The 72,089-nt window shown below is 34.9% G+C and overlaps 4 protein-coding genes and 1 long non-coding RNA gene across 11 annotated transcripts; 2 read left to right on the top strand and 3 right to left on the bottom strand.

Annotated features, from left to right (window-relative positions):
• Window positions 1-15,287: 15,287 nt before the first annotated feature.
• LOC121244009 lies at window positions 15,288-20,675 on the bottom strand. Its single transcript, XM_041142057.1, has 3 exons — window positions 20,412-20,675; window positions 20,181-20,292; window positions 15,288-15,575 (listed from the first exon to the last, which is right to left on the bottom strand). The coding sequence occupies exons 1-3, from the start codon at window positions 20,629-20,631 to the stop codon at window positions 15,566-15,568; spliced, it is 342 nt and encodes a 113-aa protein (XP_040997991.1). The 5' UTR covers window positions 20,632-20,675; the 3' UTR covers window positions 15,288-15,565.
• LOC121244010 lies at window positions 16,335-16,881 on the bottom strand. Its single transcript, XR_005936361.1, has 3 exons — window positions 16,760-16,881; window positions 16,498-16,612; window positions 16,335-16,380 (listed from the first exon to the last, which is right to left on the bottom strand). It is a non-coding gene; the product is annotated as an uncharacterized LOC121244010 (long non-coding RNA).
• Window positions 20,676-41,272: 20,597 nt separating the features above from the next.
• Window positions 41,273-43,106, top strand: LOC121244981 (transcription factor bHLH96-like). The gene is made up of 3 exons (XM_041143237.1): window positions 41,273-42,107; window positions 42,338-42,760; window positions 42,902-43,106. The coding sequence occupies exons 1-3, from the start codon at window positions 41,613-41,615 to the stop codon at window positions 42,995-42,997; spliced, it is 1,014 nt and encodes a 337-aa protein (XP_040999171.1). The 5' UTR covers window positions 41,273-41,612; the 3' UTR covers window positions 42,998-43,106.
• A 7,838-nt stretch (window positions 43,107-50,944) lies between these two features.
• LOC121245008 lies at window positions 50,945-53,379 on the top strand. Of its 2 annotated transcripts, XM_041143277.1 has the most exons (7): window positions 50,945-51,119; window positions 51,293-51,436; window positions 51,526-51,803; window positions 51,906-51,974; window positions 52,048-52,130; window positions 52,228-52,430; window positions 53,066-53,379. In XM_041143277.1, exons 3-7 carry the CDS (start codon window positions 51,601-51,603, stop codon window positions 53,159-53,161), a joined length of 654 nt encoding a protein of 217 aa, XP_040999211.1. In that variant the 5' UTR covers window positions 50,945-51,119; window positions 51,293-51,436; window positions 51,526-51,600; the 3' UTR covers window positions 53,162-53,379. The 2 variants fall into 2 exon arrangements, with proteins under 2 accessions (XP_040999211.1, XP_040999210.1); XM_041143276.1 differs by having other exon boundaries at window positions 50,946-51,119; window positions 51,293-51,803.
• A 1,794-nt stretch (window positions 53,380-55,173) lies between these two features.
• LOC121244740 (protein NPG1-like) lies at window positions 55,174-63,413 on the bottom strand. Of its 6 annotated transcripts, XR_005936489.1 has the most exons (9): window positions 63,272-63,413; window positions 63,116-63,173; window positions 62,543-62,656; window positions 62,133-62,305; window positions 60,171-60,423; window positions 58,854-60,064; window positions 58,163-58,310; window positions 55,302-55,671; window positions 55,174-55,228 (listed from the first exon to the last, which is right to left on the bottom strand). XR_005936489.1 is itself a non-coding variant. In XM_041142941.1 (8 exons), exons 3-8 carry the CDS (start codon window positions 62,592-62,594, stop codon window positions 55,352-55,354), a joined length of 2,151 nt encoding a protein of 716 aa, XP_040998875.1. In that variant the 5' UTR covers window positions 62,595-62,656; window positions 63,116-63,173; window positions 63,272-63,413; the 3' UTR covers window positions 55,174-55,351. The 6 variants fall into 6 exon arrangements, 5 of the variants coding, with proteins under 5 accessions (XP_040998875.1, XP_040998873.1, XP_040998876.1 ...); XM_041142941.1 differs by having other exon boundaries at window positions 55,174-55,671; window positions 62,133-62,299; XM_041142939.1 differs by having other exon boundaries at window positions 55,174-55,671.
• Between the last annotated feature and the right edge of the window lie 8,676 nt (window positions 63,414-72,089).

The raw sequence follows: 72,089 nt of genomic DNA on the forward strand, positions 1-72,089 counted from the left end.
TTTGTTGAGGATGCCTTAGGCATGTACAACTTTGATTGGATAGACTTAGTGGCTAGCCTTCAGTTTTGATAAAAAGGAGGCAAACGCTGTCTAGGTCTATAGATGACGTTTTGTACTTTTTATTTTTTTTGTATTAGATACTCTCTATAGGTCTTAGTTTTCTATTCAAGAATACTTTTCATTTTGATGCAAAGATGAAGGGATGAAGAAAGGTTGATTTAGGTACAGATATTGTCATTTCCTACTCGAAATTATACTCCTCATTTAGATGGCAAAGGTAAATGGTATGATGGCAGATTACCGGATTATATCCGTACTACTACTTTTTTATTTGATGACATATTTTTTGATGATGAAGGATAGTTACACAATTGATATCTTTCAATGACTATATTATGACAAGCTAACTGCGGTATTCAGCCCAAGAAATCAACAGGTATGTTATGTTAGAAGCATTATGTCTCTTATTGGATTATTTTCAGAAGCTTTCTATTTTATTTTACATTTTATTGTCTTGATAATGTGGACTTTCGAACGTTTTCCTTCATTAACTCTAGGTTTGTTATATTTATTTATAGATTAATCATATTTTTTCATTATTTGCAAAATTTGTAGCTAATAATGCAGGTTTTCAATGCCGGTTGATGTGCTTTTAGCATTGTAGTAACGAACATTGTAAACATTGCAATGTTTATGTATTTTATAAAGTATTCATATTTTTTTGTCGATCTATTTTGTGTTCTTTGAGGCATTAGTTTTGCAATGCATATTATGAAAAACTTTATGTTAATGGTTAATTACTGCTAAAAGTAGTATCATAATAGAAAATTTCATATAATTTATTTTATTACAATTTTTTCCCTCCTCTTCTTCTCCACTGTTCATTTCCTCCTCTTCTCCACTCTTCCACTCCTCCACTCTTCCTCCTCTCATCCACCTCTCTTCCTCCCTCCAATATTCTCCTCTTATTTTCATCCTCTCCTCCACTCATCCACATCTTCCCCTATCTTCCTCATCTCCTTCACTCCTCATTTCCTCATCTTCTCCTCTCTTCCTTTCCTCAACTTCTCCACTCTTCCTCTCATCAATCTCACTTCCTCCTCCTTCTCTCTTCCTCCCCTCTTTTTTAATCATCCTCCTCTCCTCCTTACCTCATTTTCTCCTTTCTTCCTTTTCTGCTCCATTCTTCATCCTCTCTTCCTCTCATTCTCATCTCCTACTCTTCTTCACTCTTCCTCATATTACCAATTCTTTCCTCTCTTCCTTCTCTGCTCCATTCTTCGTCTCCTCCTCTCCTCCATCTCTCTTCCCCTCTCTACTCTTCCTCCTCTCGTCCACTCTTCCTTTGCTCCACTCTTCCACTCCTCCACCATTCCTCATCTCCTCCACCTCTCTTCCTCCCTCTTATTTTCGTCCTCTCCTCCACACTTTCTCATTTCTTCCTCTCCTCCACTCTTCCTCATTTCCTCATCTCCTCCACCTTTCTTCCTCCACTCTTCCTCTCCCTCTCTTCCGTCTCTCCTCCACACTTCCTCCTTTCTTCCTTTGCTCCACTCTTCCTCATTTCCTCCTCTCCTCCACCTTTCTTCCTCCACTCTTCCTCTCCTCCTCTCTTCCTCATCTCCTCTTCCTCTTCTCCTCCTCACTTCCTCTAACTCATCCTCCTCTTGCTCTCCTCCGTTCTTAACACATTTCTTCCATCTAGATACACAATTTGTATGCAATATTTTTAATATTATATTCTTTTTAGTTGAATGTGATAATACTTTTAGTATTTCTTTCTCAATCCTTATGGGTTTTAAATTTCAATTTACAATGCTTGAGATTTGTTGAGGATGCCTTAGGCATGTACAACTTTGATTGGATAGATTTTGTGGCTAGCCTTCAATTTTGATACAAAGGAGGCAAACGCTGTCTAGGTCTATAGATGTCATTTTGTACTTTTTTTTTTTTTTTTTGTATAAGATACTCTCTATAGGTCTTAGTTTTCTATTCAAGAATATATTTCCTTTTGATGCAAAGATGAAGGGATGAAGAAAGGTTGATGTAGGTACTGATATTGTCGTTTCCTATTCGAAATTATACTCATCATTTAGATGGCCAAGGTAAATAGTATGATGGTAGATTACCGGATTATTTCCTTACTACTACTTTTTTATATGATGACATATATTTTTTTGATGATGAAGGGTAGTTACACACTTAACATTGATAGATTTCAATGACTATATTATGACAAGCTAACTGCAGTATTCTGCCCAATGAATCAACATGTATGTTATGTTAGAAACATTATGTCTCTTATTGGATTGTTTTCAGGAGCTATCTATTTTATTTTACATTTTATAGTCTTGATAATGTGGACCATCAAACGTTTTTCCTTCATTAACTTTAGGTTTGTTATATTTCTTTATAGATTAATCATACTTTTTCATTATTTGCAAGATTTGTAGCTAATAATGCAGGTTTTCCTTGCCAGTTGAAGTGCTTTTAGCATTGTAGTAACGAACATTGTAAAGATTGCTATGTTTATGTATTTTATAGAGCGAGGTAAACGTATTCATATTTTTTTATTGATCTATTTTGTGTTGTTCGAGGCATTAGTTTTGCAATGCTTATTATGATAAACTTTTTTTTAACGGTTAATTACTGCTACAAGTAGTATCATAACAGAAAATTTCCTATAATTTTTTTTTATTAAAATTTTCCCCCTCCTCTTCTCCACTCTTCATTTCCTCTTCTTCTCCACTCCCCCACTCTTCCTCCTCTCCTCCACTCTTCCTCCATACACTTGTCCTCCCCTCCTTCACTCTTCCTCATCTCCTCCTTACCTCATATTCTCCTCTCTTTATTCTCTGCTGCACTCTTTCTCCTCTCTTCCTCTCCTCCTCTTCTCCACTCTTTCTTATCCCCTTCTTACCTCCTATTCTCATCTCTTTCTACTATGCTCTACTCTTCCTCTCTCTTCCTCTTCCTCTCTCCTCCTCTCCCCCATCTCTCTTCCCCCCTCCACTCTTTATCCCCTCGTCCACTCTTCCTACATGCCTCCACTCTTCTTCCTATCCTCCTTACGTCCTCTTCTCCTTTGAGTCCTTCTCTCCTCCACAGTTCCTCTCCTCCATTCTTCCTCATTTCCTCCTCTCCTCCACCTTTCTTCCTCCACTCTTCCGCTCCTCCTCTCTTCCTCCTCACCTCTTCCTTTTCTCCTCCTCACTTCCTCTTCCACATCCTCCTCTTGCTCTCCTCTATTCTTAACACATTTTTTCCATCTAGATACATTATTTGTATGTTATATTTTTAAATATTATATTCCTTTTAGTTGAATGTGATTATAGATTTAGTGTTTCTTTCTCAATCTTTATGGGTTTTAAATTTCAATTTCCAATCCTTGAGATTTGTTGAGGATGCCTTAGGCAAATACAACTTTGATTGGATAGACTTAGTGGCTAGCCTTTAGTTTTGATACAAAGGAGGCAGATGCTCTCTAGGTCTGTAGATAACATTTTGCACTTTTTATTTTTTTTGTATAAGATACTCTCTATAGGTCTTAGTCTTCTATTCAAGAATACCTTTCATTTTGATGTAAAGATGAATGGATGAAGAAAAGTTGATTTAGGTACTGATATTGTCATTTCCTATTCGAAATTATACTCCTCATTTAGACGGCAAAGGTAAATAGTATGATGGCAGATTACCAGATTATTTCCACACTATTACTTTTTTATTTGATGACATATATTTTTTTATGATGAATGGTAGTTACACACTTAACATTGGCAGTTTTAAATGATTATATTATGACAAGCTAACTGTGGTATTCTGCCTAAGGAATCAACAGGTATGTTATGTTAGAAGCATTATGTCTCTTTTTGAATTGTTTTCAAGAGCTTTCTATTTTATTTTACATTAATTGTCTTGATATTGTGGAACTTCAAATGTTTTCCTTCATTAACTGGTTTGTTATATTTCTTTGTAGATTAATCATAATTTTTCATTATTTGTAAAATTTGTGGCTAATAATACAGGTTTTTCATACCGGTTGATATGCTTTTAGCATTGTAGTAACGAACATTGTAAAGATTGATGACGGAAGATACTTGCTATGTCTATGTATTTTATAGAGCAAAGGTAAAGTATTCATATTTTTTTATTGATCTATTTTGTGTTCTTTGAGGTATTAGTCATGCAATGCATATTATGATAAACTTTTTTTTAACAGTTAATTACTGCTAAAAGTAAAATCATAACAGAAAATTTCCTATAATTTTTTTTATTACGATTTTTTTCTCTCCTCCTCTTTTCCACTCTTCCTTTCCTATTGTTCTCCACTCTTCCTCCTCTCATCCACTTCTCTTCCTCCCTCCACTCTTCCTTCCCTCTTCTCCACTCTTCATGTCATCCATCTCTCTTCCTCCCTACACTCTTCTTCCTCCTCTCTCCACTCTTCCTCCTCTTCTCCTCCCTTCCTCCTCTCATCCACATCTCTTCCTCCTCTCATCCTTTCCTCCTCTCTCGCTCTCTCCAATCTTCCTCATCTCTCCCTCCTTCACTCTTCTTCCCCTCCTTCACTCTTCTTCCTCTCTTCCTTCACTCATATCCTCTTTATTTTCTCATCCTTGCTCCTTCCTCCTTCCTCCTCTCTTACTACTACACATTTCTTCCTTCCTATATGTATGTTATATTTTAAATATTATATATTTTTTTTTTTTTGGATGTGATTATACTTTTAGTATTTCTTTCTCAATCCTTATGGGTTTTAAATTTTAATTTCCAAACCTTGAGATTTTGTTAAGGACGCCTTAGGCATGTACAACTTTGATTGGATAGACTTAGTAGCTAGCCTTCAGTTTTGAAACAAAAGGGGCAGACGCTCTCTAGGTCTATTTTGCAACTTTATTTTTTTTTTGTATAAGGTACTCTCTATAGGTCTTAAGTCTTCTATTCAAGAATACCTTTCATTTTGATGCAAAGATGAAGGGATGAGGAAATGTTGATTTAGGTACTGATATTGTCGTTTCCTATTCGAAATTATACTCCTCATTTAGACTGCAAAGGTAAATAATATGATGGCAGATTACTAAATTAATTTCCGTACTATTACTTTTTTTATCTGATGACATATTTTTCGATGATAATGGATAGTTACACACTTTACATTGACAGCCTTCAATGACTATATTATGACAAGCTAATTGCGGTATTCTGCCCAACGAATCAACAGATATATTTTGTTAGAAGCATTATGTCTCTTATTGGATTGTTTTCAGGAGCTTTCTAATTTATTTGGCATTATATTGTCTTAATAATGTGAAACTTTAAACGTTTTCCTTCATTAACTCTAGGTTTGTTATATTTCTTCGTAGACTAATCCTACTTTCCCATTATTTGCAAAATTTGTAGCTAATAATGTAGGTTTTCCATACCGGTTGATGTGCTTTTAGCATTGTAATAAAGAATTTTGTAAAAATTGATGACGGAAGATACTTGATATGTTTTTGTATTTTATAGAGCGAGATAAAAGTATTCATGTTTTTTTATTGATCTATTTTGTGTTCTTTGAGGCATTTGTTTTGCAATAAATATTATGAGAAACTTTTTTTTAACAATCAATTACTGCTAAAAATAATATCATAGCTGAAAATTTCCTATAATTTTTTTATTACTAGTTTTTTCCCTCCTCCCTTCTCCACTCTTCCATCGTCCACTCTTCCTCCTCTCTACCTCCCTCCACTCTTCCCCACCTCTCTTCCTCCTCTCTCCTCCACTCTTCCACCTCTTCTCCTATCTTCTTTCTATCATCCACTCTTCATCCTCTCTTCATTTCCTCCTCTTCTCCTCTCTTCATTTCCTCCCTCTTCCTTTTCTCGTCCACTCTTTCTCCCCTCCTCTCGTCCTTTCCTCCACTCTCCACTCTTCCTCATCTCTCCCTCTGCTCCATTCTTCTTCCACTCTTCCTCTCCTCTCTCCTCCACCTTTCTTCCTCCTCTCCTCTTCCGCTTATCCGCCTCACTTCCTCTTCCTAATCCTTTTCCTATATCCTCCTCTCCTCTTCCTCTTCTCCGCCTCACTTCCTCTTCCTCATCCTCTCTTACTACTACGCATTTCTTCCTCCTAGATATACTATTTTTATGTTATATTTTTAAATATTATATTATTTTTGGTTGGATGTGATTAGAATTTTAGTATTTCGTTCTCAATCGTGTTTTAAACTTTAATTTCCAAATCTTGTTGAGAAGGCCTTAGACATGTACAACTTTGGTTGGATAGATTTAGTGGCTAGCCTTCAGCTTTGATAGAAAGTAGGCAGACGCTCTCCAGGTCTATAGATGACATTTTGTACTCATTATTTTTTTGTATAAAATACTCTTTATAGGTCTTAGTCCTTTGAATACATTTCATTATGATGCAAAGATGAAGGGATGAAAAAAGGTTGATTTAGCTACTGATCTTTTCGTTTTCCATTCAAAATTATACTCCTTATTTAGACGGCAAAGGTAAATAGTTTGATGGCAGATTATAGGATTAAATTATGTACTATTACTTTTTTATTTGTTGACATATTTTTCGATGATGAAAAGTAGTTACACACTTTACATTGACAGCTTTTAATGACTATATTATGACAAGCTGACTGTGGTATTCTGCCTAAGGAATCAACTCGTATGTTATGGTAGAAACATTATATCTCTTATTGAATTGTTTTCAGGAGCTTTCTATTTTATTTTATGTCTTGATAAAGTGGAACTTTAAACGTTTTTCTTCATTAACTCGTTTGTTATATTTCTTTGTAGATTAATCATATTTTTCCATTATTTTGCAAAATTTGTAGCTAATAATGCAGGTTTTTCATGCCGATTGATATGCTTTTAGCATTGTAGTAACGAACTTTGTAAAGATTGATGACGGAAAATACTTGTATATTATGAGAAACTATTTTTTAACAGTCAATTACTACTAATATCATAGCAAAAAATTTCCTATAATTTTTTATTACAAGTTTTACATACTCCTCTACTCCACTCTTCATTTCCTCCTCTTCTCCACTCTTCCACTCCTCCTCCTCCCCTCCAGCTCTCTTCATCCATCCTCTCTTCTCCTCATCTCTTCCTCCACTCTTCCTCCTCTTTTCCTTTCCTCATCTTCTAGTCTCTTCCTTTGCTCCTCTTCTCCATTCTTCCTTTCCACCTCTTCCACCGTACACTCTTCCTCCACACCTCCACTCTTCCTCCTCTCCTCCTTATCTCCACTTCTCTTTTCTTCCTTCTCTGCTCCTTTCTTTCTCTTGTCTTCCTCTCCTCCCTCATCTTCCTCCTCTCTTCCTTTACTCATCTCATCCTCGCTTCTTCCTCTCTCCTCTTCATCTTCTCTTTATAGGTCTTAGTTCTTTTATTCAAGAATACATTTCATTTTGATGCAAAGATGAAGGGATGAATGAAGAAAGGTTGATTTTAGGTACTGATATTTCGTTTCCTATTCGAAATAGTATGATGACAATATACCGGATTATTTCCTGACATATATTTTTTGATGATGAAGGGTAGTTACACAATTAACATTGACATCTTTCAATGACTATATTATGACAAGCTAACTGCGGTAGTCTGCCGAAGAAATCAACATGTATGTTATGTTAGAATCTTTTATTGGATTGTTTTCATGAACTTTCAATTTTATTTTACATTATATTGTCTTGATAATTTGAAACTTCAAACGTTTTCCTTCTTTAACTTTGTTGTTTTTCTTTGAAAATTAATCATACATTTCTATTATTTGCAAAATTTGTAGTTCTCTAGGATTTTGTCTAATAATGCAGGTTTTCCATGCCGGTTGATGTGCTTTTAGCATTGTAGCAACGAACTTTATAAAAATTGATGACGGAAGATACTTGCTATGTTTGTGTATTTTATAAAGTGAGGTAAATGTATTCATGTTTTTTTATTGATCTATTTTGTGTTATTTGAGGCATTAGTTTTGCAATGCATATTATGAGAAACTTGTTTTTAACTGTCAATTACTACTAAAAGTAATATTATAGCAGAAAGTTTTCTATATCTTTTTTATTAGAAGTTTTTTCCCCCACCTCTCCTCCAGTCTTTCTTGCCTTCTCTTCTATTCTCCACTCTTCCACAACTCCACTCTTCCTCCTCTCTCCTCCACCTCTCTTCTTCCCTCCACTTCTCCTATCTTCCTCCTCTCTTCCTTTTATCATCTTCTCATTTCTTCCTTTCCTCCTCTTCTCCACTATTCCTCTCCTTCATCTCTCTTCCTCCCTCCATTCTTCCTCCCCTCTTCCTTTCGTCCTCTTCTCCCTCCACTATTCTATACTCAGGTAAACGTATTCAGCATTTTGTATTGATCTATTTTGTATTCTTTAAGGCTTTCTTTTTGCATTACATATTATGAGGGCCTAGCCTAAGGCATCACGGTAGAAGCCGTGATCTCTTACTCTCCCCAAATCCTCAAAGAAGCCGTGATTCATCACCATGTATACGCGGACTTGTCAGTCTACAAGGTCGACGAGAAGATCGGGAAAGCCAAGCACAATGTTCCCACGAATTACCTCACTCTTTGCCTCAGTCTACAACGCCAACGAAGGAGACCGAGGAGCCAAGTATCACTTCCCCCCAGACTTGACTTATCCCTTGCTAAGGCCCACCAAGCCAACAAAAGAAAATGCAAAAAAATATATTGAGGAAGAAACAGAGTGAATGGCGTAGGAAAAAGAAAGAAAGATAATTTTATTAATAAGTCAAAATGTATATAAAGCACGAGCAAATAGCCGCAAGGGCGTCCAATTTGGGCTTGGTGTATTTTCGGTAGTTTTTCACGGGCTTTTTCGGTCTTTAAGGGCTCTCTAGTATGGGTTAGGTGTTTTCTTGTATACGTGCAGTTTACTTGATTACTCCTATTGATATATATAATATTTGTACTTATAAAAAAAAGGGTGTCCAAATTTACTCGGTCAGAGTTCTTTACAAGAATAGGAAATAATGTGCCTAACTTTATAAACAAAGCCGCATGAACAAAAACTAAGGTACGAGAGCAATAAGATTCTGCTCAGGAGCATTGGGGTCTAATGCAAGCGCATTAAGACTTGGGGTCAAGAGCTTCAGAATCATAAGAGAAGGCATCAGGAATCATGTCCATGCCTAAGGTGCAGCCATGCTCGAGCGCGTCAGGGTCTGGAGGGAGGTCACGAAGGTCAAGGGCTCTTAAGTGTGCCTTTAGGGCTCTGGAGTCTGCCTAAGAGTTCTCCAGGATGTGGTCCCGCATCCTTTTGAGGCCTTCAATACGACCAAGCCTAGTAGCAAACGAACACATTCGACCTCAGCTGTGCTGCTAAGCAGGGGAACAACCTCCTGAACTTGAGACAGGTCTGCGACCATACGACAGCGGCTTGGGCGACCGCCAATGAGTCTTCCCGTCCTTTCAAAGATGCAAAAAGGGATTGGCAGTCTTTATCCAACTACTCAAGCCATTGGGCCTCAGAGTCTCAACTACCCTCAAGTTGGCATTCTCTCACTACAACTAGCTCAGTGATTCCTCAAAAGCCACCACCTTCGCAGTCAGTTCATCAACTGACCCCTTGGCGGCGAGAACTTCATTATGAGCCAACTAGGCTTGCTCATTCTCCATGACAAGCTTCAATTTTAATGCCTTCCACCGACAAAGGAGTTGTTTAACCTGCCGACGGCTCTTTTTGTGAGCAAACTGGGCTTTCACTAGCTCCACTTCTAGCCGCTCCTTCTCCTCCCTCTCCCTCCGAGCACATCGCAAAGCTTGGCACACCAGCAACCTAAGGGTTTAGTTCTCACCTTTGGCGGTTTCCTGGCCGTCCACAATAAAGGTGGCCAGTCAAGATGCACCCTGTCTGCAATAGTTAGTATAAGACTCCAAAGTAATAAAACAACAGAAAAGAACAAACCCTTATTGTGGATGGGACTCAAGGAAGTTCTCCACCGGAACTTTAAGGCCCCCCTCTCTCACTGGAGCTCCGCGAACTATCTCCCTTGCTCCTCACCTCCACGACTGCCTCAACTTCGGCACCTAGTGTCAGGTGATAGGAACGGGAGAGAGAGAGAGAGGTTGTCTTCTCTGCAGCAAGGTCAAGAACCACGACCAACTTTGGCTCCACCCCTTCTCCTCTAGAGGTTCTCCCGACAGGCTCCTCGATCAAGGCAACCTGAATCTCAATGGTGATGGTGGCAGGAGTAAGGCCTTCTGGCTGTGGCTGGGCACGGAAGGGGCTCAGAGGAAGACAACTCCTTCATACTTGGACTGGAACTCCCTGAGTGATCCTCAGTAACACCCTTGAAGACTTGACTCTCAATGGCAAACTGCTCGTAGATGGGGGAGGAGGGAATCATCTCCACGTTCACCTCGGGAGGAGGCTCCACTTGTGTTAACCGATGGAAAGCTGGTTCTAAAAATGTTTGCCCCGCGAGACAACTTGCTCTGGAACCCCTTTAGTGATCCTCAGCAACACCCTCGAAGACTTGAGCCCTTTTGCGCCCAACCACCACCAGAAGGTCCTATTCCTGCCTTCGCCGGCATTGAGATCCCGGTGGCCTAGACCGAGGAGCTTGTCAGGAGAACCTCTAGAGGGGAAGGTGTGGAGCCAAAGTTGGTCGTGGTTCTTGACCTTTCCGCGGAGAAGACGACCACTGCTCTCTCTCCCGTGCCAGTCACCGGTTCTCCAGATGCTGAAGTTGAGGGTCATGGACGCAAGGAGCAAGGGAGATAGTTCGTGGAGCTCCAGTGAGAAAGGGGGGCCTCAAAGTCCCAGCGGACAACTTCCTTCTGCCACCAAGGGCCACATTCTCTCCTCGTCCTCCATCAAAAATAACATAATATTTAAAAATAAAACATACAAATAGTATATCTAGGAAGAAGAATTGTATAGTAGTAAGAGAGCAGAAGAGAAGGAGAAGGAAGGAAGCGAGGAGGAGAAAGGGAGAGGTAAAGTGGAGGGAGGAAGAGAGGTGGAGGAGGAGAAGATGAGGAAGAGTGAAGGGAGGAAACAGAGGAGAAAAAGAGGAAAGGACGAGAGGATGAGAGAAAGAGTGGAGGGAGGAAGATAGGTGGAAGAGAGGAAGAAGATGAGGAAGAGTGGAAGAATGGAGGGAGAAAGTGAGGAAGAAAGGAAGAGTAGAGGAGAAAATGAAGAGAAGAGTAGAGGACGAGTAGAATGAAGAAGGGAGGAAGGAAAAAACTAGTAGTAAAAAAATATCATAAATCTTCTGCTATGATATTACTTTTAGCAGCAATTGACTGTTAAAAAAGAGTTTCTCATAAGTTCCTCACAATGCAAAAATAATGCTTCAAAGAACACAAATAGCTCAATCAAAAAACCTAAATACGTTTACCTGGCTCTATAAAATACATAAATATAGCAAGTATCTTCCGTAATCAATCTTTACAAAGTTCATTGCTACAATACTAAAACCGCATCAATCGGCTTGGAAAACCTACATTATTAGACAATCCTAGAAAACCACAAATTTCGCAACTAATGGAAAAGTATGATTAACATACAAATAAATATAACAAACCTAGAGTTAATGAAGAAAAACGTTTGAACTTCCACATTATAAAGACAATAAAATGTAAAAACAAAAACAAAAAAAAAATTAGAAAGTCCTTGAAAACAATCCAATAAGAGACTACATATTGATTCTTTGGGCAAAATAACATAGTTAGCTTCTTATAATATATTTATTGAAAGATATCAGTGTAAAGTGTGTAACTACACTTCATCATCGAAGAATATATGTCATCAAATAAAAAAATAATAGTATAGAATTAATCTTGTAATCTACCATCAAACTCTTTTCCTTTGTCGTCTAAATGAGGATTATAATTTCTAATAGAAAATGACAATATATACCTAAATCAACTTTTTTTATCTTTGCATTAAAATGAAAGGTATTCCTGAATAAAGGGCTAAGACCTATAAATAGTATTTTATACAAACAAAATACAAAATATCATCTATAAACCTAGAAAGGGTCTACCTTCTTTGACTAGCCATTAAGTTTAATCAATCAAAGTTGTATATGCCTAAGTCAAGGTTTGAAAATTAAAATTTAAAACGTAAGAATTGAGAAAGAAATACTAAAAATCTAAAAACATTCAACCAAAAATAATATAATATTAAAAGTATAACACACATATTATCTCTAGGAGGAAGAAATATGGAGTAGTAAGAGAGGAGTAGAGAATGAGGAGGAGGAAGAGTAGATGAGAAGAGAAAGAGAGGAGGAGGGGAAGAGTGGAGATAGGAAGTGAGGAAGAGAGGTGGAAGAGAGGATGAGGAGGAGAAGTGGAAGAGAGCAAGGGAGGAGGAAGAGTGGAGGGAAGAAGAAAGGACGAAAGGACAAGGAGGAGAAGGATGAGGAAGGGAGAAGGAGGATACGAGGGGGGAAAACAAGTAGAAAAAAAAATAGAGAATCTTTTGCTATGATATTACTTTTAGCAATAATTGACAGTTAAAAAAAGTTCCTCATAATATGCATTGAAAAAATAATGTCTCAAAGAACACAAAATAGATCAACAAAAAAAATTTGAATACGTTTATCTGGCTCTATAAACTACATAAACATAGCAAGTATCTTCTGTCATCAATCTTTACAAAGTTCATTACTACATTGCTAAAACCGCATCAACCGGTATGGAAAATCAGCACTATTAGACAATCCCATTGAGCTACAAATTTTGCAACTAATGAAAGAGTATGATCATTCTACAGGAAAATATAAAGCTTAGTTAATGAAGGATAACGTTGAAACTTCCACATTATCAAGACAATATAATAAATGAAAAGTTCATGAAAACATTCCAATAAGAGATATAAAGCTTCTAACATAACATACATGTTGAATCCTTAGCCAGAATACTACAGTTAGCTTGTCATAATATAGTCATTGAAAGTTGTCAATGTAAAGTGTGTAACTACCATTCATCATCAAAGAATATATATCTCATCAGATAAAAAAGTAATAATATAGAATTAATGTTGTAATCTGCCATCAAACTATTTACCTTTGCCGTCTAAATGTAATACGCAACGACAATATCAGTACCTAAATCAATATTTTTTCATCCCCTCATCTTTGCATCAAAATGAAATGTATTCCTGAATAAACGACTAAGACCTATAAAGAGTATTTTATACAAAAAAAAAAAATGAGTACAAAATCTATAGACCTAGAGAGTGCTTGCCTACTTTGTATCAAAGCTGAAGGCTACCCACTAAATCTATCCAATCAAAGTTGTACATGCCTAAGGCCTCCTTAACAAATCTCAATATTTGGAAATTAAAATTTAAAACCGTAAGGATTGAGAAAGAAATACTAAATGTCTAATCACATCCAACCAAAAATAATATAATATTTTTAAAAATATAACATACAAATAGTATATCTAGAATGAAGAAATGTGTAGTAGTAAGAAATGAGGAGATCAGAAGGAGGATGAGGAAGAGGAAGCGAGGAGGAGAAGAGGAAGAAGAGAGGAGGAAGAGTGGAGGTGAGAAGAGAGGTGAATGAGAGGAGAAATTGGAGGTGAGGAGTAATGGAAGAGAGGAGGAAGAGTGTAGGAGAGAGAGTAGAGGAGAGAGGGAGAGAGGAGAGGAGGAAGAGTGGAGGAGATGAGAAAGAGTAGAGAGAGAGAGAGATGAGGAAAGGACAAGAGGAGGAAAGGAAGAGTGGAGGAGAAAAGGAGAGGAGAAGATGAGGAAAAGAGGAAAGGAGGAAAAGTAAAGGAGGAGGGGAGGAAGAGTGGATGGAGGAAGAGAGATGGGGGAGAGGAAACGTGGAGAAGATGAGGAAAGGAAGAGAGGAAGAAGATAGGAGAAGAGGAGGAAGAGTGTAGGAGAGGAGGAAGAGAGGATGAGAAGAAGAGAAGAGTGGAGGGAGGAAAAGGGGTGGAGGAGAGGAGAAAGAGTGGAGGAGTGGAAAATATGAGGAAAAAAAGACTTAAGGCGAGGAGGAGGAGGAGGATTGCAATAAAACAAATATAGGAAATTTTCTGCTATGATATTACTTTTATCAGTAATTGACTGTTAAAAAAAAGTTTCTCATAATATGCATTGCAAAAATAATGCCTCAAAGAACACAAAATAGATCAATAAAAAAATATTAATACGTTTACTTCGCTCTATAAAATACATAAACATAGTAAGTATCTTCCGTCATCAATCTTTACAAATTCGTTGCTACAATACTAAAAGCACATCAACCGGCATAGAAAACTGCATTATTAGACAATCCTAAATAACTACTACAAATTTTGCAAGTAATGGAAAGTATGATTAATCTATAAAGAAATATAACAAACCTAAAGTTAATGAAGGAAAACATTTGAAGTTCCACATTATCAAGACAATATAATGTAAAATAAAATAGAAAATTCCTGAAAACAATCCAATAAGAGATATAATGCTTCTAACATAATATACATGCTAATTCTTTGGGCAGAATACCACAATTAGTTTGTCATAATATATTTATCGAAAGTTTTTAGTGTAAAGTGTGTAGCTACCCTTCATCATTGAAGAATATATGTTATCAAATAAAAAAATAATAGTACAAAATTAATCATGTAATCTACCATCAAACTACTTATCTTTGCCGCTAAATAAGAATTATAATTTCGAATAGAAACGATAATATAAGTACCTAAATCAACATTTCTTCATCCTTTCATCTTTGCATCAAAATGATGTGCAAAAGATGAACCAAAAGTACTCATTGCCGAAAGACTCTGGAAAAAGGGTTTAACAAAAATGATGAAAGGATTAGAACACTTGTAATCACCAGTTACCCGACAAATTATCTCTAACATGTTTCACATATGAATTTATCTCTAGAAAATGGAATTAGTTTTTAACTGTATTGCTTTTTTGCATGACTACCTAACGTAAACAAAGTTCATTGAGCTTAACAAGGCTCTTCAAAAAAAAAAGTAGGAAATCATCTTTCAAAAATTAAGAGTCTCATATGGTTTCAACCAGAGGAGGCAAACGGCAAATACACTTGCAATTGACACACTTGTGCACGCAGAATATTTTGAGTTAAAAGACCATAAGCCCCATCATGTTCCAACTTAAGAGGAAAATTCCAAGTTGCCTTACGAGGAACTCTATATAAATTCTCAAGCATATAGAATTATCCTATCAGATGAGGTCATGCACAATTACTAAAACTAGGTGTTTATTTGAGCAGTTGGTTTGATATGATGTACACTAATCAATGTATGCGGACTTTGCAAAAGCAAACCCAAAACTATCAACCAATGATTATATTCATTCAAATTTATATTCACATATCTCAAGCACACACAATTGTTCAATAGCGTCAGCTACATTTGAAAAAGTTAACAGATTGATTTCCAGGACCTATATAAAATAAAAGTGTTATAGTGGCTGAAAAGAGCAGCAACTATCCAAATGGAAGTTAGATAGCATTAACAAAGAACGCGTAAATCAAGACCTTTGTTTGAAGGAAACTATGTTCAGGAAGATTTGGCCTCAAAACATCTAATAGAAAAGCCGTTTCCTCACGGATCAGGTTCTTCTGTTAAAACCACAGAGAATTGAAAGCAAAAATGAAAATCAATTTACCCTTATGAAGCCTGTCAGTATTAAAAAAATTAAAGCAATAACAACGGAAAATCACACGTCCTTATTATCACATTAATATACCAACTCAAAAGTCATTAGAGACGACAACCTTGAAGAAAGAGGTCTGTTATGGTATTGTAATCAACTCGACAACCTCCCTCCATTTGAGACATCATTAGCGCAAAGTTAACAGCTCCCTACATTCCAAAAGTAAGTATTAGCTCCATGGTTCCAGAAAGAAAAGGTCTGTGATGGGTAAATATTAAGTTGATTAAACATGGTGCAAAGATTTTGTTTTTAAAGGCAAGATATGGTTTCAAGATTTTCTCCTTACCAAAAATAATACTTTTATACTACAACACATTTATTCAGAAAAGGTAAATGGAAAACATATGAAAGGAAAAGTTTTGGCTCCAACAGAATTTCTTATTTGCTCAAGTTTCAACTCGTTTGTTTTACAGATGAGATGAGTTAAAATAAAAGTTTAAAGTTGAATAAAATATTCTTAAAATATATTTTTTTAATTCTATTTTTGTTTTGGGATTTGAGAAAATTGAATTGTTTATTTTATTTTGTATGGGAATTTAGAAAAATTTTAATGATTAAATGAGATTAGATGAAATGAGTTGAAAAGAGTTGTAAATGAGTAAGTATTAAAACAACAAAACATACAAACACAGAGAGATATAGTCCAACACCTGAGGATCTGAACGAAGGATTGTCTATACAAGGAATAGTTAATCTGGACTGTACCCAACCTAAAGGAATAAAGAAACAATGACATGATCAGACCATGAAATAAGTATACAAAAATAAATGATAAATAATATAATAATAAAATAGCAACAATGATTAAAAGAAAAAGATATCTTCACCTGTTTTGAATATATCAAAAATTTATCAAATCCCCTCTGTTCAGCAAAAGCAGCAATGACTTTTGAAGTTGTTCTGGCTTTAATGTATATTTTCAATGCGAGATCATTATCCAGTCTACAATGGAACATAACAGTATGAACACAACAAAAATAAATAAATAATTTCAAATACGGCAGCATTGGGATAAAGTAAATGAGTAACTCAATAAATTCGTTTCAGAAGTGTCTTTCATATATTTGAATCTCAAATTGCACATCAAACCTTCACGAGATCCCGTAGTTCCTCACTGCATTCCAGCTTATCCTCTGCCAACCAATTCTCCAAAAGATTCCTTTTGTTTTGGTTCACAACAAGGCGTGATAATTCCACCGACGCAAAAGAATTCATCTTTCCTTTTCTCAAAAGTGTCCCGAAATACTGTAACAGAGGTGGCATCTACCCAGCTTGGACAGGAACACTCTACAACAGAGCAAGATACCAACTTTATATGCCAAGGCTCTTACAAGAAATGTTCCATTCAGGAAGGAAACATGAACAAAAAACTCTTGGCATATACCAAGATTTCACCCGAGCTCAATTCAAATAGTACCTTTCAAGTAACTACGGCTGATTAGGGGAACTTTTACCTGCTCGTTCATATATTTGCAAACAAGTAACATGCAAAATAGATATTTGCTCCTATAGTACATCTTATTCAGTAACTATCAAAAATTGCATAACTAAGCGCCCTCAAGAAAGAGGAGCAAACCTTTTTTTTTTTAACAGGAACAATCTTATGTAGCAACATTCAATTCCAGCAAAAGAAAGATCCAGATACACAATGAATGTCAAACTGGACAACAGAGATAGTGAGGAGAGATAAGGCCGATGCAACTAGTGCTTGCAGGGATCCTGAATGGCCAGAAATCGAATGAAGACAACTTGACATGGATGAAGAACATTGACGCTATGAAATATTAGCAGCCAACGAAATGTGTTTGATTGAAAAAACAAAAATTGAAAGGTAAGATGTGTTTGATTGGAGAATCAACATGTAAAACCTGGAATTTGGCAACTGTGTCCGGTGTTCGGAGGATTCCTTGGGGGACTCGGCGGCAAGTTCTGCAACTTCTTTTTACATTGTTTGGGAAATAGTTCTTGGAAACGTTGGACAACCTGAGACCCAAAACCGAGCATCCCCAGATTTTCAGTATTATAAGAAGGCACAGAGCAATAAATAATTCAAACTCTAAGCATAGATTCACTTACAAGCAGTTAAAGAATAAAAACATGAAATTAAAAAACATATTACCATTCAATATATGCAACACAAACATCATTTATTCTATCATTATGAGACCCCAGGTTCTAAAACACGATGGCAATAATACACATCCATATTCCCACATCCACAGTGAATATCAGACAGGGATACACTATATTCCCAAGAACAGGGGTTCGCTAACCTCAGGAACCACATCCCAAAACATCATCTTTTTTATTCTTGGGATGTAATCATACTACACTTGTTAATCGTAACAAAAAGAGAGTCAACAGTAAACATCATTAATAAATCACATCTATCTCTGCTCTTATTAAAGGCTAGGCAGCACTGGTATGCTTTGGAAATCTACAAAAGTACTTAAAATTGTTCAATACTTTGCAGTGAATGAGACTTTCTAGGAGAAACACGTATAAAGAGAGTGCCTTGATCATTAAAAAAACCAATCTTCCAAGCATTATCAAATCACAAACTGCAATATGGTTGCATAATCGTGTTAAATAACTACTGATTGATCTTAATTTTTATCTGTTGAAAATTTTCAAACTAGCAGAATGGGTACATAAGGTGGAAAAAGAATCAGCTTATAAGCTGCTCGGCTCCAAGAAGATTCCCTCTTTTGGCAAGAATGACAGCTAGCTCCAAATTGTTCAACTGTAAATGTAAATAGACCCCATTTGTAAACAAAATAATTATTCTTCCATAATAAAACCAACAAAAATGCATGCTTGTAGGTATACCTGGCCGTGACAAATGGTACAATTGTTTGATCATTTACAGTAGCCAATAACACCTGTCCATGCCTATTGATTACATAAAAAACCTCCCACTGGTGAAGCTGTTGTCAAAAATATTGGATCTAGACAGATTCTATTTCAATAAACTGCAGTAGCGGTCTCCAAGTCATAAACAAATAATAGCCCAAGCTTGGTGATCACGTAGATCAAACTGTATTTGTGGGATATCTGTGAATTAAAAAATTCATGACTATCAATTTTGCAGCAGTTTACTGAAACAAGTGCCAAAAAGTAGCGACTTTGATACCTGCATTGCAACTAGAAAGTCTTCGGCAAAATATGGGGGGAGCAAAATATTTGCTTGTTTCTTTGTAAAGGAAGGCTTCCCTACATCAAAAATGCAAATTCATGTAGTTATTAAGGATGCAAGAAAAACAAATTTGGTTGGCAGGATGCAAGAAAGTTGCAGAAGTAGAAAATGTGAATACATATTAATGATAACCATAACTTCTGTAAACTAATACTCTGCCTCCAGGGCTCCCTATAGATTCTGTAAATTAACACAGTCTACCTCCAGGAATCCCACTTGATACCAGAAATGTTTATGAATCTCAAGCTCTTACATCCTATAGCCATAAATTCGAATACGCATCTTGACAAGCCTAAAACATAGCAAAAATTTAGACTACTTACTCCAAGTCCAACTTATACAAAACTTCTAAACAATAGCTCTAAGAGTACAACCATGTGAAACCAGTATTCATTTATATTTTCCATAATTTTTCTCATCTCCGCTAAGATTTCAGTAATTCGCAACACATAGCCACACCTGCCCTAACCTTTTTTATTTTTTATTTTTTTTGTAAGTTGTCTGGGTGATTTTTTTCTTTTTCTTTTTTTTTTTTATAATTGATCTTTTAGTGTAGGGCCTAGGCGACGTGTGGAGACCCAGTCCATCAGATTTATGCAATCTATAATGAGTTTTACAACCAAGATACCTATTTCCAGCTTGCATGACAGAAAACCAAATACATAACTGACTTCATATAGATACATATATAAAGAACAAAAATTTCTCTGGAACAGGGAAATCTATAGGTATGTATATGGAATTTGGAATTTGGAATGTGGTAGTTAAAACCTATTCCAACCCATGTATACATTCGGTTATATCAATGTTCCTTTCTAAACATAGCTCTTCACCACTCCATGGAAACAGCACACGAAGAACATATCACAAGTCATTTTACGGAAACCAGAACAATGAATAGACAGATAAAATGAAGGCATTACTAGACAATTCTACCCATGTCACTAAAAACAAAAGGAAGAGCAAACAACCAAAAGGTAATTAGAAAGAAATAGCAAGTTCACCTGGCTGGGCACCATAGTCCAAGATAGCTTATAAGGTGTTATAAGAACAACAGGCAAAAGAGAGAGCGATTAAATTCATCAAGAAGTTAGATACAAGCATAAGTAGAGTAACACATTCCAGAGCCCTCCATGGCATGGCTCTAAACTGAAGTAACAACAATCCCCACCCTATCAAATTCGAGCACCAACATGCTCCACAACAAGCCTTAAAATTGATAGATTGATTGATTTAAAAAAAGAAAAAAAAATATTTAAATTCAAACGATTCATAGGTAAAAGGCTACTAGCAACTAGAGGATATAGGACATGCCTTCGATGATCACCCTGAGCATCAATAAATCTCATCCACCAAGAATAATGTAGCGAAAAAAGTGCCAAGAGGCCGGCCTTAAGGTCTCCTTCACAGCCATTACAGTTGCTGTCTTTCCTGGGCCCAAAGCTAAAAGACTAAATATATAATAAATAAATAAAAGAATGAACTCAAAAATCAATGAGAAAAATAAATGAAATTACAGAAGATTTGGTATTCAAAAGATTTTACATGAGGGAGTTAAGACCTTTTCTCTTCTCACTCGAGCAACGATCGAAAAGAGAGCAGGGCCACATTTGGGATCAGGTACAATTGTGAATCTCTTAGCCGAATCAATGAAAATCCCTCTGGCGAAGAATACGAATCGGACCAGCAACAGATTTACTACAATGCTTACAGGTCGGATCATCGGATGCGTCTTGATCGCCTCGAAAACCACCCTTCTCTCCATTGAAGCGTGAGCCACAATAAACCACCACTCTCTCGAACGGCTACTTGTTTGTGTGAGGAATCCCGGAATATACAGGCGTTTGTGTGTGTGTATATATCACATGCACGAACGTGGGAGTGGAAAGGGGGGACGTTTGTATCTTCTCGTGCTCTTTCATCACTGGAAGATTAGAACGGCTATTTTTTAGATTTTGTTTAACATTCAAATTAAAACCACGGTAACTAGCTTTATTTTCTCATTGACTTGATCAAATATATCTTTAAAATTTAATTAATATCACATTTTTTTATATTTATCTATTCTATTTAAATTCAATCTCCATGTTAGATTAGCCATTCACTTTCTATATAATAATAAAATATTATTAAATTAATAATTTTTTATTTAATTTATTTGTATCACATTTTATAATTCTACCAATTTAATAATTAATAATAATTATATTCTAATTAAATTAATATTAAAAAAATCATATTTTCAAAGCTCATTTAATGTTAATAACCAAAAATTGAGATTAAACTTATCTAAAATTCTATCAAAATTTCTTATTCACTAACCAAATATCTAACAACATACCTATTTCAATATCAATAAAAAATCTACAATTACATAAACACCTACAAGACATTTTAAGATTCAAATGTGGAGTGAGAAATTACTATTTTAATGTTTAGTGAATCAATTGTGGTTCTCCATATTTGACCAACCACTGTAGCAGAAATCCAAATTGTTTTGGAGATGCCAAATCCAATGAAGTCTTTTTGATACATATTATCTAAATTTTAGCCATACTTTAATTTTAGTCAAGTCAATGAGGATGCTCTTAGAGTTAATTGGTGATTCAGGTGAAATAACGATGAAAACGTTGGCGATCGGCCAATTGGAATATCAATTTTTGTCTTGAGAATTTCTTTTAACTCTCTTATATCTTAAAAACAAGTATAAATCATCAGCAACATTATATTCACGGACTTTTACAATTGATTTTACAATTTTTTAACGACAGGAATACCAAATCATTTAAATTATTTCTTTCTTATTAGATGTTTTTCACAAAATATATATTTCTACTTTTATCTCGATTGTAATTTTTAATTGATGAACTCAAAATATAAATCTAGTTTTTTTTTAATAAGCAAAATATAAATCTAGTTTATTGCAAATTCTTACTTTTTGAGATAACAAAAAAAATCCATCATATCAAACTAGCATCAATGCCTTGATATGAATTTATAGATTTTTTTATTTATTTATTGCCGATTAATCATGTAGTTTCACTTACTATAACGTTGATAACATGAATGACACCTGACACTACGATGGTTTCATGACATGGGTATGTGAAGTTCACATAATAACTGGTTAAGCGTGCAAGGCACTTAGGCATGTGCTTGTAACCAATTATTATGACCTTACGGTATAAACTATAAAGAGACAGAAAGGCTATCTCATCAGTCCTCGAATTCCTTTAGGATCTTCGGACTAATCTTTGTAACAAATAGTGGCAAAGATTCATGCATGGCCTGACATTAAGATGTCGTTTGGATAGTGAGTTAAGATGAGATGAGATGAGATGAGAGTTGAATAAAATATTGTTAGAATTTTATTTTTTAATAATATTATTATTATTTTAGAATTGAAAAAGTTGAATTGTTTATTATATTTTGAATGAAAATTTGAAAAAATTATAATGATAAGATGAGATGAAATTAAATATTTTTTATATCCAAACGGAGGTTACGAAAAGAAGCATGATTAGCTTTAGCCTTTCTTTTTTTAAGAGATTTGTTTATTGGATCATTTACCTGCAAGTTAACTACTCATGAACCAGGGGATCGTGTAGAGGCTAAGAAAAGAGAGATTTGTGTACGTAAATAAGCTCCTTGGCTAGCTAGTGTATTTGGGACTCTATTACAGGGACCGATAGTGTATTTTGCCTTTTTATTAAAAAAACAAAAAACAAAATGGACTATCAATCCGATAAGCATTTTCCATCTTTTTTATTAAGTTCTTTAATTTTCATCCAGCAAAATGCAAGAACAAAAGCATTTGATAATGAAATGCATGCTGAATGTTGATCAGTTAATTTAAAAGAGCAGATACTTTTCATATTCTTTAAAAAACTTAATAAAGTGTGTTAGTCGAAGCTACATTCTCAAGAAGTTAAAAGCTACATCCAGAAACATCATTAATTTATCTTTACACCTCATTATAACGAGACATCCTTGTGTGCAGAAAGTTCCAGTTTTTAAACCATTGCAGCACTACTCTAACATCTTTTAATAAATGTGACAACTCTACAACCATTTAACAAAAATAAACTGAATCAACTTTAGGAAGAACTATAACGAACATACCTCGCTCAACAAAAATGATGGCTCAAAATTCTTATGTGTCCTAACACTTTGAGAAATATTATAAACATTTGAAAATTTAGAAACTCATGGAACCAAGAAGATAAAGAACAACCTAAAATATAGGTGTGTTTGCTAATGGTTAGCATAGTTAGATGATCAGGCATGCACTTAAACACTTAAATGAGGGTAAACATTGCCTTTAAATGTTTTCCGTCACAAGTAATTGCAAAGTCCTGTCCAAGTCCAATCACCCTTTATTATAGGATATAATTATCCAAAAGAGGAGAAGAGGAAGAGTTGGACGGGCTGGAAGCTTAGAAATTGAGGGGCCTAGAGAGTAAAAGGGGAAGATTGAAGATTGAAGTTGAAGAGACTAGGGATTGAAAGGGTAGATGTGTAAAAGAGTGAGTAGTAGGTAGTCAAATCTTATTCATTTTATTTTTATTGGAATATGAGTTGAGATTTGACTCTTCATCGAATTGTATTTTATATTCACAAATAGTTTTTTTTTAATATTTGAGTGAGTTGGAACTTATGCTACTTCATTTAGATAAATAGATTATTTTATTTTATTTTATAATTTTATTTACAAATTTTGATCAAAATTTTGCTAACATCTTTATAAAGTTTCTATATACACAAGTCAATCATTATATTTATAATGTGCTTCAAAAAATGATTATATTTATAATGATTTAAGTAGCATGTTTAGGATTTGGAACTTGATTTCCTAATCTCTATCATTATTTAAAATATTTTTATTATAAAAATAATAAATATGGAGTTATTTAAGTTAATACGAGCTTGTACGAGTCCAATTGAATCTTATATAAGTAGTATTATTTAATAATGGATGAAAATTTTGTACTAATAAACAACTCGTTTAATAAACAAATCAAGTCAAATTTGAGTTTGGCCGAATCAATCTCAAAGAATAATCCTATATATTTACAGCCTTAAAAAAATAAAGATGCAGAATGTAAATAAAAAGGAAAATTAGTGCTGGCTCCAAATATTCCTGTCTGGGACATGTACAAAGAGACATGTATACAATCAATGATGTCCATTTTTTCAAATCCAGTGTTATACAAACTTCCCACATTTTCTCCGACTTGGCGCCAAATTTGTAATTCGAAAGTAGCGATTAAAAACTAGATGGATGATGCTAGCATTTACCAGCTAGTTATAAATTTTTTTTATTTTTTATCTTTTGATTATTTTTAAATATTTTTAATTATTAAGAAAAAATTAAAAATTATACACATTTACTAATAATCATTTTCTTAACCATTAAATAAAAAATAAAAAAAATAAATTAAAATACATCAACAGCAAATTTGAAAGATTTTCCTAGAATTTTCAAAGCACTGTTGTACTAGCAACTTCTAGAACCAACTGTTGTACACATTCATCATCTTAAGACGCTCTTTACCAAATATTGGCAAAGTTGTGTATATCCTCAAATCACAATTAAAGCCAAGCTCTCAATTCTTCCCACTACTTTGAAGGTTGCCCACACACATTTTCTCTAGGTGCACTTTTCTTACTCTTTGGTAGGGCTGGGCTCCGACTCTGACGGAGTCGGAGTGCTCGTTTTCAACCTCTGACTCCGACAAGAGTCAGAGCCAAATTGGAGCTCCGACTCTGACTCCGAATTGGAGTCGGAGTCCGACTCCGATCGGAGGTCGGAGCTCCAACCTCCTATCGGAGCTCCAACCTCCTATAGGAGCTCCGACATAAGATCAGAGCTCGACGTGCGCTCGACGTGGCGCTCGAGCGAAACTCTTTCAGAGAGGTTCGCTGGACTTCCGCTCTACATGTCGCTCGAGCGAACCTCTCTGGAAGAGGTTCGCTCGACTTCCGCTTGACATGTCGCTCGAGCCAATGTTCAATACAACGTGTGCTCGACTTGCGCTCAACACCTCGCTCGAGCGCAAGTGTACAGTAAAAAAAATTTCGGAGTCGGAATCGGAGCTTCTTGGAGCTCCGACTCCGACTCCGACTCCGAATAGATATTCGGAGCTATTCCGAATTCTGACTCCGAATTCCGATGACTCCGACAAAGTCGGAGCGGAAGTCGGACGGAGTCGAAATTTTCGAAATTTTGCACACCCTTACTCTTTGGGCATAGAGGGAGAGTGATTATTTGGCTGGTGATGATGAAGGAGGATCAGAAGGTCTATTGTGAGACTGGTTGTTCGACGCCTAGACGCTTAAAGTGTAGGATACCGATGGCAATGGTGCCGTTGCCGCCTCCGAAGAAGGAAAATGAGAAGGAGAAGAGGGAACCATCAAAGATTGGGTATTTCCAACCACATGATATTGAGCTCTTCTTTGCTATGGCTCCTAGATGCCAAGCCTGTGCTTTGTAGTGGCGAGTGGTTTTTCTTCTTCAATTTTCCCTTTTGTTGTATGAGTTGCTTGCTTACAGCACTGTGTTAACTTTGGATATTACTATATGCTTTCTTCTTTTTCTTTTTTTTTTTTTTTTTTTTTGAAAAATTAAAGATAGGAAGAAGCACATATGTATATTTATTGAGATTTCAGGGTGCAACTAATTGGTTAGGGATGCGCGGTGTGTAGCTTGGTCTTATGGTGTTCTGCTGTTTGCATATAATTAGTTCCTAAATCTGTGTTAGCAAGTTGAAACTGTGTTTAGTCTATTGCTGCCATTTCCTCCCTGAAGAATTTGAAACCGTGATCACATGAATGGAACCTTTTTTTTTCGAGTGAACCTTATTTTTGTCACATTGTGAAGGTTGGGTTTGGTAAATGAAGAAGTCTTGCTACTGTTTATAAATAATTTAGTACTATTTATTAATTATTTTTTTTTACTATTTACTATTTTTTATAACATTGTCTCGTAGCTTAATAGATCGCTAGGAGTGGTTTTGGGCTACATGCTAGCAATCTCCCGCTTATTGAGAAGACGACGATGACGAACATCGGTGAAGAGAACATGAAGGATGCTTTCGTAGGTGCCGAAGTGGGTTTGACTGAAATGGAGGGAAAACAAAATGTATTGGGTTTATTTTTCAAATTTTCAAAAGAATAAAGAAAAATTTTGGACACTGTTGGCTTAAAAATCAGGATATAAAATTTCTATACTTCAATTTTTAATTTTTTAATATTAATTTTTTAATTTTTTGAGGCGGTTCTTAATTTCTTGTTAAAAAATAGTATGCAATGTGTCAACTTTTCTCTTATTAAATTATACAAATGCAAATTCAACGGAGGCTTTGGCTAATAGAATCTCAAAATGTATTGCATTGGATTATGCAAATAGAAAAATGAATGACTTTTAGTTACAGTAAATTAGTTCTGTAGGTCATATTTGATAGTAATTATAGCATGGCCAAAAGGAATAAAAATATTTTCTTCCTTGCAAGCTTTCTCTCTTCCCTCGGTTTTGGCTTCTACTGAACTTTTTTTTTTTTTTTCATTTATTCCCACATGTTCTTCCTCTCCAATAGCACTTGTGTTTCATTATCCTTCCTTTATTTTTCTTTTCTTTTTTCCCTATTGCATTTATAGCAGTAATTGTTAAATCCAATTTTTTCCCTGTAGCATTAAGAGCATTAATTGTTGTATACTAAACGATTGTATTAATTTTCCAATTAATGTTTATAGCATGAATGGTTGTATACTCCAAGTCTCATATTGTATAATATTAATATTTCCATGTAACTCTTAATTTAGAAAAGAAAAATTAATTGAACAAAAAAAATTGAAAGAAAATATTTTATTATTATTTTGACTAATATATAAATAATTTAATGTAGAAATAAGTTTTGAGTGGAATAGTTAAATGTAAAATCATGTCATATTATGTAAATTTTAAATTTGCATTTATATTTGCATAATTCAATACTAATGCTCTTACTCTGTGAGTAGGTAATTTTTTCTTGAGTTGGTGAGATGATACTCGGACCCCTAAACTTAATTCTAAGGATTAGTTTGGTTACACAAAATTAAATTATCTCATCTCATATACTCATTATAATTTTCCTAATCTCTCACACAAAATATAATAAATAATTTAACTTTTTCAAATTCTAAAACAAAAATAATATTATAATATTATTTTATTTAATTTTTAACAAAACATCTCAATCTCATTTTGTTAACAAAATGAGGCGTAAAATCGTCGTTATTGTTTTCATTCTTTTAGCTTTTTTTTCATCTTTTCGTTGGAATTTTGTTATCAATATTGTATGGAACCAGAAAGGGAAGTTTGGTGTGTGTTAGAGTCGAAGTGGAGGACAGTAGTGGTTGCCCAACCTGCGAGGGTGCCTGTGGGTGGTGAATCGCGACGGTGGCGGCGGAACCCTTAGAGAAAATTTTTCAAGATGAACGGGAGAGGAGGTCCAGAGGGAGAACAAGATCTGGAGAGGCAAAGACTGAGATTGAAAGGGAGAGAAGGGCTCGAGATGGGTTTCGAGGGGGTGGAGGATCGACCACGAGAAACGCAGCCGTCGACTGCGATTGGGGATGCTGGACTGCAGGCAGGGAGACCAAGCCCTACAACGCGTGGCACTCGACGGGCTGGTGCGCAGGTAGCTTGACAGAGAGCCATGGAGAAATGGAGGCGGGAAAACTCGGGTTGGGAAGAAATGGTGGTGGTCAGGAGGTGCAGGGGGAAGGTTGAGCATCTAGACGCGTGGAGGCGAGCTTGAGGTGGGCATGAGTGGCGTTGCAGGGTCATGGGTTGCAGGGGAAAAGGTGCGACACGCGGGAGAAGAAAGGAGGGGGAGAGAAGAAAAGAAGAAGGGAAGTAAAAAGAGTTCTAGGATTTGAATCCTTCAGACCATCAAACGACGTGGTATAGGTAAGGGGCTGGGCCTTTTTGTTCCTTTCTCAACTGGGCTCCCTCCCACACAGGCCGAGCCCTCAGCACATACACACTCAACCTCCCTTAGTGGAAAGCAGACAATGGGCTTCACTGAATTACTCCATAATGGAGTAATTAATATTTAAAGTCTATTCAAAATTTGGCGAATCCATTAGCTAAAGGCATTGCAAGGGTTTGATTTATAAAACATCAAAAGGGAATGGGGTTGAGGTCGATTAAGTAAATCGCCTACAAAGGAATCCAACCTAGGACTTGAAATATGGACAAGGTTCAAAAGGTATTAATAGAGTGACTATATATTTTTAAACACAAAAAAATCTTTGAAACCCCAATTCCAAAAGAGATGTATTCTAATGTTATAGTGTTCATTGAAGTAATTTATTGAAGTAATTTATTTTCATCAAAATGCACAATATATTTTAAATATATATATATATATATATATATCATTTGAAATTGGTGGGGAATGTTAGATTTTATTACTTAAATAAAATATATTTTGGATATTTCAAATAAATATATTATATATATCATCTTGTGCATTGATAGAGAATGTAAACTCTTTAAAGTTTTAAAGTATATGAAGAAGGAAATGTACGTAAGTTCCTCATTAATCGAATAAAGTGTAGACAAGTACTTTACATTGAATCCTCCTCACTATGGTATTGCTTTCAGGTGAAGGAGAAGAGAGAGTTGTGTAGTGGCAGCAAAGCCACCCGCGTCACGCTACACACGCGTGCTGTCAAGGGCAATGAGCTTTGGGCTCTATGAGGCGCACTTCGCATGTAGGCATCGTCGCAAGGAGCTCTACTTTATTTTGAAAATAATAAGTGGTGTCTACATCTGTTACATAACAGAAAGCTTTGGTCACCATATAATTTATCTGTTCAATTTTCAAACAGATGGAATAGACAAGAACTTTCCTTCTCAAAAATCTCTCTATCTCGTAATTCTTAGAAAAAATGTGTTTTCAGTTGTTCTATAAAAGGTGCTACTTTAGAACATCGAATTGGAGGGCTTCGTTGTATCCTGTGAACAATTTTGTTAATATTCTATAACATATTAAAATGAGACAAAATATGCTCTAAAGAATTCTTCGTTACGATTGAACCTTGGAGTCCAGATTTTTGTTTTTTGCCCTAGTGATTTTCTCATTTTCATTGTATTTTCTAACATAAAAAACCCAAATTGTCAAATCTTTTTATTCACTTTTATTTTGGAACCTTTGGGGGTGACTACCCCATCCTCAATCTAATTCAACAGCATTTGTGAGAGATCTAGAGACGTTTCTAAAACATAAGTAATTACCAAATAGTCTCATAGTGTGGACAGGTACATGGTACTTTCATCCTATCTTTAGATGATATATCAATTAAAATAAGTAAATATATAAATAATTTTAATTATACAACGACATGAAGAAAATTACTTAATTATTAATTCTTTCTAAATTATTGGACTCAAAACTTGGCATCAATTAATGATTGAGCTACCGTGACATCCAAATCTATATATCATACCACAACTACCGTTCCTAGCAAACTTAAGCATTTGTCTGTGGCATATATCTTTGTTTTAACTTGTTTATGTTTTGAGCATCTATTCCTTATCACTTTATTGAGACTCTGTTTCTCCTTTTCAATACATGACATGCAACAATTTGTGAATCTATTATGACCGATTGAAAACGGGTCTTCCATGTGTGAAGGACTTTTCTCTGCGTCTTTGTACCTCAGTTCGAAGTACCTAATTATTGACCCTATTTATACCATGCAGGATTCTGGGTGTTTTTTTTTTTTTTTTCTTAATTTGAGATAAGTTACTGACATGAAAAGATCCCACAAAAGTAAACATATAAATTGATATAACATTATATGATACTTTAGGTTTACTTTATAATAAAAGTAGTTGTTAATATCAAAAAATGTGCACAATCCTGAAGGGAAGAGAGATCCATTCTCAGGACTCGCTGAGAGGCGCTTGGACTCGATCGATGCTGTATGGAGCCTTTGGCTGTGGTCCGGTGTGGTTGTACAATATCGGTTCGTACATACATGGCGATGAACAATATTTAATGCAGAGAAAATAAAGAGATGTGCACACAAATTTACGTGGTTTGGTATTAGGCTTACGTCACGGGGGTTTGGAGAGGGGAGATTCCACTCAAATAAGTTTGTTTACAATCTCTCATAGCCTCTCGTTTCTCACTGTACAATGGAAGTTGTAGATTTATTCGCTGGAGAAGAAGTTTTATGTTTTGCTCTCAGGTTGAAGAAGACGTCCGAAAGTAGGAAGAAGTCAAAGTCATCTCGAAAGATCCCCAATCTCTAATATCTTCTTGCCTTTTATCTCCTGCCCCTCATTTGTTTTAAATCACTTCCCTACTTTTTCTCTCCTGACACTTTGTTTTCCTTGCTTTATGTCAAATCTCTCATGACATTACTTTCTCACGCCTCGTACACCTCCATGCCTCTAGTCCTTTCTTGCCCCTTATTCTCCTCTAATATTTTGTCTTCTTGTGAGTCCTCCCATTAGCTGGGTTGAGGAAAAATCTCCTCACAGTAACTTTATAATCTAATGTACTATATCAAATCATGTTAATTTATAAATTTATTTTTATATAATTTTTTGGTGGCTAAAACATTTATCGTTTTAAAAACTTTTCAGATGAGCATTAGGTCCGATCATGGTGTTTATCGGTGAAGCTCTACGTTGCACCTTTGATGGGGTTTTAGATTTGGGCCTACTGGGCTACGGGCCCAATGGGCGGACAAACTGTTATATATCAATGAAATTTTTGGATAGGTGAAACATTTTGTATTCTCTATGTTCTTAGTTGTGTGGAATAGTTTATGATACGTGATTCCTTTAGTACAATTAGTGAAAGGAAGGTTTTTTCTCCTTTACTCTCTATAGTTTTTCCAAGTGTTGAAGGACAAACAGAGTGTAGTGAAGACGGGAAAAAAAAAAAAAAAAAAAAAAGAGTTTTTACAAGAAAATGAAAAACAGAAGTAGGCAAATTTCTCTTGTTTAAATTAGAATTGGAAAAAGTACATGTTGGACCCACAAACTAATACTTACAAATTAATATATAAGTTTTGAACTTTGCACTCGAAAACTATTAAAATTGACATATGATGTTGGAACTATTTACATTGTAACTAGCTTAATTTTAGTAGTTAAAAGGGATGAGAAATAAGCAAGGACAATCTTTACAGTTGGATCTTAAAAGATAGTGAAAAATATCAACTTTTGGTAGTTTGAGAGTGTAACATGTTAATCTTGATTATATCCCGATGTTTATGGATACTTTCTCTTAATAAAAGCAGATCAAGATAGATGAAGAAGACAGAGAAAACAACATTTATAACCGAGGGCACATGTTGTTACAGTTGATGTCGTTTGGTCTAAAGAATGCCTCTAAAATATAAATTTTTTTGTAGTTTGAAAATACAAAGTATATTTATCCATTTGAAATTGCAATTTGTAGTAGTACGGTAAGGATTATGGGTTATAAATTGACTTCATAAGAATAAAAAAATAAAAAAAAAAATTTGACTTTCTAATCATCAATGTCTAGGTATATTGCCACTCACTATATAGGCTTAGTAGATGTTAAGTGCCTACAAAATCACATGTAAGGTGAAGAGTTTGTATATATCGATCACTTCTTGCCCAAAAATGTCAATAAAATAAAATAAATAAATAAAAAGAAAGAAAGGTGCAAGTGCAATAACGAGTATAAGCACCATTGCACAAAATGATACAGAAAACAATGATGAATGTGAGGATCATGGAATTCCAAGATGCTTAAATTGATTGGTACATGATGCATGCTTTGGTCACAAACAAGAAAATGAAAATGATATGTTATTAATTTATAAACAATTGAAACGAGAATATATATCTCAAATATCTACACCAAGGCGTGTTTGGATAATGAGATAAAATGAGAATTCTGTAAATAATAGTGAAATGGTTTGAATTAAGATATTTTATTAGATTTTGGAAAAGGAAAAAGTAAAAGTTGAATAAAAATATTATAAAATTAAAATATTGTTTGAATATAATTTTTTATTTAAAATTTGAAAAAAGTTATATATATATATTTTTTTTGTTTCGTTTGAAAGTTTAGAAAAATTATAATGATTAGATGAAGATGTTGAAGATTTGAAACTAAAAAATGTTTTGTATTTGAGTAATATTTAGAAAGAAAATTATTAAAAATTTTAAGATGAGATACTATTGCCCAAACATAGCCTTAATTAGCTTTTGAAATGCTAGCCCGAATGCAATTTAAACAACTCATGGAAAATTGAAAATTCATTCGATTCCCACCCTTTCCTCCATTTTCCCCCCAAAATTGTTGGTATCCGTTCTTCATTTACAAACTAATTTACAAACAATGTATTGTGACACAATAATGTGAAAGCAAATCATCACTACTTATCTCAAAAACTTAACTTTATAGAAAGAAATAGATTTAATTATTTATATTATATTCTTAACACTCATTCATGCATGTGGGTTAGATTCCCTCTCAATGAGTGGTCCCAACATATGAAATATTTAAATAAATGGTATAAAGTGTAGAGTCAGAGTTTAAATTCAAGACATTTGCTCTGATACTATATGAAATTATCACTTGTACAAAAATTTTAAGTTTATAACTAGAAAGAAGTAGATTTAATTATTTGTATTATATATATTCTTAACACATAAAGCCATAAAATTTTCAAATTCCAACTTTCAAGCTAGGCTGCCCTCTATATATATATATATATATATATATCAATTAATAAAAGTTGATACCCTTCACAGAAAAGTCTTAGAATATGCAATATTATCCCTCTCTGTGTAATAATTATAAGCTATATAGCTCATAAATCCCAAATTTTCAGCACTGGATCATGTACCTAGCTAGTTCTAGATCTGGCTCTGCTTATCAGCTTATAATATAATTTTGCATATATATATATATATATATATATATATATATTACTAGTATGAGTCCAATGCCGAAGAAAGATCGATAAACGGGACGAGTTTAGAGTACTAGATCATGAGGTTGATCATGTTCTCCGCGTTTATGAAAGATAAATACGACGATTAGAGGTTATAATAAAATACCTTTACCTAAATATATATGACCATATATATGAGTTTTTTTTTTGTTCTCAATTTTTCAGACCAGAATAATAATTAGCACGTGGTTCGAACTTGGAACTCATGCTATCCTATCAATCTGATAGCTAGCATAAGAACAGAAATCATAAGAGAATCAAAAAGTACTGCATATGCATGCAGGTAACTAGCAAACAAGAAGCAAGTGCCCCGAGTTTGAGGTAACCTATATATATATATATATATATATAGAAAATGATAGTATGCTACATGATTTTGACTCCTTATTTTGAACACTTACGTTTTTTTTTTTTAGTTTTTTTTTTTACTTAATAGTTAAAGAAGTAACTATTAGTATATTCAGATATATTTTTAAATGTTTAAACTATTTAAAAATATTTTTAAAAAAAAGTACAATTTACACTGGAGGCATGCCCAGCATAAGCGGTATTGTAGCAGCGTCCATATATATGAATATATACTAAGCTAATTATAGGGTTTTAGGAATTTAATAAAACCCATATTTGCAGATCAAATTATCAGCATCAATGTTTAACGCATTAATGGCAATGATTTAAATATAATTAAGCTGAATTCATGTACGTCCTCGTGTCCACATGCGTAGCTAGGTTAAATAGATCAGCTTCAATTCTGCTGCCGTGCTTTGCGCCTAAATCACATGATGCTTTTTTTTTTTTTTCCTTAATTAAAATTCTCTAAATCGAGATTAGTCTTGTGTTTCACTGTTTTGTTAGGTGATGATGAGTTGTGCTAATTAATTAACATGTATTAATCTCTCGGTGCAACGTCAATCGACTGGATCCCATATATATTAGACATTATTAATATAGGTCAGGGTTTTTGTTAATGGCCGCAAGTTATAAATTATTCGGAAAAAAACTCAATTTGATTCCCGAATATTGTCCATTTTAATCCGTGTCTTGACTGGATTAAGACACACACACATACATACATATATATATATATGACGGTGTCTTGAAATCATGTTAGAACCTTACAAAATTAATGCAGTATACGGTTTTTAGCTAGCTATCCCCTAGCTTATAGAACAAATTCTTTGTGGGACGACTATGCGGCTTTGTTTCTTGTAAATTCTCATTATTTTACAAATTTTGTTTCTATGATCTCCTCTTTGTCGATATCATGATCATGGAATTCAGATCAATTCATAAAAAGTTCGTAAAATTTTATATATAATTTTCATAACCGGATGATCGATCACTCGATCCTAGGGGTACTGGAGTTCGATCGATGATGTGTTTCACGGTTGCATTGATCGGATTCGGCCTTTAATTGATCATTTTCCAACCCCAATCACAAAACAAAATCGAATTTATATTGAATTTTGACGAGAATCATGTTAAGCGATCTTTCTAACGGATCACCACTTGGATTGTGTATATATAAATATATATATATATATATATATATTATATATATATATATATACACAAAAAAAAAAAAGGCCAATGTTCAAGATCTGCAATATTGTGGATCACTTGTATGGATTAAAAGTCAGGTTTAAAATCTACGAAAGTTTTACGAGTGTGATCTAAAAATGATTGAAATCATTTTTCTCTATAGTGAATTTATAAATATTGGTGCTTCACTATAAGAAAATTGTTTATTTATAATCAGTTATTTCCTTTAAAAATTACTCTTTTCTGTTAAAATGAGTCTGTTTTTCTCACAAATAGTTATTATCGTAATAAATAATCTGTACAAATACTCATTTTTCTTGTAGTACGTGATCAACACTTAGGGTGGTTTTATCATTTAAAAATTAGCTCTTGATCAATTAAGTTTTCCTTCATAAAAAAATTAAATCTTGTGTGCAATAATTATAATTTTATTTATTTATTTGTTAATTATATCGTTGGTTGATTATCTTAATTATTGAATAATTTTTAAATTGGCCATAATAATTAATAGCATTAAACGCCTAGCTAGCTATTCACCCCGCCGACCTCTAAACATATTTGGGATTTGTTCTATTAGATTAATTTCCAATCATAAATAGCTTCATTGGGTTAATTAGGATTAATTAATAGGGTCCTCATAATATTTCCATCAAAGATCTCAATGTAGTTCAAAAAAAAAAAAAAAAATTCAGCAAACGTTAGGTTCAATTAATATTATTATTTCTGAGCAACTTGTTAATTATTTCCAGAGAGATCTTATGGAAGATATATAATGACTGGATTAAAGATATAATTAGAAGGACCAAGTTGCATTGTATTAAAGACTAATTAATCAGTCGTCGAATCTCATAAACTAGGGTTTTGGTGATACATTCAAAGGAATGCCAGTTGGGTATGGATTTTCTATCTTTGTTTAATCCATAAACTTGGTAGATCAAGGAATTAATGACAATAAACTAATATCCACGAAGGGAATAATAAAGGCAGGAACAGACCCTGCTGCAGCTTGCATGCAGAATAATATATATATATATATATATATATATATATATGATAACCAGCAGCTTAATTGTTGTAAAAACCAATATTGATGGTGCAAACTACTAAACAATATTCCATGGAAGAACCCAAGAAAGAAGGGGAAGAAAACCATAGAGAATGTCTTATTATATACAAGTGATTAAAGAAAAAACATCAACAGGGTGAACAGTGCATGGTTCTTGGAAAAGGAAATTACCAGCTATAGAGACACACGTAGTAGTACTTCGTCGTAGATGATTTTGCGGTGGCTTTTCATCCTAAGGTCACATGCATGCATGGATTCCTCTGAGCTGCATGTCCCTGCAGTGTCGTCCGTGTCATAGATTTGCATGATCCAGTCTCTGGCTTATGATCTTATCACCAGCGCCTTTTCGTCATCTTTCTCTTCGTTACGTCCAAGAGTAGTACGTCTGGCCACATCGTTAATTACCAAATGATCAAACCATAGCTAGTCACAAGCAATTGTTTGTTTATTCATGTACTTTTTTTAACAGCTCTTTGTCGATTAAAAAACTCACCGTCTCGCTCTTACATGATCGATGCAGCAGCTTGTTTCTCCGGTACATTCATTTCTATTATATATGATCATTCATCATCATAAGATCAATTAAGCAGATTTGATAAGTGAGAATTAAAATCAATCATGGCTCTTTAGCAGAAGAGCAGTGCTGCATATATCTTCTTGACAGGTATTCACCCCATTTATTAGTTTTTTTTCTTTAATTTGAATTTCAAATTTCTAAATTTTTTGTTGTTTCAATAGCTAAACGTTAGTACGTATTACAATTTTAGGTAAGTATAGATAACATTTTTCTTAACGGAATATGTACAAAATACAGTAAAAGTTATATCAAATATAGAAAATTTTTTGAATGGAAACACTACAACACAATTAAATTTTTGTGATGGTTTTGAATTTGTGACAGTCCTGAAGCCATCAACAAAAATCATTTTCTGTGACGGTTGCTAGAAACTGTCATTAATGGTGGATGAGAAATGGTTATACGTTCGAACTATAATAATGTTCTGTTCGAACGTAACTCAGATGATGTCATTTTGGAATGAGTACATGCAAACGTATAAAATGTTACGCTCAAACGGTTCATGTACGATCGAAAATTAAGCCCACTTACGTGTGAACGTGTAAGTTATTCATTCGAATGATTTAGTTTATGTTCGAACGATAGTCATTAACGTTCGAACGTGAATTGTTTTAAAATTAAAAATGGATTTTCAAATTAAAAAAGATTGAGAATTAAAATATAAAAACACTATATATATTAAATGATTTTGTTCATTACATAAAGTATAGAAAAAAAAATATTAAAATATAAATTCAAAATACGATAAAAGTGCAACAAAGTTCAGAATGAGTTGTTTACAAATGTATGAAATTCCTCAGTCAATGTATTGACCTTTTCGTTTAGCATATATAAACGATGGCCAACTTCAGTGGCACTCTGTTGTACTGACGTGATCTGTTGGTCGATGTGCGCAATAATATATGAGACCATCGCATCAACCTAAGCAGGGCACACATCGAGCCAAGCAGGCCGGCATGCATCCCCTACGATGTACTCATCAACTGCTAACTAGTACTCCCACTGTGGGGAGCAACACCAAACCTAGACTAGGTCGAAGGAACAAGATTTGGTATAGATCCAGGCTCATGCTAAGCACGTCCCATTCCTTATCTGTGTTTTTCCAAAATGTACGATCCTTGGGTGCACAAACGGAGTACGACTTAATTGGTAAGGAGTTAGGAAAAGCTCAGTGGTACGTGTTGAATAATTGTCGTGAGATTCATGACTATCTCAGGTATGTTGATCCATAATTAGAATAATTCTAATTTTTCTCCATTCTATTAAAGTACTACTATATTGAACGTGTTCAAATATTCTATTTTTTTTTTTTTTTTACTTTTATACAGGTAACACATGGACAAACTTAGTATAGAAGGTGTAGAGAATATAGAGGCAATGCACAAAGAAGAATTTTCAGGATGGTTTGAACAACATATGCATTTGAATGTCTCGTATATTAGAATATTTGTAAACCATTTTAATTTACATTAAGTTTGTATAATTTTGTTAACATTTCACTTGTTAGATTTTGGAACAACTTGCTCATAATCCAGAATGTTCTTCTGAATGGCATGCATTGGTCGTGGTCCATCAAACAGAGCACTTTGATACACTGCATGCATGGTTCGAGGTTATAGGTAACATACTATGGACTGTGAACGTAATCAAAAGACGCAAAGTTGTAATGTGTTGGTTGAAGAAAGTCATGGAACAGAAAATATTGACTACTATGGTGCATATGTGACATTATCAAACTAAAATACTTGGGTGAGAATGTGACATATATATTTAAATGTAATTTGTGGGATCTAGGCGGTGGCCGGGTATCGATACATAGGAATAGTCACTTTACGAGTGTCAATACAGAATGTAAATAGTATGAAAAAGATCCGTTCGTATTGGCTTGTCAAGCTACCCAAGTCTATTAATTGATTGATCTAATGAAAAGGGCCAATGAAGCTAGTGAAGAGATAACTTGGCAAGTCGTATAAAAGTTTATTCCTCGAAAGATTTATGATGTAGGATTGGTAGTGAATCACGATTATAGTGAAGATGAAAATGATAGGCCTACCAGGAAAATGGAGATGGTATTAATTTATTTGTTGACCTTGGTGCACTCGAACTAATCCCCTTAAGTAGAGATGACATCTCACCCGTACATCCTGACCCTTCCATATTAAATGATCATTTAGTTGAAAATTTTGATGAATTAAAAGAATCAAAACAAGAAGAAGAAAAGTCAAAAGAAAAAGTCGATGAAGAAGACAAAGAAGAAGATGATGATAAGGCAGGAGATTACGAAGATGGTATTATCGAACTGGTTGAGAACTCCCCAACTGAGGACTCTGCTCCTGATCAAATTGATACACAAGAGGCAAACGACCAGTCCACACCTATCAGTAAATAAATTCTTATTAATAATTAATTATATTTGAATACTTTGAGAGAAATTGGTTTTATTAATTTTAAATAAATTAGCTAATGCCTTTTGACTTCGTTGTCGTGGCTTAACAAGTGGCCTGGTTCTAGAAAAAAAAATAGAAGGCACGGGAAAATCAAGGTCAATATCTCCAATAACTGCACTGGGGGTGTGGATGATAGCAATGTTTTGAATACCGTACCGGACGCCGTACCGGTCAAGGCACTGGAACGAAATATTTCGGTACCGGTACCGTTTCAGGATAGCGTTTCGGGATAACGTTTCGGGATAGTCGATATATGAATAAATTATATATATAAAAGTTATATTCTAAAATAATAATCTATATATAAATAAATTATATATAAATACATATATATATATAAATTATAAATAGTCTAGTTTGAATTAGGGATTAAAAAATAAGCTTGTAGTTTGAAAAAATGAAAAAAAAAAAAAACACAGGCCGAATTATCGGCCGGTACCAGCCGAAATATAGGTCGGCACAGGCCGAAATTCAGGCCGGTACGGAACAGGTATAGTACCTGTACCGGCCGGACAGCCGAAACGAAAAATTTCTGCCGTATCGGCCGGTACGGTACGAAATTTAAAACACTAGATGATAGTACGTCATCGCTTTCCTCCTATGTCGAAACACTAGTCCGAACTTATGCGTCATTTTATGTGCGTCCTTGATAAGATGTTTCAAATGAGGTTAATGATCACATTTGAAGTTGTGCACTGGTGAATTTATATACCCTAGTTTTTTTAGAAATGTTTTAATTTCATATTTTTGACCCAATTTACTTCTTAGAATGAATTCGACCTAAATTTTGACCGTAGCGAGGAAGTATGAACTGTGAATGAGTTTATGACTACATTATTTTTGCATCATAAGAGACGATGTCATGACCACTTCAAGAAATTTGAGACGTTAGAAGAGGCTACTCAATCCCTTTTTAAAAAATAAAATTAGACGATTGTATTCTAGATTTTTTTCCTATAACTTATTTACGTCTATATTAGTTTTATAGATTATATTTAACATTGTTATGCCAACATGTGAATATATATTATGTTTTCTTACTATTTCTTTTAATATATTACTTATTGTGTGATTTTCTTCCTAATTATTGTAGAAAAAATGATTGAGATGCAATCAGCCTCTGAGCAATCTTCTCCTAGTGATATTGACATATTTATGGGACCTGCCTGATTTGGTAAAAGGTTTGGGACGTTCTTTCAAGTATGTCGGTTCATCCTCCATGGCCTCGACTTCAGAAGTTAATAATCTTACAAAAGATTTGGATGCCGCACGCTAAGAAATTGAGCAGATGAAATCGAGATAACAGAAGTTTGAGGCTCTTTTATCGTGACAGTCCGTTTTAGAGATGCGTTTGCAGGAGCGAGAAAGAAACTAAGAGGAAAGAATATGCATTGAAGTTCAAGAACAAGTACAGAGGGAAATACTGGTCCAGATGGAACATGTTATGTCACTGCAAGAAGATCGCGTTGGGTAAGGAAAGAAGAATAAATAAACCCTATCATTGTTCAAAACTTTTGTCATCTAATTTTACAACTCTCTAAAACATTTTTATGAGATGATATTATTTGTGGTATAATATGATACAATTTATATATTTTTTAATGTTATAAATTTATTAGTTCTGATCAATACGTTTGAATGTAAACAAAGAACGTTCAAACATGCATTTATGTTTGAATTAACGTTCAAACATAATTACACAGACGTGTGATATATAAGTTACATTCGAACTTATATACTCCACAAACGTTCAAACTTATTCTGTTATGATCAAATGAATATTTCTTAATGTTCGAATGATTAAAAAGATAAGTTCGAACATATTTATTAACCATCTGGAAGTTTAATCTTTGACGTTCGAACATAAAAATCAAACATGCGAATGAAAAATATCAAACGTTGGATATTTATCGTTCGCCTGCTAATCGGTCAAGTAAACATTCAAACATTATTTGATACATTCGAACGTACTTTCTGTGACAAAATTTGATTGTCACAAAATCTCTCCACATTCGAACGTTGCATCTCATAACAGACTTTCAACTGTCACCAAAAACAAAACAAAAAAAACTTTTAGTGACTGTTGTACAGTAGACCATCACAAAATACTTTCTATGATGCCTTTTTGGTGACGGTTTCAAACCGTCACCAAAAACTTTCTGTGATGATTTTTTTTATTTTTTGTGCCGGTTTCGTTCATCATAATAAATTAAATCTATTGCAGTGATACCAATTAGTTTGCTGTCAAATTGATTAACATGCATTTAGCTATATCCCAAGGATTAATTACTGATCTATTAAGTATTAACTTTGGTAAAAACTAGATAAAAGTAAAGAACACATTATGGTTTATCCCATGCATCCGATCAATTTTCTTTTCCCTAGCTAGCTCTGTGTCACTTCGTGAATGCCCCTCAGAAAGTTTCCAAAGTTCTTCTGCACAAAAAACAAAACAAAAATAAAAAACATGATTAGAAAATTTATGTGGTGAATAAGCAAACTGTTTTTATAATAATTATGTTTGGTAGGGAAGCAAGCTGCCTTTTTTAGAACTATATTTCCCTTGTCCTTCATCAGAAATGTTTTGTCTTTCGCCCAGCCAAGAGAATCTCTCTCCCTCTCTCTCTCTCTCACATTCTTGGTCTAGCAGCGAGCATTGAGCATTGACTACTGACTAGTCTACGATATGCCTGACGAAGACAAAAATGAAAAAAATAAATAAAGAAAGAAAAATAAACCATGTCTACACAGTCTCACGTGCAACACGCTGTAGCTTTTGTTTGTAGATTAAATGTCTTTAAAGTCTCTGGGCTTTCTTCATATATGGGGTGTAGAATATGATGGAAAGGTGAGTTTGTTCTGTCTGTTGGGTACGTAGCTCTTTAATTTGGGCATATTCCAAGTTGCCTTTTCCTTTGTTTTTCTCAGACTAAGGTTGCTTTTTCTTTTGAATTTGGTGTGTTTCTTTGGGGAAAGCTAGCAGTAGTTCTCCCAGCTTTAATTAAGTATAGGTCGACACCCTTAATCCCTGTCTTTCTTGTTTGTGTGTTTGTCTTACTTGTTTGTGTGTTTGTGAGAATTAGACTAAAACTATTCAGATCAGAACGATAAAAAAAATGGCATTAGAAGCTGTAATTTACCCACGAGGTCCATTTAGTTATGGCTGCAAGGACTTTTACTACTTGGGAGGAGGAGCAGGAACTTGGGGCTGCATCGATGATCTTGCTTTCCAAGAAGATGATGACAAAACCCTTCTTGGCTTTCTCGATCACAACAACATAGAGCAAGGCTTCCAATCAAATTGGGATTCCGAATCTCCTTCTGTGATGCAAAATGTCAAGGAGTGGGATCCGAATTCTTCCCCTGAGGCCTGCACAGATGATCAGTCACTCACAGGAATAAGAAGTCCACCTCCGAGGGAAGTCCCGGCGCCGGCTGCGGGAACCACGACATCTCGGCGCAAGAGAAAGCGCACCAAGAACAGCAAGAACATGGAGGAGATTGAGAATCAGAGGATGACCCACATTGCTGTTGAGCGCAATCGCCGTAAACAGATGAATGAATATCTTGCTGTGCTGCGGTCCTTGATGCCACCTTCTTATGTCCAAAGGGTATGTTGCTTTTTTGCCCTTTTTATTCTTTTCCCTTTTTCCCTTCTCTCAAGAAAATCGATTCATGAGCCTACTTTTTACTTTATACAAAACCCAAGATTCAATCATTGTACTACACAACGCAACTTTCTGTGATTGAGGTTTTCAATTATAACTTCAAAAACATCATGCTTTGATCGACCTTCTGTTTTTTTCACTGCAAAAAATTGATACCTTTCTTTGTTTAATAGGGTGACCAAGCATCCATAGTAGGAGGAGCAATCAATTTTGTAAAGGAATTGGAGCAGCTGCTGCAGTCCAAGGAGGCACATCAGAGGAGAAAGCAGCAAGAACCAGAATCTTGCTTTCCTTCATCACAACCTTTCGCACAGTTCTTCATCTTCCCACAATACTCGAGACGAGCAGCACAGTGCAGCAACACATCTGCTGCAGAAAACGAATCCATGGCTCAGAATCAGTGGGCTGCTGCTGCTGCGGAGGCAGACATAGAAGTAACCATGGTGGAGAGCCATGCCAACATCAAGATACTCTCAAAAAAACATCCCAGACAGCTCTTGAAAATGGTGGCTGGATTTCAAACTCTGGGGCTCACTATTCTCCACCTTAATGTCACCACTGTAGATCAAATGGTGCTTTATTCTGTAAGCGTCAAGGTTAGTCAGTACTCAGTACAATGAAAAAAGCTTAATTAGTTCATTATATATTGCTTTATTCGATTTAATTGACAGATATTTCACAGCTATCATCAAAAGTGGGGTTTAATTTGTTGAATACTTTTGTGTAAATTGGGTCAGGTTGAGGAAGGGTGCCAGTTGAATACGGTGGATGAAATAGCAGCTGCTGTTAATCAAATGCTACGAAGAATTCAAGAAGAAGCTGCTTTCACCTGAAACCAGAAAACACTGTTTTTTTCTGGCTTTTTTGTTTATTTATAATTTTACTTTTGTAATTGGGGTTCTCTCCCTTCAGAATGAATTGACTCAAATCTTATTTTATTTATTTCCTTTCCTTTTCTCTGTTTTCTTTCAAGAGTACAAAACTTCACCCAATTCAGTGCATGTTTTCCGCTTAATAGAGTATTAAAATGGTGAATATATTAATGTAATGTCACAATAGAACTAGCCAAGTGGAATACATAACCCTCTATTATTAACTTATTTTCTTTTTCTTTTTATTTTTAAAATGTGAAATTTAGATATTGAATAAATCAAACCTTGGAATAAAAATGAGAGGCTAGTAAAAATAAAGGCTTTGCTTTTGATAAATTGTGTTGGATATTTGGACCATTTTATACTTGCTAATTACAAGTTGGTAAGTTAAAGACAATTATGTTGTGATGCCTCATACTGAGGGTCTATTGACGAATATGTGTAGGTAGTGTATAAGATCTCATATTATTTCGGAGTAACAAGTTTGTATTCTTTATAATAGTTTTAATGGGTCTCCTATTATACCATTGACTCTTTTTTTTTAAAAAAAAAAAAAAAGCAAAACATCATCATATTGCTATATAAAGTTCAATCATTACATATTTTCTCCCTCATTATATCACTAAAAATAACATTAGGTCCAGGTCTCCTCAATCCAGACCTTTTCACCCTCTAGAGCCACCGCATACTTAGCCAACAAATGTGCCAGTGTTCCCTTCTCTAGGAACAAATTGCTGCTTCCACTCCTTTCTTCCCCATAACAAGCTTTTGATATCTTCTATAGTGAGACCCATCTAGGAAGAGTCATCCTCTATTCTGTTCACTGCTTTGATGATTGCCAATGAATCCCCTCCCAATATCACATTTCCAAATGCTAGATCATTGCATACTTCAATAGCCCTCCAAAGCGCATAACACTCTCCTAAAGTTGATTGGGTAACATGCCTTCTATTAGCACATACTGAAACCAATATCTCCTCCTTAGCATCACTTATGATAATGCGCCCAACCCCATTCTCTTGCTTTTTGGATCTAAAGCAGCATCCCAATTAGCCTTTACAGCATTAACATCTGGTTATTTTCCAGCATTTAGTAGATCTTCCTGCATTAGTTGAGTGTCTCTCATTCAGAAATTCTTGGGTAGCTTGAAAATCTTTCATACCTTCACTAGTCATCTAAATCACCTTCCTTGGGCTGTAGAACTGGTTCTCAAAAATGAACTTGTTTATTCTTAACCAAATCCTGCGCACGGTAGTGGCAATCCACTCCATCTCTGCCACCCTTTTAAACTTTCCCTTCAGTTTCTCCCACAGCTCAAGAAAATTCTCTTCAAATGCAACCCATTTATGAACTGGACTTGAGCTCTTTGCCCACACATCACTAGCAGATGGACAACTCCAAATGGCATGCATCAGAGACTCCTCGTGTCTTTCAAATATTGGACATAGAGGATTATCTACAATTTTCTTCCTATACAGATTATTCCTGGTAGGCAGAATATTATTCCCTGCCTTCCAAATAAACATCTTCACTACACCAGGGACATTTAACTCCCACAAGTTCTTCCAACTTGCCACACTTGAATGCTCCTCCAAGGATTCCCCCATTACTCTTCTTCTGTTCATATCCACATGGTATGCACTCCTTACAAAAAAGCCCCATCTTTAGTATATCCCCAAATTAACTTATCATCTGCTCCAAGCTTGCTTAAAGGTATCCTGCATATTTGCTCAGCTTCTTCATCTACAAATTTCTCTTTGACAAGTGCCTCATCCCACTCTTTTGTTTGATCATTAATTAGCTTGTTAACACTGTCCTTTCAAGTCCTAACTAAGAATCTTTGTAGGAGATTGCACACAGAAAGATGAGGGAGAAGATAACCATTAACAACCCCATATTCTGATTTTTTTCTCCATTGTCAACCTCCACTTTCAACTCTCTTTTAGTAAGCCAATAGCTTAACACACTTTTCCAAATCAGAGATGGATTCTCCTAAGTTTTTCTTCCAAAAAGCTGGTGCTTTTGAATTATTTATCTTTATAGACTTAAGCCACAAACGACAAACGCTTCTGAATCATTCTCCAGCCTTGCTTGGCAAGCATAGCTAAATTGAAACTCTCGACACCCTTCTGCATTCCCCATCTTCTCCCAACTTCACTGAATTTTCTTAGCCAATCTCTTTATTATCCCACCAGAATTTTGATAACATCGAATTTAGCTCCATACATAAGGTTTTTGGCAATCTGAAAGCACTCATAGTATATGTGAGGATTGCTTGAAGAATAGCTTTGATTAAGATCTCCTTCCCTACATGAGACGAAATTATTTTTCTAACTCTCTATCTTTGTCCAAACTCTCTCTTTAACACATCTAAAAGTATATATTTTGACTTCCCCACCATAGCAGGCCCCAAATACTTTTCATAATTGTCACACACAACTCCCTTTGCTTCTCTAATTAGAATCTTCCATTTTTCACCTTCATCAGTATCGAAACTAAATAAAATGGAGGTTTTTTTTCCTTATTGAGGACCTGACCAGAGGCTGTTTTGTACCTGTGAAGTATCTCGAGTAGCTTGCACCTTTCTTCCTTCTTTGTTCTCCCAAATAATACACGATCATCTACGAAAAGCAGGTGATTAATTCTCACACCTCCCCATTGACTATCCTATTGAAATATAGATCCATATGTGCTTAGACTAGTTATAAAAAGAAAAAAAAAACACAAATAAATTTTTTACAACACGCTTGCATATTTTGAGGCTTAGTTTGGATAGAGATGTTTCCATCTCATCTCATCTCAAAAACACTACAAATAAGAACAATTTTTAATTTCAAATTTTTAACTTTTTCATCTAATCATTACATAATTATTACAAATTTTCCAAACTTTCAAATATAATACAAAAAATAATTCAACTTTTTTAAATATTAAAACAAAAATAATATTAAAAAATTATATTCTAACAATATTTTAACTTTATAATATTTTTATTTAACTTTTTCTCTCTTATTTTCCAAAACTCCACAAAATAGTTGAACTTAAACTATTTCACTACTATTCACAAGAGAAATTCTATTTGTAATCCCTAAATAGGAACTGCATGTACAAACCCTTCATTAAATAAAAAAAAAACTATTTTAAGAAGGATATTATTATAATTTTAAAAAAATTTAAAGATAAAATTGACTAAATTTACAATAAAATTCTTAAAATGAGACTATACATAACATTACTCTTATTCACATATCATTTCATCTCAACTAGTTGTACCTAATTTCACTTCCAGACAATGTTGCGCTCTTTCCTCGAAGAATGTGGTCTGCCAACTTTCACATTTCTCTTTATTATTCTTTTGAAACGGAACGAACATTAATCACTTCTTAGTTTCAATTTTCAAACAATCAATGGGCTCCACGCACCAGCTGATCATACAATTTGCATTTCAAATGCATGGTATAGTTCTATTTCATATCAATAACTTAATTACCCCCCACATCATTTTCTCTTTGGTACTCTCTGAGTTCTTGATTCTTTTTACTTTCTTTGGCAATTAAGGAATTCAAGTAGAAAATGCTTTGGAATTGATAAGGTGCTATAAAAACTGTAAGGTATTTATAATATTAAATGATGTTACATGTTAAGGAGAAATGTAATTAGCTGCTATTATATATACATTGAATAGTCTCTATCCATCCAAAACCAACAGAGCTATTATCAGAGGATTATACTCTTGATTAAACAGCCACATCAATTTTTTCGTCAAGAAGTTTATGAAAAATTGGAGACAAAAGTCCTTTTTTTTTTCCTCCTCCTCCTCTTCCTCCATTTTTTGAATGGTAGTGTGGTGCTTGAGACACTCTTTTTTTTAAAAAAAGAAAAAAAAAGGAAGAAGAGAGGGCGGCACCTCCATTTATTAATAAAACTCTCAGAATAACTAATAATACAACTTCACTCTAAATAATAAAAAAAAAAAACATCCTCCAAATAAAACGATTAGAAAAAATCTATTCATCATCTAAACTCCTATCATTCTCTCATCATCTTATGATGTGGCATTAGATGATAGGTTTACAAATAAAATATAATAAATAATTTTTAATTATCTAATATAACATTATAAAATAATAAAAGAATAATCAAAATTAAAATTATAAATAACATTACTCAAAAGATTATTAACGAATATAAAAAATATCCCATTTATCCATGCGAACAAGCCTACGAAGTCTACCCAGACCAAAAACATCTCCTAAATGAGATACTCATTTATGACTCACTTCCTTTTAATTTTTTATTTTTTTTTATTTTCAAAATGCAGTACATCTGTCTCCTTAATTTATGTCACTTTCTTAGTCAATACTAAATTCTTGTGCGTGTCAGTAGCTTTACTTTAATTCCTCTATCACAACTAACATGCAATAGACTACTTGGCCTTTGCCTCTTCTTTCTTCGATTAAGATGGGCTTAATTCCAATGTGATTTAGACCCTTGGCCAGGCTTATAATCATGCTGATTAATATACCAACACATGGGTACACTGTGAAACTTGAATAACCGGATCATAAGTTCAAATGCTGAAAAGCAAGTGGTGTGCTATCAATATTTGCCTAAGGTGCTGCTACACCCACCGAGGGGAGCCACCTAACGGCTAATTTTTTTTAAAAAAAATATTTTTTTAAAATCCTTTAAATATTTTTAAAAAAATCAGAAATTTATTAAGAAAATATATTCTTAACTATTAAATAATAATAAAAAAAAATACAATTGGTGGATCTTATCAGTCAGTTTTGTCTGTGGGAATAATATCATTGCCCCTTGCCTAAATTCAATACATCGTTTTTCCTCTTTGAAACAAATTGACGGGTTGTTGAATGAAAATGAAAATGCATGCATGATAATAAAAAGTGATTTAACTTTATTCATTAAAGTTTTAAATCCGTACCACAAAGATCTGTTAGATTTGTGTTCTCACTTTAGGTGAAAAAGGAAAAAGCTACGAAGGCTAGCTACAGGAACAGAGGACGAAGCCAACTTGCCATGACTCCATTCATTCCATCATTATATCCATGCAATGATTCATGCCCAAACTTCAACGCAGAAACATTAGCTCTTGTTAAGGTCCTATCTCCTCTTAAGGTCCCACATGTTGATAAATGGCTTAAACTTTTGGACTAAGAATTATAACTTTTTTTTTATCTAAAATAATATTATATACAGTTATAAAATACTGTATAAGTATTATACACTAATAATTTTAAAAAAGATTGAAATATTTTTTTATATGAATTCTATTTTTATTTACTTTTTTTAAAATTATTATATAGTATTTACGCACTCACAACTGTAACTATTTTTTTTTTTTTTTATCTAAATCCCTTTTGCCAGTAGGATAAGAGATAGACATGAATTTCACTATCAATATTAATTTGTTAAAAAAATCTAATTGTAAGCAATTCTGCGTACTAATACGAGCATCCATTATTCAAATGATTGGTTAAAAAATAAATTTTATTGAAAACCGTACTAATTTAAATTTAAAATATGAAGGTAACAATATTAGTACGCAGATTAGTACACAAACTTACTTGTACATAACAAAACTCTAATTTGTTCATGAGCAATATGGATCCCAGTATTAACTAAACTGTGGAGTTTATATACTGTGTATCTATGCATCTTAAAACATGCTTAGATCAACGAGTTGATAAGTAGGAAGAGGGAATTACATAACAGCTTGTTTATTGGTTATCCACTCAAATAAACTAAAGAGATTCTGATATATCAAAATAATACAGTTCATCATGTAGATGAGAGAGAGAGAGAGAGAAAAAAAAAAAGACAAAATAGTAATTCAAACAGCTAGGGTACTGTTACTATGAGAGATATATAGTGAGCCCAACAGTGGTGTGCGTATAATAAGTGGGGGGTGAACTACAAACCCTAGATAATCTCTTATATATGTTTCCAAGAAAAAAAAATGCCGAGGAAATACGGAAAATCAAGAAACTGGTAAGAGGAAGAAGAACTTGGTGCTTGGACTTATGCTTGGGCTTGGGCTTCTGGCTTTTAGACATGGAATGAAATTTATCTATCAAGTTCAAGACAAATCACCCCATCTTTGATAGGTACTAATCATCTTCTTAGGGCTCATGTATAAATCATTTTTATTAAGAAAATACAAACTTAACACTCAAGACTATTCATAGCTTTGTTTAAGATTAAATATGAGACTAGTGTTAGATAAAATTTTAGAGTGTGTAGGTTCATACACTCTCTTTAAAAGAAAAGTAAAGTCTACCATTAAAAAATAAATTTTTTTTTAATATAGATTCTATATTTATCCAATAATTTTAAAGGAATGAGCGAGAATTGCACACTTTTGTACTTTGTAATCTTACTGAGAAACTAATCTTTATGACCTATGTTGACGTCATCCAATTTGGACGGTGACGGCCCATTATTTCTCCGGCTGCAAGAACAACTAGGGCAGAACCTTGTTTTGAAAGCATATTCCATAACAAGAAGAAGAACGCCGACTAGAAAGGTAAGTGAGATCACAAGGTAGAGTACTGACTACTGAGGAGTTATGGAAAGTCCATGTTATGGAATATGAGGGAGATGATGGAGGAGGAGGAGGAGGAGGAGGAGAAGCTAGTGGTGGGCGCACCGGTTAGTAGTTTTCCGGGAGAGGTTCACGGTACGTTATAAAATTCATAGTCTCGGGTTGGGTTTGTTTCTGTTATTGCAGGGAATTGATCTAGAGTACTCTTCTTTGCTTCCTTGCCATTGAAGTGAAGAAAGAGCTAGTAGCATCATAAGCTGGAGCCTGGAGATCAAGAGACGATGAGGAGTGCCCTCTTTGAAGGGAGGTTTAACTTTAGATTCAATTGGCATTGGGTTATTGCACTTATTCTTTGGAAAACCCATATATGTCTGCATGCAGTAGCTAATTATAATGCGTTCACGACAAGCTGGTATTCGGATGTAATTGGTTGTTCCTTCCTTTTATATTGCATTCATTGCTCTTAGGTAATTTTTGTTACCAAGTCTTAAATCATGACGGCCTCATTCTATCAAACAGTTGGTGCCTACGGTTTTCGACTAATTTATAGTAAGATTGGCAAATCCACAGTAGGACTTCTTGCTGCATGCATGACTCATGAGTTAAAAGCTCAGTTCTAAATTGCACCTTCTTGTTGGTTATGGCCCATAAGCTTGCTGGACCATGAGTTCATTTTGATGCGGGCCGCGAGCCTCTTTGAAAATTCCACGAGCCACAAGTTTGATGGACCATAAGTCCAAGTTTATGTGGCCCAAGGCCCATTCAGATTAGATATGGACCATGAACCCCGGAGATCATAAGTCAAATATGATGAGTGCTTATAGAAAGATGGAAAATAAGTAAAGGGATTAGATAAAAATAAACCTAAAAATCGATGTGATTTGGTATGGTACGTAAGATTATAAAGTTATTTTTATAATAAAATAAATCTAACAGATTTAATGAAATCATATTAATTTATAGATTTATTTTTACATAATCTATTTATATATAAAACAATTCTCTAAAATGATAGATAAATGATATGAGCTGCATGCGGATTATAAGTCCAATTTCTCGGAGAGCTCATTACAAATAAAGAAGTGTTGCAGCTATAAAAAAAGTACATAAAAATAAATTTATAAATAATTTTATATAATATGTTAAATCTATTTATAATAAAAATAATTTTAACGTAACACATTAATTTGTAAATTTAATTAAAATATTTGCCGTAAATCCAACCAACAATGAGTGCAACACAACCACCATACACGGTATTGAGGTTATTTCAATCCCTTGTCCGAATTACAGGCAATTCAGTCATCCGTCTGGGATTTGTTGGACCCATAACCTCTCTCGGTGATATCATGATGGAAATTCGAAGAAAATGACTACAAAGCTTCTCTTTCCAGAAAATCACCGACGCCGAGCATTTTCACGATTACACGAGAGCCCGAATACAAGCAAAAGCAAACGTGCACGTTTTTTTTCCCCTTCTTTTGGTTGACTGTTTCAATCTCAACAAAGTCATACTGGGTAAGTACGATACGGCGATTTTTTCTTTCTTTTCTTTATGTTTTGTACGAGCCTGGCAGCCCAAAGTCATTAATCGCAGCGGCGCACTCGGTACTTTCTCTTCTCCGGCACGTTTAATTATTTCTACGAACGTTCCTAATGTTTTGTCTCCAATGTCATAAAAAATTATCCAGATGACGCGGATTAGAGCGATTGACCTTTAGAAATTTCCAAGATCGACTTGGTATCCCCATCCACGCAAAAAAGGGAAAAAGAAAATGTTGCAACCGATTATATATTTGAAGGCTCGGCCATTACCGCCAGTCAAGTTTCCCAAACAGTATTTCTCTTACTGGCACGTTCTCTTCAACCTGAAGTTCAAATCTCCTCCAAGTCTCCATCTTAATCCCAAAATTTCTATTTTCTCAGAAACTTAGATCAGTTTTGGCACTTCAGCAGCACTGCACAGACTGTTATAGAAATTCCTAGATAATCGCAGGTCATGTCGGCATCAAGTTCATCTCTTTTACGCACTGCTCTTCCCATTGGCACTTCTCCCAGATACCCATCTTCATTTCGTAATCCTAGTCTTCTTCCGATTACCTCAAGACGCAATATTAAAAGCTGTTTTCTTGGAACGGGTCAGGGTTTGCAATTTCTCAACCCCGGCTTGGGAGATCTAATCGTCAGCAAAACACACCTGTGGTAGTAGTTTTTTCGTTTTTAATTATGCCAAAGAATTTTTGGATGATTTATTATTGAACATATGATATTCGGCTGAAGTTCTATATGAATATAATGACGTAGGGACATGGCTGCCGGTATCAGTGGACAACCTGGACCTCTTGTTCCATCTAATCCCTCTCCTGGCTCATGGTATTTTGAAATCCTAACAGGAATGTTATTGTTATTGTCTTCTTTCTCATAATTATTGTTAAAATCCTAACAGGAATGTTTGGATTGCTGGAATTCTTGCATCAGTAATTCTGCCATTCTTGGGGTTCAAATGGGGGCCATTAATGAAACTGAAAAGTAAGGAACTCAAAGCTGTTCTTGTCCATTCTACCAATTATAATGTATATATTTGCATTGGACCACTCATTGTCATTGACATTAAGCCAACCTATAGGTGAAGTTGACACGGTGGTGCAGATAGCGGAAGATGTAACGGAGACAATAGAAAGGGTGGCTGAGAAAGTGGAGGATGTAGCAGAAGAGGTTGCCGATCACCTTCCGGCCGGTGGAAAACTAAAAGATGCTGCTATGTTTATCGAAAATTTAGCCAGAGAAACAGCAAAGGATGCCCATTTAGTAGATGAAGTGATTGACAAGGTCTTTCCTAATCCCTTTCGTCACCAGTACTAGTAATTGCATTACCTTGAGTTTCCTTATATCCTCTTTTCAGTAATGTCAAATGTGAGACGATACAATGTCAACCAAGAGTGTTTGAAACATAGTGGTTTAAATCAGCATGCATCGTGGTCCGTGTGATCCTATTTGCTTGTTAAATCACAACTTGTCTTAATAGCTTGCTATTGGTTTCAGAGGTGGAAGCCTCTAAATGATGTATGACCAGAGACACTTGACCATGTCCAAGTGTTACTTGATAGCTTGGTGTAGCACGTTTTAAATTGTTTATGTAAATTGAGGATAATAAAACTTAGAATAGAAATAGCATTCCTCTGCTCTTTTATCTAATCTGGCTAAAGATTTCTGGTTAGGTTACCCATTAGTCTCGCTGTTGGTGACAAGATTAGTATATATTAGAGATGAGTCCCACTTGTTCAATAGTTTATTCCCTGTTGCTGTGCCAATAAGACTCGAACTTCATTGACTAGTCTGATTGCTTCATATATGGCTGCCACGCGGTTTCGGGTGTTTCCTAGCCTAGATAATCATATAAAGCCGTGGAAACAACCAAAACATTTCTTGGTAGTAACAGTTTATATTCATATACAATTTTGCAGGTTCAAGAAATGGAGGACAAAGTGGAGTCATTCTTTGAACCAGCCGTTGATCAAGGAAATGAGATGCCTACAGAAGTAAATGGCCAACAAAAGTAAACAAGAAATAATGACATTACAGTTACAGTAGGTTGTAGGCTTTGACTTGTAATTTGATCAACAGAAAATTGAAATGATATGCATCTTATTTTTTTTTGCATTCTCTTCTCTATTTGTAGCTGGAATCTAAAGAAAAACCAGTGTAAAATGATGGATTCCAGTCATAACGCAAATAAAATACCAAAATTTAACCATCAGCTGATGGATTTTCATGTTTATTTTTCTTTTGAGATAATGAAATGTAGTTCAGTACAAGTATTAGCTCAAGTGTCGTAACAATTAGACAATAGAAGAGACGATGATTAGTGCGAAAAAACAAGGAGGTGTTTACTTGAGCAAGAAATATTTTCCAAATTGGCCTAAAAAAAACCATATTTTCTGAATGGAACAAGGTTGAGAAACATGTCTCTTTCAAATGTCGAAGTGGTGGATCGTGATCTATATACGTTGTGTTTGGCACTTGGCACCAATTCAAGATCGAAGCTCCAAACTCATGTCTCCTTGGACCTTGGTCACCCTATAGCTTTAACGACTTACTCAAATTACCCTTACAGGACCTCTTGCTGCATGGATGACTCGTGACTCCATGAGCTAAGCACAGTTCCAAATTGCACCTTCTTCATGTTGGCCATAAGCTTGCTGGACCATGACTTCATTTTGATGCGGGCCGGGGCCGCGAGCCTCTTCGAATATACCTTGAGCCACAAGTTCGATGGACCATAAGTCCAAGTTGATGTGGGTCACAGGCCCATTTAGATAAGATATGGACCAGGAACCCGGCGGATCATAAGTCAAACATGACGAGGGCTAATAGGAAGATAGATGATGATATTGAGGTCATTGCAATCCCTTATCCGAATTACAGGCAATTCAGTCATCAATCTCGGATTTGTTGGTTGGATTTATGTTGTGTTTGGATATTGAGCTAATTAAATTCTTTATAAATAGTAATGAATTAAGATAGTGAAATAAATTTTGTAAAATCCACTTAAAATGAGTTTAGGGTGAGTTTGGATCCTCAACTTATTTCAACTCATCATTACAACTTTTTTAAATTTTAACATAAAATATAATAAACAATTCAATTTTTTCAAATCTCAAAATAATAATAATATTAAAAAATAATATTCTAACAATATTTTATCATTTCTACTCAACTCAGTTTAACATCCAAACGCAACCTAAATAATAAAATGAGTTTATATGTATTTATAAGAAATTAAAAAAGATTTTGGATCTTATGTGTAAAATAGTGTTGATTTGAAAAAGATTATGAATCTCATGTGTAAAAAAGTTTTAAGTTAAAATGAATTTAGTAATTTAAGAATTGAGTATTTAAATGTTAAACTTAGGACTAGTTTAGATTTACAGATGAGATAAGATAGTTTTAAATAAAAGATAAAAATTTAAAAAAATATATTATTAAAATATTATTTTTTTTTAATATTATTATTATTTTAAAATTTAAAAAATCTGAATTGAAATTTAAAAAAATTAAATTATTTATTATATTTTATATAAAAATTTAAAAAAATTATAATAATAAGATAAAATACTTTTCAAATCTAAACGGAACTTAAGTATCTACAACTTTGTAATTAGTGATTGAAATGACAAATCTTGATTGTGTGGAAGTGGGTAAGACTTCCTTATCTCCGTACAAGATTGACTTGGTGGCCTAAAAGTGGGGAAAAAATCTTGCAACCGATTATATATTTGCAGGCTCGGCAATTGCTGCAAGTCAAATTTTTCCCACAGTATTTCTCTTACAGGCACGTTTTCTCTGCCAACCGGAAGTTCAAACCTCCTCCATGTCTCCCTTTTCGTTCCGAATTTCTATAACTCAGTTAATTTAAACAATAATTACTCAGTTTTTATCATGACCTCATAAATTTAATAATGGAAACAATATTGTACTAATGACGTGTCCCTCCATATTGCTGAGGCTGTGAAGCTCATGCGCGCATTGATAATAAATGGTCCATCCCAAGATATAGCCTTGCAATGTTATCTTTTCATCATGACTGCTATCCCAGAATAAGAAAATAAAGCAATGAGGAATCTCTACTGCAATGAAAATGTAACAACATTAGCAAACCCATCCCATCCTCGATCATAAAATAAAAATGAATTTCTCAACAAATAAATTTTAAAATTTCACCTCATAAAAATTAAGATATGGGAGCTCTGTCAAAGAATAGAGCCAAAGCTTTCGATGGGATTAGATTCTTCAAGCATGGAAGCTGCCTGGAAGCAATCTGCAGCATCAGCTATTCGTCCATCATCCCTGTAAACCATCCCCAGGTAATACCAAGCCATATGGTTGGTAGGATCAATCCTCAATGCATCTGACAGCAAGCTTCTTCCCACAGGCAATGCCATAGGGCCCTTCTTTGACATCAGAGCACCAATCAAAACTTTGCAAGGAACATAACAAGGTTCTAGTAAAAGGCCATTAATATAAGCAGCCGAAGCTTCTTCGACCTGCCCACGACCTTCCCACATTATACCTGGTAGAAATTAAGACAGAAAATGAGAATTCTTGAGTAATTAGAATGTTCAAGCCATATTAGGTCCAGCACAATATAAGATTCATTTAAAGCAGCCTGTAACAAGTTTTACAGCTAAAAAATCTTGCTTAAAGCCATTGAAGCGGGTCCTTATCTGAATGAAATCGGCCATAATCCCAAATATGGTAGCAAAGGCAATAGAGAGATGGAGTGCTTGTCGTGCTCTAAAAATTACGTTTCAAAGGTGAGTAGTCCTCCTTCGCTTTCCCATCCTATTTCGAATTTTTCAGCCAACAACAAAAATTGGTGGGACCCACTACAAATATATATTTTACAATATTTAAATATGTTTATTAATATTTTTTAATTAATAATAAATATTACTTTTTTTTAATATATTCATAACTATCACTCAATAACGATTAAATGATTTTCAATTATTGGTGAGGCCCACCCTTTTATCAAATCCCAAAAAATAAAAACTATCTCATCTCATCTCAGTATCCAAACGCACATTTTTTTACAAACCATCTCATCTCAACTCAAAAATCTCACTACTATTCAAAATATCGCATCTCATCTCATCTGAACTGCATAACCAAACGAGGCCTTATGGTTTTATATGAGCCTAAGATGTATTGTCTTGGAACCTTAGGAGATTGAAGGAGGAGGAGAAAGAGTGAAGGGTGAGAAATTTGTTCAAAGAATGGAAGGCCACTATAATGACTTCAGAGGACAAAACTGGTTCCATAATATATGGATAATACTGTTTGTGGGCTGTCAAACGTGTAAATTGTTGTTGTCCGAACTCGAGAGTCTCAGGTGGGATCTTATGCTAGGTACAAGCCCCAAATGTACAAGGTTTTTGTAGAAATGTGGGTTTAACTAGTAGGTTTGATCTTCCAAGACTCCGTTAGGATCATGTCCCAATTCTCCTTGATTGCAGGAATTTCTAGGCAAAAAAAGGTATATCAGATTTGAAAATATGTAGCTAAAGTCAAAAGGTTTCATGGAAAGGATAAAACACTGGTTGGGTTCTTATTGCTTTCTTGGTTCCCAGAGTTTTATTTTGAAAGCTAATTAAGGTTGTGGAATGGGGCATTTGAAAATGTGGATACGTGGAAAAGGCCTTGGGGTTGGTGGTATGCTCCCTCCAAGTCTAAGGTTTGAATCTTATTAGGTGCTAACAATTTCTAGAGGCCACCAGACTGGGGAAACTTTCCCTTGAATCACCTGATGTGCACTTACAGGAAACTCCTTGCCGAGGGCTTGTACACCCCCAGGATTAGTTGGGACTTAGTCCTCGAACGGCAACAGATAGAGGAGGATTTATTCAATCACATAGTTTGGGCTCCATTCTTAGATACCCGGTGCCAAATAAAAAAAAAAAAGATATGTAGAAAAGTATTCTTCTAAACCAGGTTAAAGACTTGGAAACTTTATTAGAAGAGAGCTTTATGAGAAGAGGAGAAAATGGAGAACAAATTAGGTGTTATATCAAGATGGGTCTCTTTGATGGGCACAAGTACAAACGTACATAATATTCCTAACCTAGAGGGATGGGTTGTTACAGGTGATGAGAGCTTTAAACGGAAAAAAAAAAAGACCCTCGGGCCTGACGATTTTTCATTGGCCTTTTGGACTTACATACAACGGAAGTGTTTTTGGACTTGCATACTGAAATTAGGTTTGTCAAAAGCCTCAATACAACCTTTATTACTCTCATTCCAAGAAATCCAGGGTATTCAATTAGAAAGGACTTCCAATCCATAAGTCTTGTGAGTGGAGTCTACAAGATCATTGCAAAATGTTATGTGAATAAGGTCTAAACATATTTGGAAATGATCCTATCTGTCTCATAATGCTTTTATTAGGAGAAAGTAAAATTTTGGATTCTGTTCTCCTCGCTGTGAATGTCTTGATTCTGATATCCATTCTGGTCTATGTTTGAATATAGCAGATGGACAAGCAAGTTGGGACTTATTGTTATACATGTTGAGATGTGTTTTGGGGGTTTTTAATTTATTTATAAAAAAAGGTGGTTTTGGGGAAATATAATGCAGTTGGAAGGTGCACACTATATACATGGTACGTTTTTTAGTCTAGCTGAACAATACTTCCAAAGGATTTTTAATACCTATCGAGATTGTCTTCAGGGGAATCCTTGAATGGCACTTAGCAGAATGATCACTTCTACAGCAAATGATGGTTTTTAGTCAAGCTTGTTTATGGGTCCAATGATCCTTAAATCTCTCACTTGTTTGCAAATGACACTTTAATATTGTTTTGAGTTAAATGCTGATCTAATCTGGATCAGAGTCAGTGCTGCAAAGCAGCTGGCTTAGTTTAGAGGATACAGCGTTTCTAATAGGCCAACAACCAGCAACATGTAAAAGACATCTTAGGGCAATTGCCATGTATTTTCCGTGGAGTTCTAAAATTGGTTCTGAATTCACTAGTTACTAAAGAATAAGAAAGATTTAGCTCGGACCTTCAGTGTGCAGAGCTTCGACAGAGTACTGTTTCAGCTCTTTGGCTTTTCCCAAGCATATCTCCACATCCTTCCAATGAGAAATACTAGAGTATAAATTTGCCAGACCATGCCAAACTTCAAACTCATTGACTTTATCATCCTCAACCTATCATATACGAAAACAGAGAGAGATGAATTAAGAACAATAAACTTGGTGGTCTTGATTGTTTGTATCACGTAATGTTATCTTTTCGTGAAGAAACAAACCAAAACCAAATAAGTTTAAAAGAACTTATAAAATTGCAATGAATTATATTTCTAGAAGGAAAGAATATAAAACCTTTAACAACATATTAAATTAAAACATCATAGCAACTAATTCCAAGGTAAGGCATCATTAACATTCTCTTAAGGTAAAGCAAACTCCCTTTTTATAATTATACCAACCTGATACAAGCTCAGGAACGATTTCAACGTTAGTTACTTTACAATCATTTGCATCTGGATAAAGTTATACAATTTAAACCTACGGTATGCCCCTTTAAGCTGAAGCTTCGACGAGTGCCTCAGAGACATTGTACGATAACAGAAGAATATCACTTCTGCAACCTCATGCCAATAAATAATGCATTTGGCTGATGAAATTATTATTAAAAAAAATATTTTCTCAGATTGAAGTACAGCAAGTAAAGAAAATAGAATATATAACCTGAGTAAACTTTCTAAGGGGCCCATAAGATTTTCTCTGGGCTTGAACTAATGCAAGGAGGTAACGATAAGTCTCAATAGCATCTGTGAGTAGTGACTGGGAGACCTTTAGCTTTGCTTTCACCCTGAGAAGTGGTCCCTGTTCCCATTTTGTAGTCTCATCTAAAGCAGCATCAGTGACCACCTCAGCATCTGTGAGTCGCTGTTGGGCAGAAAAAACCAGAGCAAGTAATCTCCAACCTTTTAATATGGATCCGCCTGTTTCATCAAGAAACTTCTTCGCATATTGTAAAGCAGCATCCAAATTTCGGTGCTCTGCACGCTGAACACCCAACTCAAAAATCAAGTCCGTATTATTGTGGTCCAAAGCAATAGCCTCATCTAATGACTTCAATGCTTCAGATTCAAGACGAGACCTCTCGAAGTCAGAAGAAGATAGTTTAGCCTGCTTTCCCAAACAAAGGCCCAACATGCGAAGACCCACACCCTTTATGTGCTCATCAATTCCCTGAGCATTATTAATTGTCCTCCGTGCATATTCCACTCCCTCAGCAGCTAAATTGGAATCCTCACTGCATATCTTGGCAGCCAATAAGAGTGCAGTGAGATCATCTGGTTGTTCATGTTTATGTAAAGATTTTCTCAGTAAGTTCAATGCAACCTTGTCTTGTCCAGCTCCACTGTAGCAAAGTGCTAAAGAATTCCAACGGTCGACACGATGATATACCCCAGGCATTATCTCTTCAATTTGCTTAGCCAAAACAGGCGTTTGGCAGCATAAAGATAGAGCAAAAGTTAGGTGCTCCATCACAGATGGATCCCATTTAGTCTTACCAAGGATAAATTTCCTCATAAGAATCATCAAAAGTAGGATTGCCTCCTCTAGATTATTTTTAGGTACATACGAACTATCAATCTGGACAGCTAAACTGGGTGGACCAGCCTCCACTCCACCGTACAGCAAAAACAATGCAAAGCCTTTCTGAATTCTAATGCAGCAATCATTATCAAGGTTCCATTGACTAAGGAGGGCACGTCTATAAGCAGAAATTGCTTCATGATAGCAACCAGCTTGCTTCCAGAGTTCTGGAAGGAGCTCTACAGCTTGGCTGACTGTCTCTTGCAATTTACTCTCCACTTGAGCATCAGGAATGCCTTGGTAGAATATCCTCTCTACAGCATCAAGCACACTTTTACATTCATGAGCAGCCTCTGCAAATCCCCATGAAGCACGGGCTCATTTCTGTGTTCTGAAATTCAAATTTGAAAAGGACAAAAGCCAAAAAAGGAAAGGAATAAAACCGAAGGTATATCATACCACTTAAACGCCCCAACTTTTGAAGAGACTTGGCTTTTAAGTATATGGCTTCAAGCACCAGGCTAGCAGCATGCTGTGAGACTGCATGCATTGATTCAGTGCGAGATCGACCCTTCCTGGAGGGTACTTTTTCAGCAATGGAAGGTTGCAATCGCTGTATGGCAGCTTGGAGATCAATGCCCTCAAACACACGCAGAGCTCCTTCTACATTACCTCTTTGATACTCCAACTTCCCAAGAAGAGCTCTTGCTTCCTGTAAATTATATGAATTATACATGTAGTATCGCTCTTACATGCCAGCAACTATAAGATTTGAATATACAATAAATAAACATTTATAAGCACAGAGCTTCATGGTCTTCCCAAGCATCTGCATGGCTTATATCCTAGCAATCTGACTCAGTAAATGATTAAAAATTACATATCATTACAAAACAGGAAATTTCCATATGTAAAGAAGGAACATACATCCCACCACTCCCCAACAATACAAACTCGAAATGCCATATTCTTCGACACTGGATGGAAATCTTAGGGGAATAAAGATGATAACAAAAATATCAGAACATAGCAATCAAACCCACCAAAAAAGTGAGTTAATTTCAGAGCATACTCTTTTATTTTCTATTGATATAGGTATGGTTTGGATAGTGAGTTGAGATGAAAGTTGAAAGTTGAATAAAATATTATTAGAATATTATTTTTTAATATTATTATTATTATTTTAGAATTTGAAAAAATTGAATTGTTTATTATATTTTGTGTGGAAATTTGAGAAAGTTGTAATGATGAGATAAGATTAGTGGAGATCGTTTCTTAATCCAAACGGGGCCATAATCTTATAGCTTAAATCCATACTAAATGAGTGCAATCCCAATTTTTAACATTACAAAGCACATTCACATCATATATCTTTGAAAAATGCTATTCATCGTCCTTTCAACCATCATTGTTCCATCATCCTCAGATGTGGCATCAATGACTAACTATTAAGAAAAGATAAATGGTTTTCCAATCATTTAATGTCACACCAGATGATGGTGAAAAGTGATGGTTAAAAGAATGATGAATAACAGTTCTCTATATCTTTCTCCAACCATAATGATTATGATAGCAAGAATTTCCCGTGTTTGATATCATAAAACATCCTATTTTGTTTTCCAATCATGTGTGAGAATCAAACATCTGTTGCCATACGAGGTGCACATAGAATGCAGCCAGAGAAGCATGGTCGTGAAGACATTCTCTGAAGAAATGGAGAGCACTATAGAAACTGAAAGGACCAATTGGTTCCTTTACTCTTTTGCAAAGACAATTGGCCATTACTATAAAGGGACCAGCCTGAAACGTTAAAAATCTCTAACAAGCAAGGCTCCAAGGAATTTTCTAAACAAATTAGCCAACATAAACCAAATGACATCTCCCCTCCTAGAAGCAAAGTGAGTGGGGTGAAATCACAGGTTCATCCACATGCTGGTATTTACCTATCAAAAGAAATATTGGGCGAAGATTTTGCTTACAGAAAGATGCCGTTCTACCTACCACCATTTTGAGCTAAGAATATAAGTGAAATATCTAGGGTATGTACAAACGGGGTATACAGCACATGACAACTAATAAAGAATTTATGGGTTAATCAATAGGATCTCTATTAGTTCACTTAAAAGCTTCGGCAGTATAATGCTAAGAGATCTAGATCCCCAAAAAGCTTCGGCAGTATAATGCTAAGAGATCTAGATCCCCAACCACAACCACACACCCCCCCCCCCCCCCCCTCTGAGAGTTTATTTTTCCACTGAAACAGATGGTGCCCTGATCGAGGACACCAACTGCCACTAATGCGCACTTCACATATAGAGCCCTGCTAATCCATGATGCCTAAAGAATATGGGAACGATATATCAAAATGAAAATGCATGCATGTTCACTTAATAAGAGCTTCATTAACATAAACATCCTAACCTCAAAATTGAGCGATAAGCCTTCCCGTAACGAAGATTCTGCCTCTTGAATATTTCCCTCATCAAGCTTAGCCTCAACTTCGGCTGTTTTCATGCAAACGCCATTTGCGAAGACTTCTCGAACCTCCCTGCCACCCTCAAGTTCTCCGGACTCCATGGATTGGCTTCCTACAGCTTTCGCCCGAGATCGTGGTCAATGATAATGTCACCCCGAAGTCCTAAATTTGGATTAGACTCTAAGCCCGTGGGCCAGATTTGCTTTATCATTTAAAATTCTATGATTTAATTTTAATTTATTTTTCTTGATTGATTATTTAAACTTTTAGGCTTCTAATTTTACATGTAGTTAGTAGGATTGAAAAAAAGCTGAATGAAGGCAACTTCGCGAAAGCCCTTGCGCACAAAGCGTACCTGGCGGGATTTGGAAATTGAAACAGTGCGTTTCAAGTGGATGCTCGTCCATTCTTCTCCTCCCTCGTCTGTTCTCACTCGCCCCCCATCTCCCTCATCCATCTCCCTCTTATTCTGCATCCACACAACACTCTATTATTCTTATGAGTTACTTCATTTTATTTTTTGTTTGTTTCCAATAGCTTCTTGCTATCTTGTTTCTCCACAATATGATTGTGTCTCAAATATCATTTTCATTGAAGAAGCTGCAGGAGGGTAAGATATTATAGAAGCTGCAGAGTGAGAGGCATACATAAAGGGATTTCATCATCATTGCCTGCTTTCCGGAACTGTAACAGGTAATGAGTATATATTTCGAGTGTCTTCCTAAGGACAAGTAAATCAGCTAATACTTGGGTTCTGACAAGTCACAAAAATCTATAGATCCAGAAGAATTTTAGAAAGCAAGTCAACAAGAGTCTGTAAGGGAAAAAAAAATCTAAAGAATTGCTATGCGAATATGTAAGTTTTGGAACTGATTACATTCTCCCTATGACTGATGGCGTATCTATTTTCACAATTTCACAATCTTACCAATTTTACGACATTAATGCCTGGAATCACTGTTTGTCTGCATTTATCATTGTGGAGACTGATTCAAACACAGAAAAAATGATCAAAACAAAACAATAAGGAATTGTAAAATAATAGCCAGTGTTGAACTATATGGAGTTTTGAACTCACTACCACCTTGGTTTTTTGGGGCAGATGGAAGGGTTGTGAAGCTCAAGCTTCGGCCATGAAAAATACAGATGAAAGGGGCAAATGGTTGAGAGAGACGACGACGCCGACGATTGGGTGGAACGCAGCCGGATGGAATACAGGGCGGAGGAGTGCAGCGCAGTCGAGAAAAAATGGCTGAGAAAGAGACGTCGGTCGCAGAGGAAAAATGGCCTGCGAAATGAGGTGCGAAAATGGCGGAGACGACGATCAAGTTGGAGACCCAGATCTGGGAATGGGAATGGAGACGACGTGCTTGGGCCTGGGGTAGACGAAAGACGATGTTCAAGGCTCTATTCACGCAAAATGGTGAAAGAAATTGCTCTTACTCACTTTTTTTTTTTAATAATAATATAAAATTCCACGTCAGCAGGCGTACAAAGGAGTGCACGAACTTGCCTTTACATAAAAGAACCGGTAATAATGGGCTTGTCGTCCAATTCATTGGACAAATAGAACTCCTGCATACAGCCAACGTCTGCATCAACTGACGTCATATCGATATTTGTCAGAAAAATTAAAATAAAAAATAGAGAGAAATTTGAGAAAAGTATAATTTTGAGAGAAAATATTCCATCTGACTATAAACATATGAAAAGAAGTAAAATCTCGAGAAGAAGATTTGAGAAAGTTTCATATTTATGTGTGAGCATTTTGTACAGATCGCATAAAAAATTTATTATAGAAGATTCTATGCCAACTCATATGCATTTCACTTTTTTAAATCATTTTACAAACATTCAAAACAAAACAAAAAAATCTCAAAACAGAAAAATTATTTCTAACATCACCGTAAACAAGCAAATATTTCATTTCAAAAACACAAATCTTGTTTGGTCGATTTGAAAAGACGCTTTCTCTACCAAGACGCTTTCTTACTTCTATACAGGGAGATCAGGATCTAGAAAGGCCATGAAAAGCTTGCGCTATAGGTCGAATTTTGCTGCCATCTGACGGAGTTGGTGGTCTTGGTGCTGAAGCCATGCCGAAACCCATTTAGAAGAAAAGGATGTCAGTCTTTGTGCGGGTGGACTCGATTTCATCCATTTTAAGCAAAGTTCATTCGGTCTCCTTTAGTTCTGGTGGGTATTTCTAGATGGAGAGAGAGAGAGAGAGAGAGAGAGAGATTGTGACTCTTCCTTGTCGTTAAGTCTCCTTTTCTTTCTTCCACTCATTTCCTTTATGTGATTTACTCTATTTGCAGTAGAATGAAACACATCATTTTATTTAATGACGTGGAGATTTCCCATCGGTTGTACAGGCTGGTTGCAAGAAGCATTTTTCTTGGACAAATTGTGACGGCACCAAAGAGCATTGGTTGTTTATGTACCCTCATATTCATCTTTATATTTGTATAATATTTTTTTAAATTCATCTGTATTGAATTATGTAGATGAATAATAATATTTGGATTGTATAATAATATTTGGGGACTGAATAGTGAAGAAACTCTATTCACTCCCTAAACATTACTTTTAATGTTTTCTTTCTCTCTCCCCAATCAGTGTTCCGTTGGCTTTCTTTCAAACTTTGTCCCCAACGGAACTCTCTCGAACACTTATCTCTCATTGCTCTCTCTTTCTTCGACAACAAAGGTACTAGGGAACAACTCTTGATTCTCTCTTTCTCTCTCGACACAAACATATTTGTATCTCTTCTCTAGCACCAAGGAACAACTCTCGACAGATTTGTCTCTCTTTTCTCTTCAACAACAACGGCCTATGGACAGTGCTCATCTCTTCTCTCTTTGACAACGACAGCCTGTGAATAGATTTTCATCTCTTGGTTAGGTTTTGCAGTTCCTTGCCCTGTGGACAGTGCTCATCAACGACGACCTCTTCTTGTAGCCCGGTACTCGATTTTCTGTCTCTTAGTTAGGTTTTGCTGATTTGGTTAGGTTTATGCTTTGTGACTGTTTAATGTTTGAATTAAATATTAGAGTGTCTGAATTAAAGGGTTTTTTTTGCAACAAATAGTATACGAAAAAGTCCTCTTGTTTTGCTATCATTGTAGACAATAAGGTCATTTAAAAAAATAATTGTAGAGTGATGAGAAAGGGGAAGAACCTAGAAGTTTTAGAATGGGGTGAGGAAAACATCATGGATGGTGAAGAAGTTTGACAGAATTGAGAGATCCAAGCAAGGAATACCAAGTGTCATTCCCAAAATTTTTACCTTCTTTATTATGCATGAAAACTTAGATCCCATATTTCTTTGTAATGAGGTCACCTTCTGCAAGTTTCTTTCATCGTAAGTAACCCGCTATCATAAATTCAATGAAGTTAGTAGGAAATTTTAGAAAAATGAACCAAACAAAAAATTACATTGACTATCCAAACTATCACCCCACTACCCTAATTAGAATCCTCCGATGAACTATAAATTGATTTGTTGGTACTCCAATTTAATGGAATTGTTGTAATGGTTTGGTTATTCTTAGACTAATCTATGTACAGTGTATATATTAAACCACAGTATACATGATTTTGGTATTTTGTATTTAGGAAGCATGCTCGGCAAATATATTGATTACTTCATTTTTTTTGGTTTAGTTGATAAACTGTCATTTAGATTACTTCAGTCTTGGCAGATATATTGATATTCATTTTTTTCATCTTATTCTCTTTCATGAATATTTTTCTTATTTGTTTTGCATTTTCATGCATACATACTTTTTCTATGTGCTGTTTTAGTAACATTTTATCCTTCAATAAAATGAATTGTTTAATTGATAATGATCTCCTCTTCACCATACTGTTGGAAAGTGGTGAGGGTAGTATTAACAACCCCTATGAACAATGCAAATGTTGATGTCCAAGCGACACAATCCCAACAGGAAAAATGGAAACAAAAATCCTAGTGGGGTGTGTCATTTATTGCAGAGGAAGATACTCTCTTCATTTTAGCTTGGCTTAACATTTATACGGACTCCATACGGGGGACTGACCAATCATCCACACAATTGTAGAGTAGAACTTATGAGTACTACTCCACCTATAAAAAACTTAATAGTCAAAAACGGTCTATCCCCTCTTTGACCAATCAATGGTCAATTAATAAAATATCCATCAATAAATTTTGTGGTAACATAGCCCAAGTTGAAGGAATACATCCAAACAGTGCAACCGAGTTAGACAATGTATAATGCTTAATTAGATGTTTTGTTGTTTTAATTATTAAGTATTTGCAATGATATAGTCCAACTAATTGTTTGACTATTTTGTAGATTAATAAGGCAAAAAGTCTTGTATCTAGAGACCCAAAAAACAAATTTTAACATGAATCATTGTTAGAATCTTTTAAGGCACCAACCTAAATGGCAAGCATACATGGACCTCGTAAGAAAAAAAGACAATATGTCACGTTCAAGTATTACTCCAAACTCAATACATTTAGGGGAAAATATGAAAAATGTGCTTATGGATTGTGAGAGACCTCCAGACAAGAAGGTTAAAAAAATAGAGAAACAAAGAAAATGTAACGAAAGATAAAATAATATAATTAATGAGGCCTTAAGCCAAATGAAAGATGATAGAAGGACTTGTATGATGGAGGGAAGAAAATCACAATTGAAGTATGAGAATTAAATATCTGAGTTACTACTTGTTAAGAAGAAAAAACTTCATTTAGAAATTAAGGCTGAAGAAGATAGATTTAAATTAGTAACTCTTAAGAAGAGAAAAACTGATATGAAGATTACGAAATTGGATATTGATTTCATGAATTTGATGCAGCAAGAGTATTTCTATCATCTTCAAATAGAAATCATTGAGGAACAAATGAATAAGGTCATATCTCATATATAGTTGTATGTTTGTATGATAATGATTTTGTAATTGTTTTGACTGTGTGGTGACATATTTTAGGTATTGTTGTACTGTTGGTTGCACACCAATTCCATCATTTTTTGTACTGCTTGCTATCAACGATATGAAAACTGTTGTGGAGCTAATGTGGAAAAACTTGCTGATTTGTATCACTTTTGGAGTTTGTAGATTTTGTATTAAAATCAATTTTGTGTATGAATTTGCATTAAAATCAATTTTGTGGAATTTCTATTAAGTTGATTTTGATACATGAAATTTGTATTAAGTTGATGATACATGGAATTTGAGCACATGATACATGAGATTTATTTGAATCTGTATGAAATTTATTTTGGTTGGCAGCTAAATTTGTATGGAATTTATTTTGGTTGGTAGTTGAATTTGTATAGAATTACATTGTATCAAGTTGTGAATCTATATAGAACTTATTTTGGCAAGAATGTTGAATTTGTATGAAATTTATTTTGGTTGGCAGTTGAATTTGTATGGAAATAAGCAGCTTTTCATGATTTTGATTGGCAGTTGAATGATCAATTAAAATAAGTAGTTTTTTGTGATTTTGGTTGGCAGCTAGATGGTCTATTGACTTTGGTTATATGCAGTTGGATGGTCTATTAATTTAGAAAAAAAATATTATTAAAATAATTATTTTATTATTATTATTTAGTTCAAATATGCATAATTCAATGTAAGGGTTTTTCTTCATATGTAAAATCAATCTTCAAAAGATATAATTTTACATATGAAAATGTATAAGCCATTGCCAATGCTCTAACTAGTTTATGACCGTCGACCTTATAAATATAGAATGTTTTTTTGCTCTTTTGTACATATACCCATTGAAAGTTTTCTTAATTAAACAAGGTACTAGAAAGTTTAATAACTGGATATAGGAGTTAGAGTAGATTAAAAGTTCTCCCAATCTATGAGGTGATTTTAAATTTCCTGAATATATTATGAAAGATTTTGACTTCTTAAGGCTTCGAAATGAATGAGGGAAGTTTGTTAGAGTTACCTCGAAATTACCTAAAATCAAAGCTATAGTAATTAGGAAAAATAAACATCAAGAGGCTACCGAGATCTTAGAGCTAAATCCAGAAAGATTTTTCTTTGGTGACAGAACTTACAAGCTATCAATCTTTGTTAGTCTGCGAGAAAAAATCTTAGAAGTTATCGACCATGAGACTGTTGACTTCTCATATATGTTTTAGGAACCTTCCAAAAATCAAGGCCATCACCTGTGCTAGTATGTTTCTAATAAAATTAAAAAAAAGTTTGAGAAACCTCCAATTTAAATTTTACGTTGTGTTTGATTGTTAAATCAAATTCAACTCATTTCAATTCATATCAAACTAATCATTGATGTGACTCATTACTTTCTCAAGTTTTCATAAAAAAGTTAAACTCATATCAACCTATTTCACACATTTAGGCTTTGTTTGATACAGAAACGGTTTTATCTCATTTCATCATTACAACTTTATCAAATTCTCAATAAAATATAATAAACAATTCAACTTTTTCAAATCCTAAAACAATAATAATATTAAAAAATAATATTTTATTCAACTTTCATCTAAAACCATCTCATCTCATCTCACTATCCAAACGAGACCTTAATATAAAAAGTTAAACACATCTCAATAGGACCCACAAAATACTATTATTCACAACTCAACTCAACTCAACTCAACTCATCCCAATATCCAAACGTAGCCTAATGTTTCGAAATTCGAAGAAAAGCCGCAATAGCCTCCATACATGCTTCGTGCCACCATTGTCTCTTCTGCCTACCAAGGATTTCTTGTCACCAAACAGTCCCAACACCTTAGATAAGTTGCAACCTCCACAAGCATCATCTTGCCTTTCTTTAAGTATCGGTTTGATCTCTCTAAAGCATCAAACTGGAGACTGTCATAAGCAAGAAATACATCACTAAGTCCTATCAAATAGTCACACTGACAACAAATCCAAAGTGAGTATTCCCTATTTTCTTTATGTAATTCGAATCATATGACGCATCTCATAGTATTTGTCTTCCAATAGCCCTCACACTCTCCGATCTCTCACCACAAATCCAAAATTGAGTTTTAGACAATGCTAAAACTCTGGTAAGAATAATTCAGGAAAAAACACCTATTTTATGTGTGGTGTGTCTAAATATACGCAATAAAAAACTCCATATTTTGTTGCCCAAGTTTAAACCTTAAAATTTTTTGTCCTCATCAACTGAAAAACACGTATCACAACTACTTAAGTAAAGACTTCACTTTCATACATCAAAACTTCCATGTCCTGAGCACTACGAAAAATCTTATGTTATATTATGAATGTTTCAACATAAAACTCGTATATTAGCAACTTTGTAGGGTATAGATGATGTTTAAATGCCCAAAACTTTCCTCCAACACCACCTTGGGTTGGACAATGTGAGGTTATACCCAACTTCTAAAATCACAAAGAATCAAGGTTGCTGCCAACAACTCAAACAACCCTTAGAATCTTACATTACCTAGTATTGCATGAAAAAAGGCTTAGAGACAGGCATAACATATTCATTTACATGCTAATTTGATATCATAGGCATGACAAACACAAAACACATGCTATCAATAGTCTATCAAGCAATATGACAACTTTAAACATCTAGTAAAACCACGATTTCTTATGTTTGACATATTTAGATGTAAAAGACACTCCCAAATCATATGCATACGACCTACAAATAGCATGTACCATGTTTTTAAGTGTAGTTTCGCAATCCAGAAAGCCTAAATATCCTAGAAGGTAGAAGTTTCAATATATTGAATATAAGAATGAACGAACATTCCTCAAGCCATCACTTCTTGCACATTCCTCACCCCTTTTATAACTCCTCTCTCGTTTGTAATATTCAGTAAAGAACTTAGGCTTTCAGCACATAGGATAAAAAGGTAGGGAGAAATTGGGTCTCCCTGCCTTAAACCCTTAGTAGGTATCACTTTCCTCCCTCGTTTTCCATTCAAAAGCATTGAATATTGCACAGAATTCACACAGCTCATTACAAGCTTAATCTACTGCTGGTTAAACTCCAATCTCCTTAGAACAACTTCTAGAAACTTCCACTCAATCCTATTATAGGCCTTCGATATATCCAACTTCAATGACATTCTCCCTTGCTTACCTTTCAGCCTAGTTTTCATCATATGTAATACTTCATAGGCTATTATTATATTATCAGAGATAAGTCTTCTTGGAAGGAAAACACTTTGATTAGGAGATATAACAAAAGGAAGTACAGATTTTAGACTAATTGCAATAACCTTTGAGTACAATTTATACACCACATTACAAAGGCTAGTAGGTCTATATTCACTAACCAACGTAGGCATATTAAACTTAGGGATTAAAAAAATACAAGTATACTTTAAAGATTGAGGGATAGTACCACCTTTTAAGCACTCCAAGATTGCTGCAGCAACCTTATCACCCACAGTACTCCAGTGCTGTTAGAAAAAGCTTGCCCCGTAGCCATTAGGCCTAAGGGACTTTAGAGGCCCCATCATTTTTAAAGCTTCTTCCACTTCAGTTCTTGTATATGGTTTACATAATTGTTCATTCATCTCCTCTGAGACTTTTGATGTCATGTTTTGAATACAGTCTTTGATATCATCTTCATTTGGGTTAGAAGTTGTGAAAAGGGCATTAAAATAATTGTTGAAAGCCATTTCAACAGTGGCAGGTTCATTTACCAACCTATCATGACTATCTTTGATCTGTGTAGTCATCTTTTTTCCTTCTCCTTTGATTAGCACATGCATGGAAGAATTTGGTATTTCTGTCATCCAGCTTATACCAATTATTTTTTGCTCTTCATCTCCACTTGAGGACTTCTTGGTCCAGCAGTAACCCCACATCTTCTTGTACTCTTTTAATTTCTGCAATATTCTTTCTACCTTCCTCAATTTACATACTTTTTAAGATCTCAGTTTTCTTCTTTATCTCCCTACCTCTATTCACATCCATCTTATACTCCACTTGCTTAAAGCAGTACTGCATTTGGAAAGCAAATTCTGAACCATAGAAGATGAAGTTCCACCATTCCTGTCATGCCTCCATTCAGCCTCAATCACTCTGCTACACTCCTCTTCCAATGCCCAAGCAGCTTCATACTTGAACAATTTGTTCTTCTTTTCCCCCCTCCTCTTGGCCTAACAAAACATAGCATGATTGGTCTATGGTCAAAGCACCTTGAAGGCAAAGACCTCAAGCTGATTTTCTGGATAAAGCTCCAACCATCTAGAGTTAACCACAACCCTATCCAAATATTCCTTAGTGAAAGTACCATCAGTATGAATGTTGCTCCATGTAAATTTATCTCTACACCATCCTAGATCATACAACTCACTCAACTCCAAAGCTTCTCTAAATAGTGCCATCTGACTCTCCCCCCTCTGCCTACCACCTACTTTTTTATCATGTATGGATATTTCATTAAAATTTCATGCAACATGCCAACCTATCTCACTTATAGGTTTGAAAGAGAAGCAAGCATACTCTACACCTCCTTCCTTTTCTACACCTCTGGGTGACCATAGAACCCAGTGAATCAGAGAGCCAACAATTAATATGTCTCTAAGAAAAGTTATAAATGCCAGCCACCATCTCGCTACTCCAAAACAACATTAGGCCTCCACCTTTGCCAATTGCATCAACTTCAAAATAGTTAGGCATACCAATTTTTCTCTTTAACCAATCAGTTTTCCCTCTGTGCATTTTTGTCTCCATTAAAAAGAAAAAATTAAGCTTCTTATCCTTCACTAAAAGCAAAGGTCCTGACTGTTTGAGGGTTTTCAAGCTCTCGACAGTTCTAACTTAAGAGTTTCATTTTGTTTGGCGGAGGCTGTGCCAATACAAATATATTGCTTACAATTTTTTCTCATTTCTACTTTTCTTCCTTATGCCTCCCGCCACAGCAGCCTC

This window comes from Juglans microcarpa x Juglans regia, chromosome 8S (assembly GCF_004785595.1).
Source record: "Juglans microcarpa x Juglans regia isolate MS1-56 chromosome 8S, Jm3101_v1.0, whole genome shotgun sequence".
Taxonomy (NCBI): Eukaryota; Viridiplantae; Streptophyta; class Magnoliopsida; order Fagales; family Juglandaceae; genus Juglans; species Juglans microcarpa x Juglans regia.

Coding starts and splice junctions, on each gene's coding strand:
- LOC121245008 (XM_041143277.1), top strand. CDS start 51,601: ATGTCGGCATCAAGTTCATCTCTTTTACGCACTGCTCTTCCCATTGGC. Junction 51,804..51,905: donor GTCAGCAAAACACACCTGTG/GTAGTAGTTTTT, acceptor ATAATGACGTAG/GGACATGGCTGCCGGTATCA. Junction 52,431..53,065: donor TAGATGAAGTGATTGACAAG/GTCTTTCCTAAT, acceptor ACAATTTTGCAG/GTTCAAGAAATGGAGGACAA.
- LOC121244009 (XM_041142057.1), bottom strand. CDS start 20,631: ATGGAGAGAAGGGTGGTTTTCGAGGCGATCAAGACGCATCCGATGATC. Junction 20,293..20,411: donor AAAGGTCTTAACTCCCTCAT/GTAAAATCTTTT, acceptor GGCCCAGGAAAG/ACAGCAACTGTAATGGCTGT.
- LOC121244740 (XM_041142939.1), bottom strand. CDS start 62,594: ATGGACGAGCATCCACTTGAAACGCACTGTTTCAATTTCCAAATCCCG. Junction 62,306..62,542: donor CAATTTCCAAATCCCGCCAG/GTACGCTTTGTG, acceptor CTCGGGCGAAAG/CTGTAGGAAGCCAATCCATG. Junction 60,424..62,132: donor GCTTATCGCTCAATTTTGAG/GTTAGGATGTTT, acceptor TATAATTTACAG/GAAGCAAGAGCTCTTCTTGG.
- LOC121244981 (XM_041143237.1), top strand. CDS start 41,613: ATGGCATTAGAAGCTGTAATTTACCCACGAGGTCCATTTAGTTATGGC. Junction 42,108..42,337: donor CACCTTCTTATGTCCAAAGG/GTATGTTGCTTT, acceptor TTTGTTTAATAG/GGTGACCAAGCATCCATAGT. Junction 42,761..42,901: donor TTTATTCTGTAAGCGTCAAG/GTTAGTCAGTAC, acceptor AAATTGGGTCAG/GTTGAGGAAGGGTGCCAGTT.